The sequence below is a fragment of the Malaclemys terrapin genome, chromosome 18 (assembly GCF_027887155.1).
Source record: "Malaclemys terrapin pileata isolate rMalTer1 chromosome 18, rMalTer1.hap1, whole genome shotgun sequence".
NCBI lineage: Eukaryota > Metazoa > Chordata > Testudines > Emydidae > Malaclemys > Malaclemys terrapin.
In genome coordinates this window covers 19390337-19462425 of record NC_071522.1, presented here as the reverse complement: position 1 = coordinate 19462425, position 72089 = coordinate 19390337, and the positions used below count along the sequence as shown (strand labels likewise).

The 72089-nt window shown below is 47.3% G+C and overlaps 1 protein-coding gene across 1 annotated transcript; it reads right to left on the bottom strand.

The window, feature by feature from the left end:
* Positions 1-25520: 25520 nt before the first annotated feature.
* On the bottom strand, positions 25521-58731 carry YWHAG (tyrosine 3-monooxygenase/tryptophan 5-monooxygenase activation protein gamma). The gene is made up of 2 exons (XM_054008287.1): positions 58475-58731; positions 25521-26242 (listed from the first exon to the last, which is right to left on the bottom strand). Exons 1-2 carry the CDS (start codon positions 58559-58561, stop codon positions 25586-25588), a joined length of 744 nt encoding a protein of 247 aa, XP_053864262.1. The 5' UTR covers positions 58562-58731; the 3' UTR covers positions 25521-25585.
* Positions 58732-72089: the final 13358 nt, after the last annotated feature.

The following is a 72089-nucleotide window of genomic DNA, read 5'->3' as shown; positions in this document are numbered from 1 at the left end:
CTTGGTGGAGCCGGAGCAGGGAGTGAAGCTGGGAATTAGCGTGGGTGGAAGCCGAGAGGGTGAATTATTGAGACGCGAGCAGGGAATGTGCTTAAAAACACCAGCAAACCTCCGTGTCAGTAACCAGCCAGGCGTCTATCTCCCCCTGCTCGCTTCGACGGCAGCTCAAATCCCAGCCTTTGTCTGGCTTTGAATTCACGACAGAGCAGGGAGTGTGTCGGGAATCCCCTCGTGTCCCACCATCTAAATAATGACCAATAATACCAGTGAACAATAACTGCACTGAAACCGAGCGCTGGGTCCAGGCGGCCGGCTCAGAGAACCGGCACGCGAAGGCAAAGCTCTTTAGCTCCGCTTTCCCCAGCTTGAATTCCACCCAGGCACCTAACAGCTGCTGAGCGTGGGGGTATTACAAGCACCTAAGCGCCCAACTTCCCTGAGAGCTGGTTCCATCGGATGCCCCTTTGGTGGTCCGTGTCCAGGCCTAGCAGACAGCTCTTGGACACCTCCCCGGCTGGAGTTTTTGCTGAGAGTCTGAAGAGGACCAGGTGGGCCAGAGATACAGAGCACCGGTGTCCCTGGCGGACAGAGGTCTCCATTCCCACTTCTGCATCAGCCTCATCCGTCAGCACCTGACTCCATAATCACCATAAGGACGACAGCGGGTTTCTGGGTCCTGTCTGATGGGGTGCAGCCAACAGTGGATGATACCAAGGCGAGCTCTAGATGTGCTCTCTCCTAGCTGAGACAAGTATCAGAGGGGTAGCCGTGTTAGTCTGAATCTGTAAAAAGCAACAGAGGGTCCTGTGGCACCTTTAAGACTAACAGAAGTATTGGGAGCATAAGCTTTCGTGGATAAGAACCTCACTTCTTCAGATGCAAGAACGTGGGCAAGAACCTCATTTCTTGCATCTGAAGAAGTGAGGTTCTTACCCACGAAAGCTTATGCTCCCAATACTTCTGTTAGCTGAGACAGACTCTCCAAATGCCACGCCTGCTGTTGAGCGGGGCAAAGAATGGGGGTCGCTCATTCGCATGCGCACGGTTTGGGGTTGTTTTGGCTTTTTGCTGAATGTGGCCTTTCGTCGGCACTTCCTGCATTTTGGGCCAGCCCAAAACGGCGAAACCCACTGACAACAATGTTGTCCCCGAGGTCTCCTCTTCGTTCAGCCGAAATGCTGACAACCGTGTCATTGAATGTTTGGAATTAAAAACTGTTGATGGGTTCTAATCTCCGGCAGTGGGGTGGGGGATAACCCATTGGTATGAAATCAGGACCCACCCCTAGGGATCACAGTGATGGGCCGAGAGAGAATATGACAAAGGAAGAAAGAAAAAATGAACAAACGTTGGGAATCCCAGGCAGGCTGGCACCCCCTGCTTAGAGAGGATGGATGTCCTTGTAACAGCTACCCGGGAGGTCTTTGTCAAGCCCCCAGGCTTCCTAGGGACCCTGGGCAGGTCCCAGTCTCTCTGCACCAGAGTTTCTCATCTGTAAAGTGGGGCTAAGAACCATTGCTTTGTAAGCGCTTTGGGACAGGGACTGTCTCTAGGTGTGTGTGCAGCACCTCGCCCGGATCTCAGCTGTCACCCTAGCACCCGAGTGCCTCACATTCCCCAATGTCTGTATCCTGGGAGGCAGGGTGGGGTTGCTATGCCCATTTTACAGGTGCGGAACTGAGGCCCAGAGAGACTCAGTAGCTTGCCCCAGGTCACGCAGGAAGCCTGTGGCCAGAGCAGGGACTTGCCCCCGGGTCTCCCAAGCCCCAGAAGGATCTCTGTAGGGCTCTCAGTCCTCTCCCTACAATACCCCAGCTAATCAGAGCAGAGCGGCCCCTCTGTCTGGCTTTCCATGGAGATTTGCTTCCCCACAGGCCCTGGGCTCCAGGGCGTGTTCCCTCTGTCCCCAATCTCCTTCGCTGCAGGTTGCTGCCGTTGTGCTGCCCGCCCACTTCCTGCGCCTGCATCCTGGCGCCGGGCGACTCTCCCCAGAGGAAAGCCTGGGGGGGGGGAGCGGGGTCACGCAGGGCTGCTTTCAGCCTGCTTCCCTGCTGAGCAGCGACGCTCCCAGGGACCGGAAGGCAGGTGGCGGGGCAGGCGAGGCTGGCAAAAGTGTCAGCTCCTTTCTCTCTCTGCCCCTTCCTCCCGCCTCCGTTCCCTGGCGGTCACGCTGATCTGTGCACTACAACCGGGCCAACCCGCCCGCTCCCCTCCATCCCTTCCGCAGAGTGCACTGCAGTGCCTCGCCTGGCCGCCCCGGCAGCAATTACAGCCGAAGGAAGGAGAAATGAACCCAGCCCCTTGGCAATGCAGTGACCTTGCTTTTCCCTTCCCTGTGCTAATCAGAGGCCTAGGCCTGCACCCAGCCCTGGAGAAGCAGAGCTCATTGTAGGACCAGATTTCCCCTGCCATCAGTGCACATTAAGGGGGAAGAGGGGAAGGGTTTTTGTTCTCCAGAATCCTCTAGGAAAGGAAGTCAGGGTAAATGAGACAGGGCCGTGCGAGGTCACAACTGCACAGCGAGTGCAAAGTGCTACCGGTCCAACAGCTGCTCAGGACAGTGGGGAATCGGAGCTTGGATCTGACCGGTCTGACCGTTAATATGAGCACCGAGTAGTCACCTGTCCATGAACTGCCAGGCCCCCCGCCCACGAAGCCCGCCCGACGGGGGATACAGGGAGGGTGGCCGGGGGAGCAGCGGACAAGGATCGCAAAGGCATGAGCGTGAGACTCAGTCGGTGGCTCTGCGCACGTTTGGATCAGCTGGGCTAGGAAAGGAACGGAGGTCAGGCCAGAGCTCAGCACGGCCCTTGAAAATCTGGTCCTGAAGAAATCCCTACCGTGGAGAGAGACTAGCACGCGGACTAGGCACAGAGCTGGAGCCGAGAGCGGGGGACCTGTGAGACAGATGGGGTTTGATTACTGCTGCACCCCAGAGGACGGTCAGAGAGCCCCCTTTAAAGAGCGTTTTCTTTCGGGCTTGGAAATGCACCACACTGCACATGTGTTTTCAAACCTTCCCCTGGGTCCCCCCATCCCCAGTGCCCCGCCCCCCACAGGGGCTCTTTCTCCCCCAACCTGTAAAATACTCCATGCTGCTCCATGCGTGTGTGATTCACACACGCACCCCTCCCTCCCTCCCTGTCCCCGGCAGCCTGCCTGCCCCAGCTGGTCTCATTGGCAGTCCCCCTATGGCTCCGGTGCTGTTTTGTTCCCATTCACGCTGGGCAGCCGGCTCCCATCACGCTGGTGGGAATTAGCGCCAGGGCCTCGGGGTAGACTCAGATCCGCTCCTTCCACTGGCCGTGTCCATTTACTCCCCTCTCCTCTCCGAGCCAGCCCTCAGGGACCCCTTTTCTTTCCAAGCACTGAACACGTCCTCCCTCCTCTCGCTGCCTCTGCACTGCAGTGCCTGTCTGGAGCACGCTGCACTGAACGAAGACGCTCTCGAGTCCCTGCCTCGTTTCGGAAGATCGGGGCCGCGTCGGGCTGTTTGACAGTAGGGCAGAGCCCTGCAGCTTCGCCGGGCAATAGGTATCACGGCTCTGCCACCGCAGCTGCCAGATCCCCATGGAGCAACCCCTTCACCCCCGGGGCCAGATCCCCGCTGACCACACCCCCAGCTGCTGCAGGGTCCCCGCAGAACCCGCCCCTGCTGCTGCAGTGGGGTGAAGGAATGGGGTTTCATTGCTTAGCAGGGCTTCTTGGACCTCTCTCCCAGCGGGGGGAGGTCCCTGGATCTGAGATCACTGCTGGGGGTGGGGGTTATGCCCCAATGGGTGCAAAGAGCTGTGGGAAATGGGGGCCCCAGAAGCACAAAGAGGGTGGTCGACCCATCTCACCCGGAGCAGCACCTAGGCCCGCAGAGAGAGACTCAGAATTTCGGGGTGATCTAAGTAGGGGCTGTGAGGTTTGCATTATCCCCCGTTCTTACAGGGGCTGGGGAAGTGGGGGGGGAGGGGGGGAATCCTGGCCCCATCCAAGTCAAGGGGAGTTTGGCCATTGACTTCAAAGGAAGCAGGATTTCACCCCGTGGTCCTGGGCACAAGCCGCTCTGCCAAGCTGCAGCGCACTGGCAGTGGCACCTGTCACCCAGGCATTCGCCCACCCCCAGCTGGGCCAGCTAGCCTGGTTTGTGTGTGGCCAGGATAGGGGCCAGGGAAGGGCCCCACAAGCCCAAACGTATTATTCCGTCCCCTCCCCAAAAGACAGTTGATAAAGGCGCCGGTATAATTCTGGGGCAGATTCCCCAAGGGGAAATGGCCCAGCAGCTCCCAGGGTGACACTGACGGGCATGTTTGCCAAAGTGCTCACCGCCCGACATGCTCTTTTGAACATCTGGCCCCTATGGGCCTGCCTGGGCCAGCCCTACTGGGAATTCTCCTGGCCACCTGTCTTAGCCCCCCCATCCCTGAGGTACCCAAGCAGCTCAGAATCTCCTGTCTTCCTGGCCCAGCCCCGGGAGGTAGAGAAATGCTGCTCTCCTCCCTTTGCAGATGAGGAACCGAAACCCAGAGCGGCTAAGTGACTGGCCTAAGGCCTCATAGACAGTCAGTGGCAGAGCATATATTTGACCCTAGGCGTCAGGAGTCTAGGCCACCCTTCCTAGCTGCTCTAGCTTATCTCAGACCAGCCCCCTCTGCAATGTGCATCTCCCTGCTAGGAGGTAGCATCCGTCTGGTTGTTGCTCACAGCAGGCTGGCAAGATCCCCCGGCCTGGCTATTCGCCCAGTGAAATGGGATGCATTTGTTCCAGACCATCTGGCCCATTCGGCATCAAGCAAAGTCGCTACGGAAGCTACGTAATTGCAGTGCCGAGCAGACCAAGTCACAAGGTTCAAAAAATTAATGGAGATATCCCATCTCCTAGAGCTGGAACGGACCTTGAAAGGTCCTTGAGTCCAGCCCCCTGCCTTCACTAGCAGGACCAAGTACTGATTTTGCCCCAGATCCTTAAGTGGCCCCCTCAAGGATTGAACTCACAACCCTGGGTTTAGCAGGCCAATGCCTCTGAGCTATCCCTCCCCCCATTAAACATGAGGGCGCCTCCCATCAAAAGAGGCTGGGAGAACGGGGGCCATGTATGTCCCCAGCCCCTTGTTTCAGCCCCTTCTACCAGAGCGCAGCAGTTCGGGTGGCCCTGGCAAACTCAGCAACTGAAGTGTGTCCGCAACGAGGCACGTGGCATTCCCCAAGGACGGGCCAGCGAAGAGAAGACGCAGGCGGCATCTGTGCGTCGGCAACGCACGGAGGGTCAGTTCGGAAGCTGAGTCTGGGACAGGTTCAGCCGAGTTACGCACGAGAGGCTCCGCTGATGGAGCCGCCCTCTCAGGCTTAGCCCTAGTCATGTTCAGGGCAGGCCTGGCTTGATCCTCACCTTGGCAGGTGGAGCAGTATTGACATCCACTATTTCTCAGATGGGGAAACTGAGGCACAGAGCGGTTATGTGACTTGGCCAAGGCCCCGGAAGAATTCAGTGCCAAAGATGGGTTTAGATCTCAGGAACGCCTGGCTCCCAGGGCGGTGCGCAGACTCCAATTAGCCTGCGCCTCTCCTGTTTGATCACGCCTCTCCATACACCCTGCACAGAGCAGAGCGGGTCAAAGGCGCGAGTCAGAGAGGGCACTGGGGCAAGAGAATGGCCACCGGGGGTGGTCTTGGTGTGGAGCAGGAAGGCAAAGCCATCGGCACAGGGCTGAGAGGGACAGGCGGAAGTGAAATGGACGTGGGAGCAATTGAAAGGAAATCCAGAGGTTAGCTGCAGAGGGGGTTATGGCTTTAGTGTGGGTCACAGCCGTCTGTGACTGGGGGTGGGACCCACACATGCAGGCGATGGGAAATGGTATAACAGCAGCAGGGTGCTTCTGGGATCTCTGGGGGGAAGTGTGCCTGTTTCACCTGCTCCCCCACCTCCTGGCCCCCTTTCTCTGCTAATGCCTCCCCGTGTTCCCACAGGTCAGTAAGGAACAGTGTTAGTTCGGGTCCCACCCACCCCAGGAGCCCCACTCGCTTTGCAATCATTATTAGTTAACTAACCCTTCTGACACCCATGCGACATGGGGAAACTGAGGCACGGAGGCTAACATTTTCAAAAGCCCCTAAATTTCCATTTTCAGAGAGGACTTTAGGCATCTCAATACCTTTGCCAACCTGGCCATTAGGCACTTGTAATCCAAGGTGATTTAGTCACCTAAACTGCTTAGGCCCCAGCTCTTTTGGGGATTTAATTCAATGCAGGTTAGGGGCCTAAATATCTTTGATGCTCTGGACCATAGATGCTTATGAAAACATCTGGATTAGCTATGCCACTCAATTCTGCACATGCAGACAAAGCCTAAGGGACTGGCCCAGGGACGTACAGGAAGCCAGTCACTAGAGCACCAGGGTGCCATGATGGATGGATGCCGTGGCTGCTGGAGTCACCATCCCATTTAATATAGGCCACCCAGCTGCCATCAGCTGGGCACAGACGGGTATGAGGCCAGGCCCTGAAGTCCTTACTCAGGCATGATTCCCATTGGAGGCCATGGGACCAAGTAGAAACTAAGTGAGGCGTTCAGGGTTTGGCCTAGCAGCCCTTCCCCACTCTGTGCCTCAGTGTTCCCATCTGTACAATGGGGACAGTGATACTGACCTCCTTTGTAAACCATGTAGAAATCTACTGTTGAAATTATTGGGGTGACTTTGTACCCCAAGGCTTTTGGGTGCCAGTGGCATCCCTGGTGTACTGCGTCTCGGAGGCAAGCAGTGTAGATGTTGTAGGAGCTAGCCCTGGTGGGCCCCAGTTCCCTGCCCGGCTGCTCCCCCATAAGTCCTACACAGACCTGGCCATCACAGCCTGCTCCGCACGCGGCTCTAGCCACAATTCCTGGGGGTTCTCGCCAGCTCCCTGTAGCCACGGGGCTCGGTCCCATTCCCAAACTGAGCCCAGACCTTTCTCCTTCCCTGGCTGATGGGAAACGCAGTCCCTGCTCAGCCAGGATGGAGGGAGGAAGGGGATATGCAATGGAGCGGGGAGTCTTTGCAGATCCATCACGTCATTATAGTTATATCCTAAGTCCCAGGTTCGAATCTTGGGCTCCCAAAGCATGCTCTGATTTCAAGACAACGGGCAAACGTCTAGGGGCAAAGCTTCGCAGCCACTGGCCAGGCAGCTGTAGGGGCCTCAGGGCTGGTAGGAGAGGCCACCTGGGGCAGGACAGAGGAATCCCCCCTCTCCATCCCCACGGAGCTCCTCCAGACAGGGGGAGGACCTGCGGGGCTTCGCCTGGGCGAGGTAGCCACTCCTCACCATGGCGACCGCACGGAGCCCCCAGCTCTGGATTTCTATAGCAACCTCAGCAGATCTCAGCAGCCCCGGTGCCGGGCCCATCCCCCTCATTCCGCGAGCGAAAAAACAGGAGCGCCCTGTTGTCCGAAGCCTTTCGTATTACGACATGCAGAGACGCCCCAGCGTTCCTCATTCTCTTTCTGAAGGGTTTCCCCTGCTCGGAGTCACTTCCTACCCCTGCTTTGTGACCTCAGAGGCGTGATCGGCATCTCTCTGCCAGGGATGAGACCTCCCCCACGCCCCGCAAATCAATTTTCTCCACCGAGGCTTCTGACGCAGGGGCTGATTAATGTCAGCTCTGATGGGGGCGGGGGGCTATGGCCTGCTCTCTGCTAGGACCCGGGCTCGTTCTGTGCTTGCATGCTATGGGGATGGACGGCTAAGTGCAAATACTCATCCGCGACGATGCTTTGGGTCTGCACAGAGACACGATCTCGGAGTTCGGGGCGGCCCAGCAGACGCAGCTTTAGTTTCATGCGTCAGGATAATAAACGTAATGAGATGACTCGGGGATGGGACCAGACGCATCCGGGGCGGGGGGAGGCAGAGATCCAGAAACGGCTGAGCTGGGAGATTTGTAGAACGTAGGTATTGACTGAGAAGGGCCGGCTGCTCGTCAGTCGCCGAAGGCCCCAGTGCATTAGACACTACGCAGATGTCAGAGCCGGGCAGGGCAGAGGTGGGTTATTCCCCAGATAACGTCTTGTCTCCTGGTTGCTAAAACCCAGCCAGGACCTGACCCAGGTGTAAAATGCTGGGAGCTGCTGTTCGCAATATCATGCCACGAGGCTGCCTGGTGAACAGAACGGAGGCAAAGAGACATATTGACGATCCAGCCTTCTCAGAAAGAGACTTCTCCATAGCGGAAATGGGGAGGCGGGGGGGCGGGGGGGCTTATGCTGGAAGAGCAGGGCCCAGCACTGACCCTGGTGTTGCTGAGCGGTTCCATGTGACCATAGTACGCAGCCTCCCGGCCATCAGGAAGTCCCATGGGGCCAAGCGGTGGGGCTCCGTGACTGGGGGAGGCTCTGGCCTGCGTTACCCTGGCAGGAATTCCCCACTGTGCAGGGAAGGAAGGGACCGTGCTAAATCCAAAGAGACCCATTGAAACCGTCTCCGGGGTGAATCGACACCAGAGAAAAGGCCATCGCACCTCCAAAGCAGTTAATACAGGGGCGAGTTCCCTGCAAAGGAGGGAATGTCTGGCCCAAAGCATTTGGGGATGGCAGATGCAGGAGAGGCAAAGAATGAACTAGGGCGAGGGCGTGTCCTAGCGGCTCCCTGGCTTGTTACAGGGCAGCAGGTTAGAGCGTAGGCGGGAATGAATTGGGGGCGGTTTATTTACCCACCACCCTGGGGATGGCAGCACAGAAACGTTGCGGAGTGTTCGCTGGCAGGCGCTCCGGAGATGGGAAGTTTTGGGGGGCCAGGACCATCTTTTTGTTCCGGGTACCGTACAGCACCTGGTGCAATGGGTCCTGGCCCCTGGCTGGGGCACCTACTGCACTACCGTCATTGCCAACGTGCAGGGTAATCCGTCACTGCTCAGGTCGAGTGGCCGGGGCAGGGAGGGGAATTTCACTGTTTAGTCACAGATCTGCCACCTCAGCACCGGGCACAGAAGGTACATGCGGGCTCCCCATGCTAGGCAAGGGGAAGTGGAAGACCCCGATCCAGTGCAGGGCTGCTGAGGGCCAGAGCCACCTTGGGCAATCCCACAATGCTTTGCCAGGCCCTTTAGTTCCCGGGCAGCGCTAGCAATGGCACAGGGGCTCCGTGGTTTCGGTCTCTGCAGCTGGACATCTTTGTTAGGCTTGCAGGGGAATAAATGCTGAGCCCCGCGGCTCCTGGGCATCCCAGTTGAGTTGCGCTACTCCAGCTGCGTAACGCAGCCCTGAGCCCGGCTTAACAAGCGGCTGCAGGAATCCTGTTGCCTAGCAACTCCAATGCCACCCCCCTTCCCAGTGCTGGCACAGGGGCACCCCCAAGGACATGGGACATGGCCAAGGCATCCTCACCCCCTGCCAATTCCCAGCTACTGTTCTAGGCAGAACCCCTGCAGCGCTGTCTGCCCCAGCCCTGCCATGGGGATTGCGAGGGAGACCCCCAAGGCAGCGCCTGCTCCGGGGAATCAGCACCTGGGTGGATAGGTGGTTTTTAGGATCCCTGGCCCTTTAACCCAGCACCCAGGGGTCAAAGCGGGAGGGAGGCTGTCCCCCGCATTCCCCTTCTCAGGGCTCTCCCCGCTGACAGCACCCGCCGTCTAGTCAGTCACCTCCGTGCACCCAGCCGTGCAACCTGCTTCAATTGCCGCCAATTCAAATAAGTGCGCCGGGGAGATGGAACACGACTAAGAGCCTGACGGAGATTATGACGTCACATACCGGGTCCAGGTCTCGTGTCCCGTCAGCAGCGCCACCGGCTGTTTCGTTAGCTAACAGCACTAAGTGGGGGAAAGAAAGGAGACAGGTTGGGAAGGTAACAGGTTCTTATTGTCACTTCGTCTCTCTGGGCTTTCGTTCACCATCTGGGACAAGGGGACACGGATTCTTCCTTTCGCCTACTTGCTGTCTTGTCTGTTTAGACTCTTTGGACAAGGAACTGTCCATTACTAGATGTATGTACAGTACCTAGCGCAATGGGGGCCCGATCTCAGCCAGGGCTTCCATGTCCTACAATCAGCACCGACAGCGTTAAACGGTACAAATGTCGTGTGCAGAACAGGCCTCTGGACGCACGAGGGGAGTGCTTAGAAGTGTCAAGGTGCCGCCCCCCAAAAACAAAAAGCAAAGCCTCGTGCACCACGGGAACAACGCACGGCCCGAGGAACCAGCAAGTCCCACCCGGAGTCAATAACGCTGACGAGTAACATCATACCGCCCCCCTTCTCTCAGGCCTGCTCCGCAGGCAGGTTTTGTACGGCTCTAACTTGCTCAGGGGGTGATGTTCGGTTGACTTACCAGTGCAGTCCCTAGCGTGGCCACATTTACACTGGGATAAAAGTGTCGCTTATTCCCCTTCCCATCCTCGGAACCACTATCCCGCTACATGTACCTAGGCACTGGGATAACTCTGCCCACACTACACGGCCCAGTTCCCGGTAGCGACAAGGGCTGAGACAGAAATTGGAACTGCCCCGGTGGCTACCGGTGATGGCAGGGATTTGCCAGGGGGCTGGGGAGGGTGGCTGTAGGGTTTGTTTTACAGGCTCCCCACTTAGGGCGACCCCCTCGGTTGGGAGGAAATAAGCCCAGGCCGGGTGACAGATAAGGGCCACCACTTTGTTTGAAGGGAGACACCAATTCCCTTCATGGACAGTGGATTTTTCTCCCACGGGTACAATGCCATTATCGCAGGCATTGTACCCGTGTACATTTCACATGTAAAATGGTACTTCTGGGTCTGAATACATCACCCGGTGCGGGACGGGTGCTCCCCCTAAGGGACAGAGCGATGGAAGAAAGGGCTGGTGGGAGACCCGTCCCCACACGAGACGGCTGGGGAGCGTGAGCCCCGGTTTAATTTCCAGCCCCTCTCCGGCAGCATCGCCCTTCTGCAGTGTTGGATGCTGCTGCAGGGCGGCTATGGGAAATGGGGTCATTTTATTGGCGCTGGGAATCCCGCCCGAGCGAGGCGAAGGTGGCCAAGCTGGCACGCTGCGTATGGAGGGGTTGCCAGGGGTGGAGGGACGCCAGGCCCCCTGCCCAGCGAACGGCCTGGAACGGAGCTCTCCAGGCTGCACCCACGCAGAGCCAAGCCATGGCACAGACCTGGGGAGATGTGCAGGAAACTCGCCGCCCAAAGGCTGCTAGCAACAGACAGGGCAGCTGACGGCCAGCCGGCAGGGTTCGGCCACCAATGGCTGGCGGGGATTGGCGGTGGGAATCCTAGACCAGCCCGAGCCCCAGGGGGCCAGGGAGGGAGGGTGAGTCAGGCAGCAGTGCTGGGAGGGAGGCCAGCTGGTTCCCGCAGGGGGTCCGTGGATGGGCTTGCTGAAGAAGGTGAAGGGACTTGAAGAAAATGACCCTAGGGGGAATTGGCCCCTTTGAGACGATAACCCCAAAGTGTGCTGGTTCTGAATCATAGAAATGTCGGGCTGCCAGGGCCCTGGAGAGGTCATCGTGTCCAGCCCCCTGCGCCGAGACAGGACCACATCCTTCATGTACCGAGCAAAGCAGCAACATAGGCAGGAACTGAACCCAGCTCTCCGTGGAGTGCCCTATCCGCTAGGCTACACTGCCTCTGCTCTCCCCATTACACTTGTGGGGTTCACTCTCGGAGAGCTTCAATAGGGTTAGGTCAGTCGAGCTTTGAGTCTTTAGAGCTCCCAGGAGGGTCCTAGCACATGAATAGGGCCCTACCAAATTCACAGCCATAAAAAACACAGCATGGACCATGAAATCTGATCTCCCCCTGTGAAATCTGGTCGTTTGTGGGCTTTTCCCCTGTACTATACCAATTTCATGGGGGAGACCAGAGTTTCTCAAATTGGAGGGTCCTGACCCAAAAGGAAGTTGCAGGGGGGTCACAAGGTTATTTTAGGGGGGATCATGCCATGCCACCCTTACTTCTGCAGCGGCGCAGAAGTAAGGGTGGCAATGCCGTACCACGCCATCCTTCTGCGCTGCTGCTGACGGCGGCGGCTCTGCCGTCCGAGCCGGGATCCCGGCCAGCCGCCGCTTCTCTCCAGGCACCCAGCTCTGAAGCCAGCGTTGCGGCCAGCAGCGGCGCAGAAGTAAGGGGAGCAGTACTACAACCCCCCCACAATAACCTTGTGACCCCCACCACCTCTTTTTGGGTCAGGACCCCTACAATTGCAACACCGTGAAATTTCAGATTTAAATCGCTGAAATCATGACATTTACGATTTTTAAAATCCATTGACTGTGAAATTGACCAAAATGGACCGTGAATTCGGTAGGGCCCTATACATGAGCTTTGACCTGTCATTTTTGGGAAGGGTCAGCTCAGGTGGGCCATGAACGCGAGGAAGGGTCACAGCTGGTGAGCTTTGATCTCAAGATTTCACGGCTACCAGCTTCTGCAGACCAGCCACAGGCCCCTGCCTTTACTCTTCCAGACTTTTTCTGGCATCCTCGCTCCTACCGCATAACACCTTACTCTGCAATCGCTGCACTGCCTTAGCCCCCGGGGACTTTCCTTTCCTGCTGGCGGGTATTTTGTATGGTGCTTTACTCTCACAGGTGCCCAGGGGCCCAACGTGCTGAGAAGGAACTGAACAGAATATTCAGCACACGTAAGAGTGGCAAACTCAGCCCCTTCGCAGAGAGGTGAAGGCGAACACTGCAGGCACTTCCAGTACCTGGGTTTGTTTCTGACCCAAGCAACGTATCGAGCAGTTTGAAAACACGTTTTGACCACCAGTTGGTGTGTCTTTTGTTTTAAGGGATCTGATAAACAGGCTGCACCTTCGGCCATTGGCCCCTTGGTTTTGGCAGTGCCTAGAGTCTCCAGCCCCACGGTGCTGGGTGTGCGGTTCAGTCTACAATTCCCGCAGGGGTCGGTCCGTGCTCTAGCTTTGATTGAGTCAGCGCACTAAAAACAGTAGGGTGGCCAGCACACGGGCGGCTTGCCCTGGTCACTGCAGCTACGCTATTTTTAGCCCGCTGGGTTGATCGCATGTAGCTCGGGAACATCGACCGGAGCTGGAAATTACACTGCCGGCTGCAGCATAGACACAGCCGTTAGGAGAGAGTCCCTGCCCCAAAGAGCTTACGGCCTAAATAGGCAAGACAGAGGGTGGGCAGGGAAATAGGGAATTGCCCTAGGTCATAGGGAGAGCCAGGACTCGAACCCAGGACTCCTGGATCCCAGCGCTTGGGCCCTAGCCGGTGGGGCATGCTAGGACATCTCCGCTTTGAATGGTGTCCCTATGGGGAACCAGCCCTGGGACTCACTCCAGAACCAGTGCAAGGTTCATGGTTAAAGCGCCCCCAGTGACATGTCCAGGGGGCTCAGAACCCCCACCATCCATCATCCCATGCCAATGCTGCATCGAGGACTCCAGCCCAGCGCCACGTTCATTGGGGACAGGCCCAGTTATTTGCACCCGGGTAAAATGGGGATCCTGACACAGACGTCCTCTGTAAAGTGCTTTGAGATCTACTGCTGAACGAGCCTAGGCACTTTTGTTGTTATTGTGATGTGGAGAGAACGGGCGCTGTGCAAAGCCCCAGATGGGATTAGCACATGCAGGATCGGGGGGCAGGAACAGTCATTGCTCTAGCGTGCCCCCCCTCCAAACCACTCCACTGCGAAACAGATCAAAGAAAAGAGAGAGAATGAGAAAGAGATCATGAGAACCAAGCAGAGAGACACAGCTTCACAGCACGAGAGAGAGAGACACGCAGAGAGAGACTCGGGAAGACAGATCCAGAGAGCAAGACGAGAAGAGAACAGCAGAGACAGACACAGGTGGGAGAAGAGAGAGAGACCAGAGATCAGAGCTGTTGCAGTGGATTCAATGTACGGCAGGCAGCTGCATGCAGGATCCCTTTCGATCCAGGTGTCTGTACGCTGCCCCCACCCAAGGTGAAGTGATCGGGGGTCCGGCGCAGGATGACCAGGAAGTGCAAAGTGATGGTGTCTCCCCATCCCCAAGGGCTGAGGTAGATTTTCGAAGGGGACTGTGGGCAGAGAGAACCCACGCCAACTGCAGCAGGCCTGGCACAGATCTGGAGCCCTGCAGCCAACTTGCTGCCCTTGGTTCTCTGCTGGTCTGCCCCTGGCACGCTCATTTCCAGCTGGGCCCAGCGGGCGTGCGACGCAAACAGATCAGACCAGGAGCCTTTCGCACACACTCCGCAGAGACCTACACGATGCCAGCAGAGAACCAGCCCTCTCGGCCAGCTCTGCCTTCTCACTTCCCCCCCCCCCACCGTCTGCTCCCCTGCCTGGCTGGAGAGGGCCGGGCTGCAGGGTTGGGAGCCCACTGCACTGTGGGGGATTGCTCTGAAGATGGCAGCATTGCTGAGCAGACCCTGGGCTGCCACAGGCCCATGGGCAGCAGCTCCAAAGGGGTGGGGCGGCTGCTGGATGCTTCCAGGACTCGGGCATCACTGCTAGTCCCTCGCTGCCAGCTTGAATTGTGGCAGGGAGCCGGAGACCGCAGCTAGGGCTAGTCCTGAGAGAGCTGTGTTACAGCCACTTGCCTGAGGTTTCTTGCTGTCTGGTCAGGCTGTAACCCGCCCCCGTCTTGCAGGCAAGTTCTTACCCCCCAGGAGAGCCTCTGCAAGCAAGGGAGGATCATCCGTTACCCTGCCACAGCACCAGAAACCTGAGGCTTGCCAAGGTGGAGTCGTGCCATTGTCCCCCTTTTATAAAAGGGGAAACCAAGGCACATTCACTCTGAGATTCTGAAGCTAGAAAGGACCCCTGCGATCATCTAGTCTGCCCCCAGCCCAGAGAACTGCCCCAAGATCATTCCTAGAGCAGAGCTGATACCAAACCAGCCCCTCTCGCTCTAAAAACCGGCAGTGATGGAGAATCCACCTCAACCCTTGGTAAGTTGTTCCACTGGTTAATCACGTTCATCATTAATGGCACTTTATTTCCAGTCTGATGTGTCTAGCTTCCACTTCCAGCCATTGGCTAGTGTTAGACTTTTCTCTGCTAGACTGACGAGCCCATTATTCAATATTTGTTCCCCACAGTGATACATACAGACTAAACAAGTCAGCCTGTGACTGTCTCTTTGGGGAGCTAAACAGACTGATTAAAAGGTTCGAAAACCTGCCTCGCAGTGAGAGACCCCAGGAGCTCATTCGGGTGCCTCTTCTCTGACTCCTCAGCAATTCATCAACCTCCCTCATGAATTGTGGGCACCAGATCTAGACACCGGATTCCAGGAGCATGGCCCCAGTGCCAAATCCAGGGTGAACTACGCTCTGCTCCTTCTCCACAGTCCCAGGGACGCAGCCCAGAATCGCATTAGCCCTTTCGACCACAGCGTCACCCTGGGAGCTTTCAGCTGATTATCCACCACGATCCCCGCACCTTTTTCAGGATTCCCAGGGTAGCACCCCCGGTCCTGTGGCCCACACCCTGCATGGCCAACACCCTTTGTTCCTACAGGTTGACATTTAGCCGTATTAAAAACACATCGCGTTTGCTTGCGTCCGGCCAATACCGCTCATTGCTTCCAAAGTGCCCAGAGTGGTGAGTGGGCTCTGTCCCGCCCCCCTCAGTCCATACAGAGCATGACTTGCCCAGAGAGCCCATGGCCTGCCGGGGTAAGGGCGAAGCCCGGAGAGATCCTGTGAAGATGAGAGACAGGCTGAAAACAAGGCAAGCAGGAGCTGTGCTAGGATGGACAGGGGGCCAGGCTGCCACGCAGTGGCTAGCACACACTTCGAAGTGGCTTTGGGTGGACAACCGGAGGGGGCCTGGGTGGTCACCCCTGCCCCTGGCAAAGAAAGCTGCGGGCAGGTGTGCAGTGCAACATGATGTGGCATGGGGCGGGGAGGGCAGTCTTAGCAGGGACTGGCCACGAAAGCTGAGAGGCAAAATCTAATCTAGATTGTCCAGCCCCATATACGGCTGTCTAGGGTCTAATCCAAAGCCCATGGGAGCTGACTGGGCTTTGGCCCAGGCCTACAGCTAGCCAGTTAGCCCGCTCAGTAGCCATCTCCCTCCTTTGGCCTCTCTCCAGATGGACCTGGCTGTTCCACGGTCAGTAAGCGACCGCACTCAGCCCTGTGTTCATTTAGCGTCAGCCTGCTCCAGCCTGCTGCAGTCCATGGTGCAGCCCCGCAGCTGGGATCACTGCCGAGCCTGGCACCAGGTCGACGAGTCACAGCGCAGGCCCAATGGGCCGAGCTTCCCCAGCTGGGCGAAGGCTCTCGGCATAGCTCTGTTCACAGCAGCTAGCCAGAGTGCAGCAAATGCCTGGGAGGGCTGGGTGCAGGAGGGGAGGAAGGCAAATAGCACGGAGGTGACTCACCCCTTCCGCAGCTTGCCTGCGGCCAGCAAGCCCTGGTCTGTGCGCCTCGAGGAGCACTGGGAGGGGGGGGGGGGTTTCCCAGCACTTCCCTTGCCTACCAGCAGCTGCAGCTCCCTTAACCAACAGTCCAGGAACGCGGCCTGAGCCCTACGGAGCGCTCAGAGCTAATGGTCACATCTGGATTGCCTGACCGCAGTCACTCTTATCCGGTGCCTGAGTGGTCCAACGCTTGGGTGACCATCAGTAAAAACGGAGTGACTGTTTCCGTGGAAGTCGGGATTTTTTCGGTAAAAAGCAGGCAAAGCTGAAACCGAAGGACGTTAGCCAGCCCCTGCTCCGTGCTCTTCCTCCCTTCTCCCGCCCACAGAGGCCCTGCTTTACGGGACCTCTTGCTCCAGGACAGGGCCCAGGGTGCATTTTTATCCTCACTTGGGCCAAGCCGTTCCTGTGGCAGCTTTAACAGCTGCAGGAATCAACAGCCCTACGGCCATGGCTTTCAGAAGGGCTCAGCCGAACTTCTTGGGTGCTGAGCTCGGTTGAACGCCAGTGGTGGCCCCACGGAATCATGGGTGGGTTCCTTGGGGCTCCCAAGCCCCCTGCAGCCCCTGTTCAGCTAGAAGAGGAAGTCAGGCGAAGCTTCTTTCCTATGAGCAGCTTTTCATGCGTGCAGAGGGGTGTTGAAAGCGCTGCTGGGCGCACACAGGTCTGGGTTGTTTAAAGAAATTCTGGGAAGGAGGCGAGAAGCAGAGAATGCGGGGGCTGGAAGAGGAGTCAGACTCAGCATTTCAGCAAGATGGGAGGAATTCCTGCTTGCCGAGCTCTGTCACTGATTGCACAGTCAAGGGAAACCTTGAAACAGTCCATTCAGCTCTTGGTGCGGTTGGAATGGGGACTTGCTTTTACGATGGCAGTCGTCTGAAGAAGCTGGGATCCTGCTAGGACAGCTGCTTTCAAAGAGCGTCCAGACTTAAGGCCATGCCACAGAGCAATTAAAAGCAAAGAAAGTCAGAGTTAAACCTGACCTCTTCCCCTTCTGTCTTGGACTAGAGGTTGAAGGAATCTCATACAGGAGCCTGTACTTCGCTAGGGCCCCAGCTTCTCTGTATTTGTTTGATGAAGATTGGGGCTTTTTATGGAACTGATAAGGGCCAGGGTTATCTTGAGTTGAGTAAAGAAGCTGCATGATTGATTAACTAGAAGATGAGACAAAGACTCTCCAGCTTTCGACACTGGCTTTGGAAGTCAAGATCGCAATTTCGTTATTTCTATCCCCTAAACGCTGGAGAAACATCAGTTCCAACTCTTTAACCGAACACCACGACAGCCAGATTTGACAGGATGCTATTCCTCTTGGATTCTTACCTGCCTCGCGCTAATTTTCAAGTCTTCATCCTCATAATCAAAAGAATGAGCATCAAATAGCTAACATGGTCAGGAACAGAGACCAGTTTAGAGATGCTTAAGCTAATCAAAGTCTGCTTATAGGAATAATATAGTCTCTTATTGAGTGGGTCATTTAAAAATAGGTGTCTACATGAATGATTGATACAGCTGTGCTAAGAATGACCATTTTAATTATGATGATGATGTATTATTTGTATCACAGCAGCACCTAGGAGCCCCCAGTGCCATGGACCAGGACCGAGTTGTGCTAGGTGCGGTACAAACCGAGAACAAGACGACATCCCCTGGCCGCTGGAATTACGTTGGGGAAGTTCTGTGGGCTGTGTTATACAGGAAGTCAGCCTAGATGATCACAACGGTTCCTTTGGGCCAGGAAATCAATGAATCGTTTAAAGTTCTGCCAAAGCATGTTGATAACCAGGAAGACTTGAAAGGAAAGCCCAGTGTTATTTAACAAGTACTGAGATCCCCTGCTTGTCCTCCGTCAAAGAGCAAATGTGACAATTTGTCATGTCCCCGTGTGAAACGGGCCCTCAGAGCTGACCAGTGTTGTCGTCACACAGAGCGGCACCTGGCTTGGCTTTTCTCGCTTCTTCCCGTTCTGGTGGCTGGTGAACGTGCAGCTCGGGGTGGGCGAGTGGGTGGGGGGAGGAGTACTAAGCAGTTCTCGGGATCTAGCACTTTCACAGAGGAAGTACCCAAGAATGTTGACACCGCAAACACGTGGCATTCCGGGGCTGCTGGTCGTTTATTTCGCAAGCCCCCGGTCTCGGAGACTGGCGGGGGTGGCGTTTTGTCAGTTGAAGCCAAGCACCAGCCACCCAGCTTGTACCACACAGCCTGTGCTGCAATGGTCCAGTACAACACACAGAGGGGTAGGGGCACAGGAGCAGTCTAAGGTCGAAGGGTTTTGGCTGGGGGTGCTTCTCGTTGGGTTACAACTGGTTCATGGTCAAGGCCACGATTCAGCAAAGCACATGCTTCAGTCCCATTAACTCCAGTGGAATGGAAGCATGCATGTCAATGGTTTGCTAAGTCAGTGCAGGATGGAGCCCTAGAACACCCAGGCTGCGTCTCCAGGGATTGACTAGCCTACCTTGCAGACTGGTTACATCACCTCCTGATCCTGACCCCGGCAGAGATGGCCTGTTAACCAGAGAACCCATAAACAGATGCACAAGGTGGCACCAACTCCTTGTATAGCGATCAAGAGACCTCATTTCATGGGGTAGGCTGTTATCCAGAAACTGTTAAAGGTGCCAGCAGCTTGGGAAAGATTTAGACACTTCGAGAGACGTTCATGCAGGTTCAACTAAACAGAGCTCTGCAAACAGGGAGCCCCAACTGCATCTCCCGGCCACATCACGCTTAGCTATTTGTTAGAGGTCAGGTGGTTCTGCAGAGACCTTATTTGTTTTTGCTCTCCCAAAGCTGGAAAGACAGTTGTACAGACTGTACCCTCTTTGGCACGGAGCTCATTTGTAGGGCGAATGAGTCAACCCAGGCACATTGTAGGTGTACAGTTTCAAGGGAAGGAGGGTTTTTTATATATTATATACACACACTCACTGCAAGCCACTTAAAAAACCTGGGGCTGGGAGCCAACTCCTTGCTGTTTAATGCACGTCGCTATTTATTCAACAACTTCTGTTTTAGCACTAGAATGGTTCTTTCTCCACCCCCACTCCTCTGGGACCAGTATATTCCTGGAAGACATGGTGAGTAAACCTGGAAAGGAAGATGCAGCTGTTTTCCCCTCATCCCCAAGAGCCTGTATAACAAGGCTTTTAACGTGAAAAAAAACCCACTGCGGTGCAGGATCATTAATGCTACAAGGTTCTTTCTTTCCCTTCTGAGCTCAAGCCCAAGAGCAAAGGCCATCTGACTTTTGACCTAAGCCAGGAGTTGAAAGGAGAATTTGAAGGGGAAAAACGACAATTAACCCACAGAACCGCCCCACAACTGAGTATGGTTACTTGGAGGAACAGTTACTTGAAATAAGACAAAGGCAGGGTATGTGTTTCACGTACAAGGTGGGTAGTTATTAAAACAGATCAAGTCAAAGAGCAGGAAATCTACACAGCAGGGTTAAGGATTCCCGCACCTCCCTTTTAGAGAAGGGTGAGCCATCCGTCTTCTTTCTGAACTTAGATCAGGACACGCGCCTCCTTTTCTTAGAAGCGGGAGGGGCTTCCCAGCTGCTTGTGCTGTGACAAGCAAGTGGGAGGCAGCGTTTGCCTGAAGATAAAGCAGGCTGGCGCTGTCTGGAGGAAGCAGCAGCTGCTACCTGTGAAGCAGGCTGTGGGCGGGGGAAGTTAGGGTAGAAAGAATAGCTGTGCACTCATGACACTGTGGGGGGAGTGAACAGAACACTAGCTAATCCCGATCAGCTGGCCTTACTGAGTGCTAGGTAGGGCCCCTCCTCCACACACCTACTTCCTCATTCCTTTTGACAAGAGCAGGAAGGCTCTGTCCTTATTACTGAGGTGGGGCAGACCCCAGACCCCCGTCAGGAGGGCATCTTGAGACAAGCGCCAACACACATTCCAGGCACCCACAAGTCCGTTGCTTTCCGCTACCAACCCCATATCGGAGTGAGGATTGGAGGGACGGCTGCCAGATGTGCTTGGTAGTGCTGGTGCTTTTCCTACTGCCCATCCCTCCTCCCCGCCCCACACTGCAGATTAGGAGCTGCTGATGGAGCAGTTTAGAGCCTCCCAGTTACTTCCTGGAAAAAGGAGTCTAGAGTGAGTCTTACTAGCTACACTACATCACCCCCTCCCACCAGTGAGACCAAGATTGGAACTGCTCACACACACGCATGCACCCTTTCACAGAAAGCGATTTCAATAGCAGCCACAATCGTAAAAGCCGTCTGCACGGAGAGACTTTAAGCAAAGCATTGTTCCATCAGAGGGCAGAATCCACCTTACGAGAGCAACTCTCCAGGCATTAAATTAATATTAATAGATTGAAAGGTGAACTGGTCAAGGTGCCTACACAGCACAAAGGATGCAGTAAAAAGGCACAAAGCTGGTGGTTGGCTTTGGACAGTCATTGACCAAGAGGGAGAGTAACCAATCTACAGAAGACTCAAAGACTCAAGGCCTCTCCCCCCCACCCCGTTCCATTTCGGAAGGATCACTAGCTACGGTGGGACTTCACGGTGGCCACAGTGGCTAACAAACCTATGTCAGCATAGCCTTCTGGTGTAGATGCAGCCTATGCTGACAGAAGGAGATTTTCTGCTACCATAGTATCACCACCTCCCCGAATGAGGTTAACTAGGCCAGATGCTCTCTGCTGGTGGCTTAGTTGCATCTACACTGGAGGCTTTGCCAGTAGAGCTATGGCACCTGGGTTGTGTGACTTTTTCCATACTCCCAGCCCACACAGCTATCCCGGCAAAACGTGGACCAGACCTGGACACCTGAAACACCCACAACTTTCCCCAATCTCCCTACTCCTGCCAATTCTTGGATTGGGACCAGCATGCACAGATTGCCAGTGGGGCTAGACTCCTCGCACACTAGTAGTAGGTTTCAAACCCAATTCTTGAAACAATTCCTTCCCCCATGAATAACCCTACACCTTCAATCCTGGTCTTGTGTATGGTCAAACTCTGTGAAGCAGGGGGTTGGTGCTTACGTCACCATGGAAACAGATGGCTCTATACAAAAGCGTTCAAACAGCTGACCAGTACTTCGGCAGTCAGCTAAGACTCTGAAAACAGGCTAGCTCCTGGCACTTCGGCTCTAGCCTACATCTAAGTGACATGGCACATCTCTACACTGAAGTTGTCAAATGAAGTGAACGTTCATAGGACAGGGGAAGCCTGTTTAGAAACTCAAATTCCAAGGTGCGTACTCTTCCAAATGTATTCTGCCAAGCTCAGCTAGTACATTGAGTTGTATATTCTACAACTGCCTTTTAAAAACAATTATTCCCTTGCTTGCTGTTCGAGGCTACTCTTTACTTACAGACCTGGGCCTTACTATTTTAACGTTCATTTACTGAAGACTAATTTGTGACATTCAGATGAAATAGGCTGAAAGTACAAATTGTTAGTCCAAAAAGGTGTCCTGAGAAACTACTGTTTTGATAGAAACAAGTCATTACAACAGCAAATGTTTTACGATTTGTGGACATCTACATCTTAACATCCTGCTACTTCCACACAGCACAGTGGTCACTACTAAAGTATTAGTTACCACAGCTGTAGCCAAGACACTTTAATCTTAAGTCTACAGATGTGTTTTGGTCTCATAGTAGTTTGAATTGTCTTATTCCTGCTGAACAGGTCTTTACCATCCATAGAAAAGCAAAAATCAAACTAAACACTCAACGTGATCTCTGGCCATCAGATCTTGTACCAAAACTGTCCGTTTTCAGAGACCCGATATCTTTCTGAAACCAGGGTTTCATGGGGACTGGTGTACCTGGCTCTGAATTTCAGTGAACAAAAAGATTTGCATGTGCCTCAGGTCTTAGAAGTCTTCAGTCATGTTGCGATATTCTCAAGATGACCTAGTTCGATATCTTCTAAACAAAGACGCTGCTGGTCCCTAGGTGATGTTTGATAGAAAGTATAGTTTTGCCAGATTGCTTTCTTTGTGATGTTTCAGCCCACCTTCACACCAAGATTCAGATTATGTTCCCCGTTCTATTTATATGAACTGCTCATACTTGCCCAGAAATTGCAAGATGGCTATAGGCATTTTCTGTACTTGAAAGTCTGGGTAAGGCTCTCAGACTGTCAGATGCAACGTTTAGCTTTATTTAAGAGCCCATCACTGCACAGCAGCTTCTAAACCATTTGCTTTGCTGCTACTAAAGGTCAGAGTATCTCAGGCTACTCCACATCTCTAGTGATCGGCTGTAAGTGAAGTGTCTGAATTACTCAACTAACACCTTGCTGCACAATGTACCTAGTCTTTCTTCCACCCACTTTTTCCTCGAATGTTCTGGGACCAAGACAGCTACAACACTGCAAACAAATTCCCCAGTACACAGTTTAAAAAGATCAACTGGGCAGTGAAGTTCCCATCCCAGCGGAGCCAAAGAACAAAATAAATTCAAACACATAATGCAATACAATTAAGTAGCACTGACATCAGATCTGTAAGTTTATTTGCTCAATGTACGACGGCTACATAATGACTCACATTCATGATATTCCATCACTGAGGAAAACTGCTAAGAATGGTCCGTGAGTGAAATTATTCCTTACAGAAACACGGAGTTGGAAAAATAATCACTGATTAGACCTTAAAAATAGTTCACTGCATAACATGACAAAAAGCACAAACAGAGGCTCATTCAAAGAACATAGTAATTGTTCTCCTACACTGTAATAGTTATAATTTCACCATGACATACACCAGACATTAAGATTAAGCTAACACTGGTGTTTCTTTTGCGTTTCCTTTTTTTAAAACAAAATCATATATAATTGCATGTCACTATAGCAACATCCATAACAGATCAGTTTGTTACGATAACTATTTGGTAGAGCAAACTTTACCCCCAAAAGAAAAAAAAATAAATTAAAAAACTTTAAAAAATTTTTGAAGACTAGTTTGTCATAGGAATACATAACACCTACAGTATAAGTTAATAAATTTCAAGCTACTGTATAGAAATACGACACTAGCATGCACAATATTGTATCAATAGAGTAATGGAGCAGTAATCATTTCACTGGAGAGACAGTATCATAGGCAAGTGCATTTCTTAAAAAAATGAAAGAAACCATTCAAGCTGCTTAAAAATCAAGTCCCCGTCCCTATCCCCACTCCATTTTTTTAGCCCTCTTGTGCGATCTTTCCTGCATAATTTTCTAAAGCAGCAAGAGCAAAAGCGGAAATAAAAAATAGGTTTTGTAATTCCAGTAAATCACTTCCAAATTATACAGGTAGGGACAACACTGCTCACTGGACATGAAGTTAAAAAGCCTAAATCAATCTTCCAGTCCATGGCATTTACTGTAGGTTTCTGTCAGTTACCTAAGCTGCAAGCCTCTTCCTAGTGACCTTTCCAGTAGGGATCATTAATCAGGCTATTTGAAGTTTACAGAGTTGGGCTTCATTTGAAGTCACTGTGTAAACTTTGTGATGTTGCATATAGTACATTCATTTAAAATATATGTGCACGTGGTCATTTCTAGTGAGCATATCTTTGCATGATTTCCATTGTAAAGTCCATTAAAAAGCTTTGACAATGTAATTGCAAGGTCACTCTTGGTTATGAATTTTAGCTACATTTCGGTCATGCCTCTTAACTCACTTTCTTAAAGATGACTCGTTATCTTTGCTGTCACATCAAGGAAAAAAGCTCTTTAAGTCCAGTAGAGCCAGACTCTGTATCCAACCGTACAATAAAACTGATTGTACTGTATATGCAACACCAAGATGCTCTGTTTACAGACTGACTACTGAATGGGACAATGAAAGCCTGTTTTAATAGGACATTAATGAGTGCAGTTTCCATCTACTGCGTAGTTTTAGTTAAAAATCTACGAAGTTCAGCAATCTGCGAAATCAGAAGGAAATGGCAGTGAACTTCCAACAATCGTGTAAAAAAAAAATCTTTACTCAGATGGGGGTAAATATTACCTGGTAAGCTTTATTTTCTCCCAGCCAAATCAAACAGACCTGGAAAACGGGTATTTTAGAAGAGAACTAATTTCCAGGGCTCCCAAGAGTCGATAGAAATGTTTATGATTGTAGCTCTTCCTTTGTGGATTTCTCTACCAAATGAGCTTCTAAACTCCTGAGGTTTCACTCATTATACCACAGGCTTCCCCAGGAGAATGAACACCGAGCTGCCATGAAGACAAAACAAGGAGTCTGGGTGCTACAGAGATCTGCTGACAAACCTCATGGTACAGTGGGAGAAAGTCAGAGGGAAGTGAAATGGCAGCGTCATCCCTGAGGAAGGAGCTGTGGTACCTTAAATCAGGATGGTCTTTGAAATACCAAACAGTACATGACATACAGACCTGAATTCTTTTTATCTAGTGGTGTTTTCGTTTAACGTTTCCCCCGTTTCTAATTAAGTTCTTAATCCTTTTGCTGTGGACTCAGTTTAAACAGCCGCTTGCCAAGCATCTGTTAATTTGCTGATCAAAAACTAGAGCAGCTTTGATGTTCCTCAGGCAGTCTTCTGGCCTTGGGAGACAAAGGCCAGCCAAGCCAGTCCACAGGGGACTGGATAAGGATGGCAAGCCAAGAGAGTTAGCAAAAGAAAACGTACAGTCAATGGCTTGATGTCACATATGGCTGTAATGTAGAAATACTGTAAACGGTAATTTAGTGTTAATACTGTAAGCTACCCTAATAAACATCTTCACAAAAAGTTAAATGGCCTAAATCCTGGGGCTTTAGAAGCCCTGAAATGTAAGTCTGTTCAGTTTGGGATTGTAAGCTATGCCATGACAGGCACAGAGCACCCTGGGGATGCACTGCTACATGGTAAACATACGGCACTTGAACCGAGGAGACACATGCACAGAAACCTTACTGGAACCACAGAACTTCATTTTTTAAAGTGAGGGCCATTTCATTCAAGTTATTTCATCGTTAAACCCTTTTATTTCTAGCAATAAAGTTAAATTAAAGACAGCTCCACTTGTATTATTAATCTACAGAACAGTCCATATGCCAGTGTGAGGCTGCCATTCCATACCCAGCACAGCCAGCCTGACTTTCCACTAGTGGTGTTTTGGCAAAAATGTCAAAAGAGGCAATCAAGACAGGTCATGGGGGCCTCCCTGGGAAGGTTACCCTTCCCTTCCCCTCCCCCACCCCTGACCCCCCCCCCCACTTGTGGGAAAAAAATAAAGACTGCAGTAGTAGCATCAGCGTGCGGCTGCCAGTCCATCGGGGGGTCTAATTGTTGCCTTCTCCACCGTCGTCATCTTGCTGATCGCTTGTCCAGAGCGTTAGGTTGTCACGAAGGAGCTGCATGATGAGCGTGGAGTCTTTGTAGGAGTCCTCGTTGAGGGTGTCCAGCTCAGCAATGGCGTCGTCGAAAGCCGTCTTGGCCAGGTGGCAGGCCTGCTCCGGCGCATTCTGGATCTCGTAGTAGAAAACTGAGTAGTTAAGCGCCAGACCCAGCCTAATGGGATGCGTCGGTTGCATGTGCTCCTTGCTGATCTCATGGGCTTCGCTATAGGCTTTCTCCGAAGACTCCACCACAGTTGCCCTCTTCTCTCCTGTGGCCACCTCAGCCAGGTAACGATAATAGTCCCCTTTCATCTTCAGGTAAAAGACCTTACTCTCATACTGTGTCTCGCTGCAGTTCTTGATGAGATAGTTGTCTAGCAGGCTCAGCACATCTTGGCATACAGCTTCCAACTCCTTCTCTATTTTCTCACGGTAGGCCCGGACCATTTCTATCTTCTTCTCATTACCATCAGCAGATGTCTTCTGCTCAATGCTACTAATTACTCGCCAGGAAGAGCGCCGTGCCCCCACTACATTCTTATAGGCTACAGACAACAGGTTCCTTTCTTCATTGGACAGTGGCTCGTTCAGCTCTGTGACCTGCATTGAGAAGGGAGAGAGAGGAAAGAGGGTTGGATTAAATTATACTATCATTTCCCAATTCCCAACTCTACCTCATACATTCGGCTGTTCTCACCTGCTACCTCTAGAACAGTGACCTGAACAAGATGCTAGTTGATAAGATTCCAGTTCATTTTACTTCTGATATCAGAAGTTAAAGCCCTGCTCCGTCTGTGGGAAGTAAGGGGAAAGGTATTGCAAATTGTGCCAGCTTTCAAACACAGCTGGGAAGCAATTTGTTATGTACCATCAACCTGGATGCTAGAGGCTGTGCTGCTTTACCCAAAACTTGTCAAAATTTAATCACTTTTCTAGCATCATTTTTCCAGTTATGAAAAGATGGCACCTAAGTTATGCCTTGATAGACACCAACTGGGTGGAGGTCAGGCCTCAATAAGAAGCAGAAGAGGTGAAAGTAAGAGCTATAGCAAAATGTGAAGAGATGCTTGTACTCCTAGGACAGTGAGTAAACTAGCTTAATGCGATGAATGAAAGCTATAAAACTAGCTTAATGAATGTTTAGTTTTTCAGTTTTCCGAGAGGCTGGTTGTCTTCTTTTGAGATGTCCAGAGACTTCGGCAAACTGAGTTTAGACACATTTCTTCAAGACAGCCATTACATCTTTGATCTCTGACCAAATCACATGGTAGCAGTAGGCTCTTTTTTCCTACACAGGAGATATTCTCCACTGGTTGTAAGGAGAGTTTACATGTACAACCCTCTCAACATCAGGATACATACACCACTAAGAGATTAATTGCCTTAGCAATGGGATGGCTATGGGGAATAGTAAAGAAATGTGGAACTATTTTGCTATAAGACTATATACAGCCAAGATTATACTCTTCAAATCATTAGCAAATCAATCTTATGGCTGGTAAGAGTCACATCTGAGCCTGACACCTCATTCCAGTGCCCACATCATCAAATCGATTGCACTGTCACTAGTTACCACCCTTGAGAGTTTCAGCAGTGAGGAAAGTGCTTGAATGGTTACAGAAACTACCTCTTACTTACAGGCAACACATCCAGGTAAACACAAGGATGTTCATGTTGCAGTTGCCTGCGCTGTCTGTTCTGCTGAACAGTCTCCATGGCTGTAGGTATGGCACCTTTCACAAGTACGAACATTTACTAAGCTAGCAAATGTAACTGATGCTGGTAGCAGTTCTCAGCTCGGCTAGGCAATAAGCACCCATATTTCAATCTCTGTAGCTACTTGAAGCAGTTGCTGGCAGACACGGAGAATGAACGTGATTTACACCACTAAGTCAAGGTTATGTGTGCCCAGTCAACCCCACTTGGTCAAGGGAGATAGGATCTATTTCAGCAAACAAAACAGTGTTCATGCTTCCTGAATCAATACGCAGGGGAAAGCGATGTAAAAATGCCGGAAATATCAAAAATCCTATTAGTAAACCCAAACCACCTTCCTCCTGCTGCCCCCCCAAACCAAACATTTCATATAGAAATTCAAAGCATCAAAATAATGTCTGCCTTCAACAACACTCCAGGAAGTCAGACTGAGGCTACCTTAACACCCGAAGTTTCATTTCAGAGACCATAAACACCGCAAGTTATATAGCGATTGTACTAACTCCAGCCTTTCTAGCCACATAGGCCACAAAAATAACTTACAAATTATTACTGTAGCACTAGCAGCCCCAACCACAGACCAGGACCTCATTGTGCTAGGCACTGTACAAACACAAGAGACAATCCTTGCCCCAAACATCTTTCAATCTAAGTGATTCCCAATTAGCCAAAATTAGTACATTAAGGGCAATCATTTCTATTCTGCATTAAGACTCACTTCTACTATAAGCTCAGAGCTCTGCAGTTGTATATGTCCCCATCTTCAAGCCTTTTACAATCAGGTAGTGTAGTTATAGCACTTAATATCCCCACACTAACGTTTGCCTTTTGCTTGTACCTGACACATACATTACAGTAGAGTATGTAACTGGCCTTCATGCATCTCTGATCACATATACTAACTTCTCCAAATGCAAGACAGCTGCAGACTTTCTAAAGCCCAGTCCTTGACCCAAATAAAATGCCATAGAGTAGGTTAGAAAGGAACAAGAATGGCATCTTTGTAGAGCAGAGTTAAGGGTGTTTGGATGCATTTCCCTACTTGCAGGTGCTTGTTTCTTCATTAATTTGTAACTTCTCTGATTTTCTAGTTTGTATTTTATAACCAACGTGCTGTTAGATGGTTTATACACCTTTAAATGACAGATGTACTCTCAACCTTACCACTGCCTATTGCTTTAAGGGTCACATTGCTAGTGTGTTACAACAACTCATTAGAACGGAAAGTACTCCCAGGACTTTAAAAAAAAATTCTAGTAGAAAGTATTACCTGCCTGCACCATTAATGTTCACTTACAATCATGAAATACTGTATTTTTCTTTATTACAGAATTCCACATGGTGTCAAGTGATGTGATCTTATAGGACATTTCATCTGTCACAGAACATTTGAACCCTGAAGAGTGAATACTAGAATTTTAAAATAAACTGCACCATTGCACTGCAAGCAGAGTGCTCAGAGAAATACCCACATGAACTCTATATACAAGTTGCGACAGACATTTTAAAGGAAGGTTTTTAACTTCCCAGGTGGAATTAAGTTGTCAATATAGGTTGTCAGCATGTATTTACTATAACTAAATCTATAATGCCTGAACTCTGTTGCATTCACTTGTCATCCACCCTTTAATACAAAATAAACTTGTAATACTGATAACTGATTTTTTTGATGAGAGCAGAGAAACTGGCAATTCTCAGGCTACCAGGAAATTTCCATCTTTTATGGCTTGAAGCAGACAATTAATGATTTATTTTGTAGGCAGATGTAGCAAATTTATTATAATACTGGTTTTCCTTGGACCTGTGCTAATAGGATATCAGTCAAGATGAACTTCAATAGAACTCAAGGTCTGAACAATCAATTTTGCAAAGCACACAAAAACTGGGGGAAATAGTAAATAATGAAGAGGACAGGTCACTGATTCAGAGCGATCTGGATCATTTGGTAAACTGGAGGCCAGCAAAGAGAGTGTTTTAATATGGCTAAATGTAAACATCTAGAAACAAAAGAATGTAGATCACACTTACAAAATGGGGGACGCTATCCTGGGAAGCAGTGACTGAAAAAGATATGGTGGCCTTAGTGGATAATCAGCTGAACATGAGCTCCCAAAATGACACTCTGGCCAAAAGAGCTAATGTGATCTTGGGAAGCGTGAACACTGGAATCTCAAGGAGGAGTAGGGGGGTTATTTTACTTCTGTATTTGGCACTAGTGTGACTGCTGCTGAAATTCTGTGTCCAGTTCTGGTGCCCACAATTCAAGGAGTATGTTTAAGAAGGGTTCAGCGAAGAGCCACACGAATGATTGAAGGATTAGAAAACATACCCTATAGGGACAGGCTCAAAGCATTCAACATATTTAGTTTAACAAAAAAAGATTAAGGATTTACTTGATTACAGTATCTTAATGGAGAACAAATATTTAATAAAGGGCTCTTCAATCTAGCAGAGAAAGGTATAACATGATCCAATGGCTGGAAATTGAAGCTAGATAAAGTCAGACTGGAAATAAGCTTTTTTTTTTTTTTTTTTTTAAACAGTGAGGGTAATTAACGAGTGGAACAATTTACCAAGGGTGGGGGTGGCCTGGATTCTCCATCACCGACAATTTTTAAATCAAGATTGATTTTTTTCCCCCCTATAAGATCTGCTCTAGGAATTATTTTGGGGAAGTTCTTGGCCTGTGTTATAGAGGAAGTCAGACTAGCTCATCACCATGGTCTCTTCTGGCCTTGGAATCGATGAATAAGATTCAAGACACTTAATTTAGGGCTGGACAGAAAAGACATGTCTGGTGTTGCACTCCTTGTAATTTAATATGTCTCACTAGAGCAGGGTGAGGGCTGGCTAATCAATCACACAGATCATGTTCCAAATCCTTTTCCAAGAGATTGTCTTTTTTTTTCCCCCATGAATCAGAGTTCAGACAGTCTTAACGCCCTCACCTAAACAACTGAAATCATGGAATCCCTGAGGGTACATCTACATGACAGTGAGGCATAGCTGGGGCTACGCCACTATAGTGTAGATGTTTCCTACACCGATGGAAGGGGATTTTCCATCCATGTAGGTAATCCACTTTCCAAGAGGCAGTGACTAACTCAATAGAGGAATCCTTCTGTTGACCTGGCCACGTCTACACCAGAGGTTACGTTGACCAAACTGTGGTGCTCAGGGTGTAAAATTTTTCACGGTCTTGAGCAACGTAGCTTGGTCAATCTATGTTTTAGGAGTAGACCAGGTCTGAGAAGGAGGTGGCAATGACTAATCTGGGGAAGTTTATAAACAGCAGGATAATATTTATACATCACAGATATGAAAACAATCTCTCCCCCATTTTCTAATGAAAGGGCCTTCAGCTGAAAGTTTATGCTATAGCCGTATGATCCAAAGGACGTGAATTTGAGTTGGCCCATTTTAAAAATACAGTGTTAACCATGACTGTATTAGCACTGGCTTATAGGCATTTGGTCAGTATTCAGATCTCACTGTCAAGGTTCCTGACAAATCAATGCTTTCATGGTATGTGGAGATCTAATAAACGCGTGTCCAAGTTTTGCACAGTTAAAAATTATTTTGGACTCCAACAGAAGTTAATCACTATAAGCTTACCTGAGCTTCCACTGAAGTTAAAGAACCTTGTTACAATTTTAGCTTCCCTGATGGTTTTAAAAAGCGGTTTCAAACACAGGACTAATTTTCTTGGTCTCCTGCATTTTTGCTGTTACGCAACAAGACTGGCCCCCTTTGCTGCTCCTGTATATGGCATTTTCAGATCAAGTAAGGAATGAAACTGGGGATCAGGGCTTTGGGGTCAGGTAACAGAAATGCTACTGGTACCTAAGCTTATTCACAACATCCCCTCAATGGAAGATACAGAGCTAGAAATCAAACGAAGCAAAGTATTATATGTACTTGATGTGTGTATAAACCTGCAGTAAACAACAAATATCAAACCCTACACATGGCAGGTCAGACAGCAGAGATGCCAACTTCTGATCTGGAAGGGAAAAATGTACCCCTTTGCTCAGAGGGAGTTATTGAGATCAGTCATTCTGTATAGAAAAAGGATTTTTCTCCTTACTCTTTCCTAGAAATTGAAAGCCTTTCATATGGGGCAAGAGGTCATCTGCAAGAAAAGAAGTGGGATTGTGCCCTTTTGCCTCTTCATTAGAGCTGATGAGAATATGGAGATTGTGAAAATGTTTCTATTTATCAAGTTTTCCCACAATCCGCTGCATTCTTTGATACATAAAAGGCTGGATTTAGACGACTAGAGACCTTACAGCAGCACAGCTATACTGAGGCAGCTGCGCCGCTCTAAGATCTCTCGTGTAGCCGCGCTATACTGACGGGAGAGAGCTCTCCCACAAACATACCGCTGCGCATGCTACCACTTCTATTGCTCAGGCAGGTGTTTTTTCACACCTCTGAGCAACGCAAGTTTTGCTGACATAAGTGGTCGTGTAGATACGGCTTTAGTTTCCGCTTTATGAAGTCATTCTACCCTGAAAACCAAGTCCTAAATTTCTACAGGCGTGTCTACAGATTTTCACCGCAGTAACTAGTTGAATTGTAATACCATAACAAAAGGGTTGTGTAAGTATAGGTGTAGACACCAATTTTAGTTTAAGAACGTCTTATATCAGTTAAACCTGAGTCTTTACCAGCTTCAGCTACATCAAAATAAGATATTCTTAAACTACAATTAGAATGTCCACACAGATCTACACCAGTTCTCCAAAAGAAGAAGTCCTCCAAGAAGCCATCATATAAAGTATCAAGTAAACTACTTCTAAACCTTGTCCCATTTTGGCACAGGGCCAGTCAGACATGAAGTCATATGTAATTTTATTAGACTTTTTTGGCTCTGATTTCCCTTAACATTCACCGAATATCCTTCCCATGGTCAGAGGGCTGCTGATATAAACCTTCTGAAGTGTTTGTAGTCTTAGGACTTGAGATTGGTCTCCTTGCAGACTTCACTGTGTGGTCCTCCACTCAGTTTTATCTGCCTGTTCTATGGAATTCTAGGTTTAATGCTATTCCCACTCCTCTGCAACCTAAAATGCTCTCCTATAGTTCATAGCCAAGAATTAGAGTCCCCCACTGATTTGTCATTCCACCATGACATAAGCAATGTCAATGTTATCTTCCATTAGAAGCAAAAAAAGAACTGGAATGCTATGTAAACTTCTTGTCAATGAACAAGAAGTTAATCTATTTCCAGTGTGAAGTGTTTTGGGTGAAAAAGCTGGAGCCAGCTTTCCACATGGACGAATAAGTGGCTTTGCAGTATACTTAAAATCTCATTTCCTCTGAGCAATAAGGTATCAGGAATACAGGCAAGATGCTAACGGGAGCCAGTGATCTGGAAAACCTAAATGGACCTTATAGGTTTTTTTTTTATGCTTATGAAGCAGCTTAATACATTCTTCCCTATGGTCATTGGTAATTAAAACCTATTTTTAACATCCCTGGGTCAAGCATCAAGTTCACAGTATTCTACTGGCCTTTTCTTCTAGGTCTCCCAGTAACTACGGAAGATCTATACAGTTGCCAGACAAAGCACTCTCACAAATTATGCTGATAAAAACTTGGGTTTCTTATTAACCCAGTTGTTCTCAACCAGGAGTACACATACCCCCCGGGACACGCAAAGGTCATCCAGGAGGTACTCAACTCATCTAAATCAGTGTTTCTCAACCTGGAGATGGCAACCCCCAGGAGGGCCATAGGACAGGTTTAGGGGGTCACAAATGAGGACTGGCATTAAAAGGTAGCAAGCATGGCAGTTGCTAGGGGGCCCATGCCAGAGGGCCCCGCAAAGCTAAGTTACATGCTTCAGCCCAAGGCCCCACCGCTCAGGCTTCAGACAAGGTTCACAAGTGAAACAGATTCAAGTATCTCACTGAAATGCAAGTCCAATATTTATATTCCAATCTATCTATTTTATAATTATATGGTAAAAACAAGAAAGGAGGCAATTTCTCCATAACAGTGTGTTGTGACACTTTTGTACTTATGTCTGATTTTATAAGCAAGTACTTTTTAAGTGAGATGAAACTTGGGGTATGCAAGACACGGCAGATTTCAGAAAGAGGTACAGTAGTCCAGAAAGGTTGAGAACCACTGTATTACCCCTTAATGCCAAGTTCAGAGTTCCCATCTTTAGCACTTGATGTGAAGTTAGATCAATTCTTATAACCTGGCATTTTACCTCTTAGTTTCAGAACTCTGGTCTGATGGAATTTTTAAAAAGACATACACCAACTTCAAGTTTAGACAGTTTCAAGGGACTTGTTAAAAGCATTTTTAGGTGCTGCATCTGCTCAAGCCCCATGCTAAGTTCTCTTTAAAAATGTTTCTTCCCTGTTGCTGTATGGGACCTCTACATAAACAAGGGAAACTGACCATAGAGAGCACTAGCAAATGGCCCAAAATAAACTTAAAACGCTGAAAGAACAGAACCTATTCTCAGTATGTTTATACTTTATGCATTTTTTAGCCCTCTTGCTCCAGGTAACTATCCTGTTACCAAAAAACTTGTTATCTCATGCAATCAGATGTGGAGAGCTATTTGACTTGAAACATGACAAGCTGGACATCACAATACCAACAAACTGGAGGAATAGGTGGTCTTTGCACATATACACCTGTACCTGGATAGAATGTGACCCAATATAACACGAATTCGGATATAATGCGGTAAAGCAGTCCGGGGGGGGGGGGGGGGGGGGAGGGGAGGAGTCGGAGGGGGGAGAGAGAGAGAGAGAGAGAAAGAGCTGCTGCGCACTCCGGTGGATCAAAGCCAAGTTCGATATAACGCGGTTTCACCTATAATGCAGTAAGTTTTTTTGGCTCCTGAGGACAACGTTATATCGAGGTAGAGGTGTATATTTTAAATACATATACTGGGCAGATTTGTATTTTACCCTCCATCCCTTTCACAATCTTGTACCATGAAGTCTAAAAACCTTCCTTCAATAAGAACTTGCCAAGGTATTTAAACCTGCTGAATTTTTCACATGATCTAGATTTTTTGGTTCATAGAAGATTAGGGTTGGAAGAGACCTCAGGAGGTCATCTAGTCCAACCCCCTGCTCAAAGCAGGACCAACCCCAACTAAATCATCCCTAGCCAGGGCTTTGTCAAGCCAGGCCTGAAAAACCTCCAAGGATGGAAATTCCACCACCTCCCTAGGTAACCCATTCCAGTACTTCACCACCCTCCTAGTGAAATAGTTTTTCCTAATATCCAACCTAGACCTCCCTCACTGCAACTTGAGACCATTGCTCCTTGTTCTGTCATCTGCCACCACTGGGAACAGCCTAGCTCCAACCTCTTTGGAACCGCCCCTTCAGGTAGTTGAAGGCTGCTATCAAATCCCCCCTCACTCTTCTCTTCTGCAGAAGAAATAAGCCCAGTTCCCTCAGCCTCTCCTCGTAAGTCATGTGCCCCAGCCTCCTAATCATTTTTGTTGCCCTCTGTTAGACTCTCTCCAATTTGTCCACATCCTTTCTGTAATGGGGGGCCCAAAACCGGATGCAATACTCCAGATGTAGCCTCACCAGTGCTGAATAGAGGGGAATAATCACTTCCCCTCAATCTGCTGGCAATGCTCCTACCAATGCAGCCCAATATGCCATTAGTCTTCTTGGCAACAAAGGCAAACTGTTGACTTATAAAAAGAACAGGAGTACTTGTGGCACCTTAGAGACTAACAAATTTAAGGTGCCACAAGTACTCCTGTTCTTTTTGCGGATACAGACTAACACGGCTGCTACTCTGAAACCTGTTGACTTATATGCAGCTTCTTGTCCACTGTAATACCCAGGTCCTTTTCTGCAGAACTGCCACTTAGCCAGTCAGTCCCCAGCCTGTAGCAGTGCATGGGATTCTTCTGTCCTAAATGCAAGACTCTGCACTTGTCCTTGCTGAACCTCAGATTTCTTTTGGCCCAATCCTCCAATTTGTCTAGGTCACTCTGGACCCTATCCCGACCCTCCAGCATATCTATCTCTCACGGCCGCTTAGTGTCATCCACGAACTTGCTGAGGGTGCAATCCATCCCATCATCCAGATCATTAATGAAGATGTTGAACAAAACTGGCCCCAGGACTGACCCTTGGGGCACTCTGCTGGATACCTGCTGCCAACTAGACATTGAGTTGTTGATCACTACCCATTGAGCCCGATGATCATTCTAGCCAGTTTTCTATCCACCTTATAGTCCATTCATCCAATCCATACTTTAACTTGCTGGCAAGAATACCGTGGAAGACTAACAAAAGCTTTGCTAAAGTCAAGATATATCATGTCCACTGCTTTCCAGATATTCACAGAGCCAGTTATCTCATCATAGAAGGCAATCAGGTCAGTCAGGCAATCAGGTTGGTCAGGTCTAGTGTCTTCCTGCCAGCTGATGGACACAGAACTAAATCTAATCATATCATTCCCAGTATGAGTGACAAGCCCCAGTATATGAAAGGGGCTTGTCACTCAAGTCTCCACTAGCTGTCTACAGAAGGTGGATTATCTGCACACTTGTCCGCTAGCTGGAAAGGAAGAGAAGGGCTCACTTATTCATCCCCAGATATGGCTATCATGAAGCACACGCCTGCCTCGCATGTCTACACTTTACGCAACAGCAGCTCTAGAGCACGTCTTCACCGGCAATGTTAAATCACTGCCGCTGCAGTGCTTTAACGTGGGTTGTGTAGTCGCGGCATAGATTGGAAGAGAGCTCTCCAAGCGCTCTAAAAAACCCCACCTTCATGAGGGGCACGGCTCCCAGCACTGGTGCACTGTCTACACTGGCACTTCAACTTTCTCGCTCAGGGGTATGAAAAAACACCCCCGAGCACGGCAAGTTTCAGCGCTGTAAAGTGCCAATGTAGACAAGCCCTTAGTCTCATTACAAGCTAACCAGTGCTTATTTTGTGCCACCTCTAGGCTTGCTGCATCAGTTATGAATGTAAAAAAGTTGCTTGAACCCCAGCACGTAATTGCTTGAGCACTTGCACCTCCTTCATTACAAATTAAGCACTGAAGCCAACCCATCCTTGCACCTGAGCCTAGGTACAGTAGGGAACTATCCCGCACCGGTAGGAAACAGACCAGATGATCTACAGCTTTTTTTTTAAATCATTAGTTTCTATGAACACGTAGAAGTCTAATGCTGATGGGAAAGAGAATACCACATTATGATTTCACTGCAGTATCACCAAGAAGCCGAGCTTAAAAGGAAAGTGTTCTCATTTAAAAGGAAACCAGTATTCTTCTCAATTCTGATGAAGTGGGTTTTAGAGGGGTTCTCCTTCCTTTTTTGTCCTAGTATAAAGATTCCCTTTAATTGGGCTCAAATCCAAGTCCAGAGACAGACTTTAATGTCCTAAAAAGTTTGTGGCAGCTCACAGCATAGGGATCTATTGAGTTGCGAGCAGCAGCATTGGGATTTGATTAGAACAATTTCTTCCTCATCATAAAAGTAGGTGGGAACTGACTAACGTCCTGAAACATAGCAAAGTATGATACAAAGCAAGATCCTAATTACTGTATTTTTTGGAGTAATTGGTGTAAAATGTGCTGTTAAATGTAATACCAAAAAGAAATCTGGCCTCTTGACCACTTAAAAATGACAGAATTAGGACAACCCAGTTACAAGCAGGACACAGCAGATGTAAGAACATGGAAGTTTGGCTATTTAAATCTATTGCACTATTCTGAAGTTAATTTTAAGAGTTAAGAAAAAACTTACCTCAATTTTGAAAGTCTTGCTCCAGGGTAGAATGATTTAAATCAACAATTCTAATCATGATTTAAATCATCAAGCAGGAAACCTTGGTTTAAAACAGGGGTTCTCAAACTGGGGCTCGGGACCCCTCGGGGGTCACAAGGTTATTATATGGGGGGGGTCACAAGCTGTCAGTTTCCCCCCCCCCAAGCCCTGCTTTGCCTCCAGCATATATAACAGTGTTAAGTATATTAAAAGGGGGTTTTAATTTATAAAGGGGGTCGCACTCAGAGGCTTGCTATGTGAAGAGTCACCAGAAGAAAAGTTTGAGAATAATGGATTTAAATAATCAATTTTAATCAAGTTTTGCATTTGCACTTGTTATTTTCCCAAAAGAAGTGGATTCTCATTGGTTGATAGACACTAAAACCACAAGTGGCAGCTAAATATAGCTTCTATCCTAAATTCAGTGCTTTTTGCTAACCAGTATGCACTACAACACATTTATTTAAGCAATTATAGAGTTTGACATCCATTTTCTAACATAATAAAATGTTTAATTCATTTCTTAATTAGTAGATATACTTGTGATGTGGATGAAATTTGAAGATTATTAATAGAAGTTGTAAATTGTTTTTATGCATTTTTAGTTAAAGACAAATGTGCTGGATATATACAGAAGATTATCAGCATGTTTGGCGTTTAACACTAACTGATTTATTAAACAAAGGAAGTATCTGTAGTTACTTTAACTGATGTTTGTAGTCATCATGTCTTTCAAATTTTAGAACAAGTATCTCTATTCTCACATTTGTTTTTTTATCCATAGATTGGAAGATGAAAACAAGTTTTCCTGCATTTTCAACCACCGATTTCTTACCTTTGAACTCCATTATTGACTTGAATTAGTTAAATAAACTGAAATAAAGAAAATATTCTCTACATCTGCAGAAGCTACTGCTGTCAAAAGCTGGTTAGCACTTCAACAAACTCCGGTTCCAGGTGCTTAGCCAATGACTTCCATCAGTCAGTGGTCTGACTCTTTTTTAAAAAAAGTTTGGCAAACATGTATTGCTTGATTTTTTTGAATTTAAGTTACATGCTTTTAATATATTGTGATAGCCTATGTTAAAGCCTGAAGTTACTACTGTATATCTTTTAAAAAAAAAGTTTTTATCCACCTTGTCTAGCATTAAGATATTAGCACTTTCCCAGTCTACCCTCATGCCCAATTCTAACATCTGTAAAATGGTATCTTCCATCAGACCATTAACAGTCCTTAAAAGGTTAATGAACAGTAGCACTCTCCCCTAGAGCTTGAAAAGTTTAGGCATCTACTACGGCCTCGTCTACACTACATGGACTATAGCAACAGAGCTACAGCACAACTACACTGGCATAATCCTGTGGAAACAGCCTACGGCGACAGAAGGGGTTTTCTGTTGCTGTAGAAACACTGCCTCCCCAGGCAACAATAGCTAGGTCAATGGAAGCATGGAGGATAGCAAAGATGGTCAAGGACACAATCCCATTCTCTGGGTGTCCCTAAACCTGGGACTGTCTGACAAGTGATGAATCACTCGATCAACTGCCCTTCCTATTCACTCCCTCCGGAGCACCTGGCACCAACCACAGTCTGAAGACAGGATGCTGATCTAGATGGACCATTGATCTGGCCCATATGGCTGTTCTCTCATTGACCTAGCTAAGTTTGCATCGGGGTTTAGGTCAGCATAGTTATGGTACTCAAATGTGGATTTTTTACACTACAACTATGTTGACCTAAGTTTTCAGTGTAGACCAGGCCTAAACTGGAGGCAAGTGTGACAGTTTACCCCAGTAGAGTGCAAGGACAGCAACCTGGTGATAAGCCCAACACATGAATCCTGATCATCCACCTGCCTCTTTCTGTTTCAGAACTTTACTTCTGGCTCATAGGTGCCACGTAAATTTGAAGCTGTTTTGGTTTACTGGGGCTATTTCCATCTCCCATTTCCCTCCTGCCCACTCTGCTCATCTTCTTTCTCCATTCCCGGCATTTGACACTTTTTCTGCTTTGTTACTGGGGTATCTACAACATTCCCCGCTTTGCCACAGCGGGATGGAACACAGGCAACTCCTGTAAGTTTGCCTCGGTTGTGCTTGCTTGGGAAAACCAGTGCTGTTCCTGCAATTGACAAGGGACTGCTGCAGCATGAAATGGGAGAAATCTCCCCCAGGCACATAGCAGCTCCCTGCAGCGACATATTACTCTCAACCATGCTTCATTCTTACACCCAGGCCTTGTCAGGCAGCTTCCCCACTGGCAGATCAAGGCAGGGCTTTGAAGGGTAGTTTAAAATGTAAGTTAAACTATTAATTGCTTCCATAAAAACTGAGGTGTTTGTTCAACATATGAACTATGAGTAGCTTTACAAACGTGAACAACAAAAGTGAAAATATTTTACTAGGTTAACTAATAGGTTCTTTAAGAAGCTAATTTCTGGGGGGGGAGGGGGAAAGAGAAGAGCAGGTTCCCAGCTCCTATGAAACAAGAGTTTGTCTCTACGGTTCCGAGTACTAGACGTACTTTATTCTATTACGACTACTACAGTGAAATGTGCAAAACACATGCTGAAAAGGAAGATTTACTGCAGCCCTTGGATTTCTGTACTGCAACCACCAGACATCAAGACAAAACAGATGACAATTTCAAGTTTGAAACATGTTCGGGATCGTCTGACTTAATAAACTTCCAATCATACCTGTATTTAAGTTTAAACTAGATCCTGAAGATCCAGAAGAGAGAGTCTTGTGTTGCCATTGTTTTAATGCTTGAGACCAAGTATTAAATCGAATTCTTAACACTTCAGGACAGTAATACAGAGGCAATCAAGGTGAAATAACCCTGCTTAAGTGCAGCTGTGCTCTATAGATGTGTAAAGAAAATCGGATAAATTTTAGTAGACTGAATATGGCACTAGAGCAGTGGTTTTCAATTTTTTTCTACTGCGTACCCCCATGTGAGGTCATTATATACCTATGATTAGATTGCCAAGTCTTACTAAATAAAATGCGTTGTCCGCTACTACAGGATTTTTCTTGCATACTCCCTGCCGAGAGCTCCGGCACCTGTTTGAAAACCACTGTACGAGAGCAATTCTTGCTCCCATACAGACCTGTCACTGATTTACTGCCTGACTTGGCCAAGTCACTTGGCTTTTTAATCTTAGCTGAACACCTATGAGGTGTTCTCCTTCACAGGAGAACGCAAGTATTCGTTCAGCACTTTAAACACAGCAGAATATACATATGGCACTTAACACATTTGACAATTCCTATTCATTAGCAACTAGATTCTTGTCCTCTGCTCTATTGAACATGACAAGTCCATGCACTGTCATCACGACTTGCAAGGATGCCAGACAGCGGAGACCAGCAACATTTAAGGCACCAATTGTATCCGGTATTACCTGAAAGTGAGTGCTAGTCTGGTTCCTCCCACCTTCCAAGGAAGGGGATTTATGGTTTAAGGCATTCAGATTAAAAGTTTTAGAGGTGGGTTAGTTTTTGGCTCAGATTAGGACAGGCCCCCTTTTAAACCCAGCCTTTACTGATCTGTTTCATTATCGCGATTCTTGCTCTTACACACACATACACCCACCCACCCAGACTCGTCTGGCACAAAATAGTCGCAAAAATCCACTCCAGACGCAAGTAGGCACAAATTGTAACTATGAGCCGTTTTGTAATTTGCACTTTGAGCACCTTAGAAACAACGTATGCTTCACCTACCACCTACTTCATATTGTGCTCCTACACAGTAGTGTTTTTGTGGTTGTGGCTGCAGCAGCATGCAATCAGTCCTCAGAACCCCCACTCCCGATTCTTCACTGCCTTACACCTAGTGTATTCATTTACGTCTGTGCAGAGTGGTTGTAAAATGTTATTGTGACGCATGACCAGAAAGGGTTAAGTGTTCTGCAGGATGAAGGACTCAAATTCAACCCTTAAAAATATATGGGAAGATTATGTTAAAAACACATTTAGATTGGTAAAAGCTCAATGATGTAGTCAAACAGTCCCTGTATGCTGTATCCTGTTAATTCAGAGATCCAAAAAAAAAAAATCTTAGCATTTAAATGAACTGTAAACATAGGAAATCACTGCATTCATCTCTCTGAAGTGTATAGCAAATCACCTGCAAATGGGGGAAAAACAGGCAATTGCCTTATGTTAATATAATGTGTGAGAATAATTACCAGGTGATGCTTAGGAAGTGAGGGCTTATTGTTCACTGAGGGACTCCAACCCGTCAAAGAAGGCCTGAATTGTATAAAAGATGTTTGGGTCCCAACCCTTTTTATCTCTGATCTGCTTAAGCTTCATCAGGGGAAGTTTGAGTTGCAAGATTGAGATCCCAGTTAAACTGGAACACCTTGAATAAGATATTGGTCATTGGACTATAACATATGGCCTAAATTCTAAAAACTCCTTGCAACTACAAAGCTCATCATCTGGGCTATGAACCTGAACTTCAAGAACTGAATCACTCTTATGTCTGTATGTATATTAATCTTTTAAACATCCTCTCTTTTTTAATAAATGTTAGTTTAGTTAATAATAATTGGCTGTAAGCATGTATTTGGGCAAGATCTGGAATATTCATTAACCTGGAAAGTAATGTGTCTGATACTTTGGGATTGGTAGAACCTTTTCTTTTATATGATGAAAAGGATTTTCAGTCATCTTCATTGGTCTTGACTTGGGTATCTGGGTGAAGGCCTGAGGCTGGGTTACTTTAAGGAAATTGTGTTGTTGGCTTCTGGGCAACCAGTGAGGTAATAAAGAAGCTGTTTTGTGGTGGCTTGGTAAATCTAAGTATTGGAATATCTACCAGCTTTGGGGCTTGTTTGCCCCATTCTTTGCAGTTCACCCTAACTGAGTGACCTCAGCTGGCTCCCCTGGGACCCCAGTCACAGCTATCAAATCAGAATGGCACAAACCTGCTTAGCACAGGTCCAAACAGATTACACATTATGCTCAATGTCTTAGAAGTGCTTAAGTGGAATTCATTTACTCTTGAAGTCAATCCTCTGATATCTGATCTATGCCCACTACTTGGCACAGGATTGTACACTCTCCCAGTGGTCATTTTATCAGCACCTACATGTGGAGAGTACAACCATTCTTCTAGATATCATACCTGTATTCATCTACATCTGCATTTTTTCCCTGCAAGTTAGCCTTATTTTACACAAAAAGAGGAATAGATGAACTTTTGCTTCCAAGTAAGATCCTTCTCGTGTTTCTGTACTGCTTAAAAGAATGGGCCTGGACAACAGAGTCCTTGGGTCCCTTGTTCAAATCAAGTTACTTGTGACCAAGTTCATCAATTCAGCACCAAGGACACTAAGGTCTCCGTATACAATGCCACAGTCCTCCTTAAGTTACACACATGCAGAGCTCCGTGCAGCTGAAAAGCCTGTCTTTCACCAACAGAAGTTGGTCCAATATAAGATATTACTTCACCCACCTTGTGTGTCTGTAATACAGTACATCTAAGGCAACAGACTTCGGTTAAACACTGAGCTAGCATGCGGTTCAGAATCCATATCCACATCACCAGGGCCATGCTTGCCACATATTTTGTCACCATTGGTATCCTGGGTTGCTTGTGTGCATTTTTTTTTTGGCAATGAAAGATGTAGTGTGAAACTTTGAGACCTTTCATCCTGTGCACTTAGTTTAGTGAGGTAGTTAACTTAACCTGCATAACATCCAACATTCCTGGTGTCTACACTAAGTTTGCCTGTTTAAATTGGGCATAAAAAGGAACTTCATTTAGAGATAACCAAAAAGAGCATTCCAGTAATTTAGATTGACATTTTATTGTAGTAGGCAAATAAGAATGGAGTTTTAACTTGTAGACTTGTGCTGCAGATGCATAGATGCTTTCAAACTCTAATAGAGCAATGGCATAAATGCTGTGAACAGATGTTGCCAGAAGTTTACTTTGTCTGCATTTTTAGTTCTATTAGTTCTTGAGTTGATCCTTCTGGCTTAAACAAAAAGCCAAGTTAGCTAAACCTTCATTGATGTAGCCACTTAATTGTATCCTAAAGATTTTTTTTTACTCCAAAGAGATCATTCCTCAAAGATCTGATACTCTCTGCTCATCACCAACATGACAGACCCTTTAAAAATTAGATGAAAACCTGGCTCCACTAAAGTCAGGGAGTTTTGCAATTGACTTCCACAGGGTGAAATCCTGGCTCCACCAAAATCTATGGGAGTTTTGCCACTGACTTCAATGGAGCCAGGGTTTCACCTTATGGATCAGATTCCCGCTGACAAATGGACAAGTACTTCAGCAGCTTATGCTACTTTACTCCAGTTGAGAATCTGGCCCTGAATTTTCAGCCACTACTGAGAGCTAAGTGTTAGCCCAGTCTAGTGGTGTGGTCTACTTAAAGTTTCCATGCCCATGTTCAAACATACAGCACTATTGTAGCTGTTCCAAAATTACCCATCAACTACTGATAATTCATAAAAGCACTTCCAGGTACTCCAGAACCACTATTCTCCAAATGGTGAAGCATCTACTAGTGCGATTAACCACTGACAACTAACCAAGCAGTTTGGATTTCTAGAGACTTGCTGTGGCCTACTAACAGCCAAATCAAAGAAATACTTCCATGCAAAATGGCTGTGTGTCAGGTGCTTTGGTGAAGTTCAGTCATGATACACAACCATGAAGGCAAAAGAAATTAGTGTGGGGTTACAGGCAAGTAGAGGATTTTTGTACTACTAAAGTTCTGCATTCAAAATACATAGCAGATAAACACCTGAGGGAGGAGAGAACGTAACACAAGCTTCTGTTTTTTGGGGTTTCTTAACTGGTTTATTTTTTTAGTAATTGAGTTTTATGTAGAGGTCCAAAAAAACCCCAAAAAACAAAACAAACAAAACCAAAAACAGGGTTTGAGACTCTCTGTTCAAACAGCACTGCATTAAAGCATACAAGGGAACAATTAGTGTGCAGGAGCAGGTCTACAAAGGCCAATTAATACATGTGTTAGCGTGCTTTAGATATCACATCCCAGTCCACATTACTGCTCCATGTAGACAAGCCCCTTAAATACAAGCAAACATTACTGGGGTTTATTGGATAAATACCAATTTCATTTTTTTTTTAATATCATGGCGTTCTATTGGTTAAAACTAAAATCAGAAGTCCTAAACATAACCCATGAGGCACTCACATTAAAACAACTGTATTTACTTCATGTCTCCTTAACACGAGTTTCTCTTCTAGCCAGGCACTGTAGCTGCCATTCTTAAGTGACCTACAATGAGAAATTGTACAACCACTACACTATTCATAAATATTTTGGTTTAATACTGTCCCAGGTCTCTCACTACATAGAGAGAATATTTAAAAACACTCTTGTTTTTGGCAAACAACTGGCTGCGCACATTTATGGATCCAGAAGTAAGTGTGGCATAACACCTGGAAGTTTAACCACATCCCTGCTTGCTGTCTCTGCCTCCTCACTCTGGCAATTTTCTTCTGTATCACTGCAGCTGCCTCTGCAGTCAGCTGTTCAGAGGAGTTTCTCTCTAGCCATGTTGTCAATACCATGCCTTCAGCTGCATAATGTCATTGTCGTATTTCCAGCCTTGAAGCAGTCTTGCACCACTTGTGACAGCAGGTAGCGAGTTTAGAGCCAGTATATGCTAATTGGACATACAAGCGGCATGTTCTCACTGTTCAGAAGTCAAGAGTTGGGTTCTCTGGTTAATGAGACATTGTGAGTTGCAATTCATAGGAGATAGTTTTAATATGTTGTGAACTGTAACCCTCAGAAGGATTAACAGCTGAATAGCTAAAAGTTGGCAGGGATTTTTTTTTTTTTTTTTAAACCGTCTGAAGGATTCAGAAAAAGTGAATAAAATAGAAGATTAGTCTCAGGATTGGATGCTTTGCTATTCACATGAAATATCCTTGTATGTACTGGCAACTGTATCAAAAATATCTAGTGAGCCTCTCTCACGCAAAGAGCACAAGGAATCTTAGAAGTGGTACCCCATTAAGCTTCCATACTTGTAGCCATCGGGGCATAGGCCCGAATACTACAGCTACTACAAGGTAACGCTGCCACATACATTAAGGCAACTCCACCATACCATCCAGTAAAAGACAGTGGTACTTAAGTGTTATGGGAGGTTGCAAAGACAAGTGAAACATCATGAAAAGAACGGCACAGTCTACATTTTTAAAAGCCTCAAAGAGCCACAGAACATTGACAAACCAACTGACTTTCTGCCTCAACTCCACCCCAACACAGACTTCCCATTCAAGCACTTCAGTGATGACATCGGCTCAGTCCAAGTACATGCAATGACTCAGTATGCAGTTGTGGGGTAGTAGTAACCCTGGAGACATTCAGTGAAATCCCTACTTGTGGATAGTTCTCCAGTTTCCCCCCCCAAAAGAAACCTTTTTACCTTTAAGACTTTTTACTAACGTCAAGCAGCAGTTGAGACTGCCACGTTAAGACCACTCTTGTTGCTTCTACACATTTATACTGAGTTATTGTTTAAGAAGTCATTTGATACAATTAACAATTCTGCATACTATTGAGTACACTTACCATCCAGGAAGGGAATACAGAAACCGCGAGGGTGGTGAATGCTAATTAGTGTAATAAAGTTTGTTTTGGACTGGAAAGAAGTTGAGACTGAATTTCTTCAGCAAGAATAAGCCAGTACATTGTAGGCACTCCCTGATAAGTGAATATGCAACTAACTGTTTTTCAGCTGGCTTGTGTCCCAAACGCAGATTTGTGAAATTCATCCATCCCACGCGCTGGGCATTCATTCACTGTTCAGAGCACGGAGAGGAGGTCATATAAAGCCTGGGGAAGAGCATGTGTAACATAGCAGTCAATATTAACAGCAGCAAAGTGGAAGCTGAAAAGGTGGCAGAGGCATGCGTGTGCAAACAGGAAGGGGAATGGGGTGGACCAGAGATTCTGTAGTAGTGTTCTTCAGGCCACCCAACTCTCCCTTGAAAAAGGACCAAAAAATTTATTTAAGCAAAACGTAAAAATCCTATTTAAAGAGTCTCCTCAGAACCCTGGCTTATCCAAACAAGCCAAAGTAAATGGATAGTGTTTTTTGGATATGTGAGTAGCCACTGAGGACAGTTCTTGGAGACAAAGGTGACCAGCTTCAGTCTCTTTCAAGACAAGAGAGAAAGGGTTTCCAGTAAAAATTTTTTTTTTTTTTTTTTTTTTTTTTTTTTTTTACACACAAAACTGAATGCTAAGATTCTGGCAAAGAGACGGGCCAAAGCCTGGTGACCACAGAACAGATGACCTAAAGGTCCACACCTATGTTAAGACTGACTCTGGAAAGATGTGACCATCGGGTTCAAAACACCCTGAAACCATAACAAAAGCAGAGGTAAAGCAGAAATGCCATTCTTAATTTCAATGGTCTTTAAGCATCACATCAAGTTATGCATTACACACAGGAGTTTGTCCCCTCTAATGTTAACAAGTCTTACATTGGGTTCCTTCCCTTTTTGGCAAGACGGCCATCAGCTAAAAGCAATGTAGCTCAGTTAGGGACCCTGGCTGCCACAAGAGATGTAAAACTTGTGCTCACCAGAATCAAGCAAGAGATTAAACACTTAGTCAACAACCTCACATTGGTTTATAGGTGTTTTGTTTGGAATCTCTAAAACAAAATATTTTACATTACATTTCCAATACACTGTCTGGTACAAAAGCTTTCACAACCTTCTCCGGGGGGGGGGGGGGGGGGGGGGGGGGGGCGGAAGAGACGAGAGAAGAGGAAGTCAGGGAGAGAATCTAAGTGTCAAAGGAAACAACATTTCATATTGACTGGAATGAAATACTTGGAACAACATTAAGATCCAAAGAACAGGCCATCTCAAGTTCGTGTGAGCCAGCAAAGTATGGTATAATTGCTGAACCCTTGATGGTGCTTTCAGAAAGTATCAAGGGTACACTAACAACTCAAAATGTCAAACCAAGAAACTCAAGCACGCTCATGCTAACACCACAATACTTTTTTTAAATTGTGTGAGACAGAATAACCAAGGAAATTTAGTATGTCAGCTGCTCTTCAATGACCCATTCAGAGGTGAATGAGATCTAAGGCTTGTTATTATGGCACATGGGAAAAAGTCTGACTAGTATCATACTAATCAGTTTTAGCAACAGAGGAAGAATCATGGCACATTTTAATTAGTATGATGCTGCTTGTAAAAGGAACTGAACATGCTTAAAGTAGTATAAATTAAAAACCCTTATAACTCCACTGGCTACAGCAAGCCTAATTCGTCAATCTTCGCAGAGGCTTGCTCAGCTGGCCTTCTTCTGAAGAGAGCTGCATGCAGAAGAGGGTAGCTTTCTTTGTTCTGAACTCTTGACCACAACCAATAGCCTTACTTCGGATGACGTGACAGCCCAGGGAGCCTCATTCCACCTGCTGAAGCCCAGTTGTACAGATGCCTTTAAATGTTCATCCCTGACACTTATTAAAGCTAAAGACTAGAAATCAAGAGCACAACCATATGATGAGATGACCAAAACAGGAAGCTAACAGTAACTAACAGATACAAAGATTAAGAGGAAGTAGGTCCTCAGTGTGAAAATCTGAGTACTTTACACTTGAGAATACTACCTGTTCTATCCAAACCCCAAGTAAACTCAACAAGGAATGCTGCCTGATTTAGGTAAGCAGAGAATCATTAAGATACCAAGTTTAAAAACCAAACTGATAGTTTTAGGCATTTCCCCATAATCTTTACGGAAGTATATTCCTTGTTTGGAGCCAACATCAGCACTTATTGAAAGGTGAGACAGCAGTGATGAGGTGTCTCACTATATCAGACCTTGATTTAAGAACCACAAATGAAAATCAGAATGCCAGCTTCTGGCTACCAGTAGCTGACTGGGTTTATGCTCAAGCTGGAGAAAGTTCTCGTTTGTTTGAAATTTTGCACTGCATTTTCTCAGATATTGGTTTACATTGATTGCCGCCAACTCCTTCCTGTGCCTGTTCACTCTCTGAAGTGGTTGTATTGCCTTGAGAGAATTTGTTTGTGCTTTATGAAGCACATCAAGTCCTTGGATAAAGTGGCACAATAAAATATCAGATCTTGAAAACCTTTTGTCCATAGCAAGTAACAGACCTCCGGCGCATGAGTTGGAGAGCAGCAGCAGCTTGAAACAAGCATGACCTTGGTCAGTTTCACAGCTTCCCAACAAAACAGCCCTAAAGTTGAGCCATCTAATTCATTTCACTCTACTGCTCCTAGATTTTTTTCTTGAAGTGACAGAGTAAGGAGTCTCTCCACTCTTCTATCCAGTGCACCAAATAGCAGCAGAATGTGTTTTTTTTTACGTATTCTGAGGGGATAAATTGTGAGAATTACAAATGACTAAACAGAAGACCCCCGCAATATTGCTTTTTTTGTTTGTTTCAAAAATGCTGTTAGTCTGCACTAACAGCAGTGGTGACACTGACCAGAATTGAACCATTTTCACTCTTCTGCATCTAGGAAAGTTTTGAGTGGCATTAGAGAGTAGGGATCTGAAGACCTCCAAAAAAATGCATGGGTAGGGAGGAAGAGACATGAAAGTCCAGGTAAAGGAGTATTCTGAAGAGAAGCAAAGCAGAAAGACAGGGAAAGCTGTGAGATTCCCCCTAGTGTGACCTAGTATGAAAAATGCAAATGTTTGTGTATTATTGTCATTGTATGCAACATCTCTAGGAGGAGACATGATTAAATGTTAAATTCTGGGACCCCATGTGCCAGATAAGAATGAACATGAGTGGGTTTCCTAGGACATACTTGGAGGTGAATGCAAATTCCCACCTCCAGAGCCAACCTTTTGAAGCTGTGCTTGAGGAGAAATCCATTGTGTGCTGATTACATGTTCCCAGGGACCCAAGGTTGAAGGCCCAAACTGTATAAAGGAGGGACTGATTCACAATGGGTTTCTGTTCTGAGCGAAAGGTGTTATGAACTTGTAACAAGAGGAAAATCCCCTATGTGGGGTTGAAGGACTGACTCCTACCAGAGCCCTTGTGGGCATGATTTCTGATAAGCTTATTAGCACACATGTAAGTTCTTTATTGTTTTACTAGGTTCTCTCTGTAATGCTTTCACCTGAAGAATAAATATGCTTGCTTAGAAAGAGCTGTGTGGTACCTTATAGCTAAGGGAAATTATGCTGTTTATCGCCTCTGAGGTGAAAGCAAAGCACATCTGCTTACAGTCTGACTTGCTAGGGTACTCACAGTGCAGGAGGGCAACTTTGCAGCATGGAAAACCCCCAGCCAGCAGCAGGAGAGACACGCGTCTTCGCCAAAGAGAGGCAACAACTGGGGAGCCAGAAGCCTAAGAGAAAAATTCCTAGTCCCAGCAGCTGAGCCCAAGATAAACTGGATGCCTTCCCTTATCCCGCCGGACACCACCTAAGCCCTACCACAAGCAGGATCCACAGACAATAACATGCTAGCAACCTTCCTGCACTGAGCGTGGTGTACATTAGGTCTCTCAGCGGGACACTGGACTTTAACCTCAATGCCTCCCCCCTCAACTTTGATGATGCCTACAAGAGAAATTATTCACAGTGCCTGTTTGTGGCTAGTGAAACCAGTTTGGCCAAAAGCCATGGGGCAAAATGGAGTCCTCAGTTTAAGCCAGATAGGACAAACCAACAGCAGCAAAGGTGTCAAATAATGCATGTTTCAAGATAGCATGAAGACTCAAAAGGATGTGCTTTAGTGGTCCATTTGCAGGGAGTTTTCGGTTTACTGGTCTGTGTGGAAGTAGGGTGTTACGGTTGCATAAGGAATTCTGGGATCAATTTAGATTGCTGTTTCTATAGCTGTTTGTGGGACTGAGTGTTTGACAGAAGATTTTTCTTTGAATTGCATTTAGCAGCCTCTGCTGTAACTTCGCTGTTTGGGAGGAATGACCGATGTGTCACCAGTATGCCAGTCAAGACTACGGCAAGGACAAAAAGGGTCTGATGGGTAGGGAGGGGAGGGAAGCGCAGCATTCAACTGACCTGTGACAGGCTCTAAGGAGAATGAGCCAGCTCAGATCCACCTATGGATAGTTAATTGCCTAACCAGTTGGGCAGCAGTTTATTAGGCCTAGGTGCTCCTTACCTAATGAAGGCTTATGAGAACTCAGTCTAGACCCAGAGCAGAAAGGTTCTTCCTCAGGGCAGCTGGTTAGGAAGCTGCTCCCCATGGTGTCTCCCTGGAGAACAGAGCAACAGGTCCAGAGAGAAGGTGCTCCCAAGGCAAGGGACCAAAGCAGTCCAGGAGAATGAAGTGGGTGTGGGACCCCCTGAGGAGCTACTAGGGAGTTGCTCAGCAAAAAACACACCATGGGGGGGCGGGGGGGAAGAAGGGGAAGACTGGCATGTGGCTGAATGCCTAGCAGAAACCCAAGCTCCAGGAAGGGAATCTAGCCTAGGGGTACTCAAGGGTGGTGTGTTGTCATTGGAGCAACTGAGTAAAGCTTTTGGTTGTTGTGTTGTCATTTTCCATTAATGGAGGCACAACCTTCTAAAGAAGGCACTTTAATACTGGAAAGCCTACTTGGACTGTTTTCTTTCACCTGGGTATAAACAAGAGGCAGGGATCACCTGCGGCCTGCACCTGACTGCAGGGGGTATATTGGGGTGACCTCCACACCTTTACAGGGTCCATACACCAAGTACGGATTTTATATGCAGGTCACAGTGAAGCTTTTTGCAGTGATCTGCAAGAGTCTCCAGCTCTTGTAAACCAGCCATCCTTAACTGGCAGGGTGATTTGCTCCAGCAAGTCCCAAGAGTAATGCTACACTCACCTTGACAGAGCCTCCTCACTCTTGCACCCAGTCACCACCAACAGCGCCTGACTACCTGCGGAATCTCCTTTATCTAAGGAGACACTGTCTACATCTAGCCCTGCCTTGCTAGGTTACAATGTTATTCAGATTCAAAAAAACCTATGCACCTTATAACCACTCATTGTTTTATATTACTGTTAGCGGAGCTACTTGTCCTGAAGTGCTGCTGAGTATGGCAGCCAGGTATATACTTCAAAAGCAAATCCAGTGCGTTTCTTCTGTCTTGCAAATAAATCTGTAGGTTTTCCCAAGATGTACATATTAAAGAACTAAAGTCAGGGGAGTTCTGCTGGGAGGAAGCAAGTGGAGAAGACTCCAGGCTTTGGCTGCTGAAGATGATGGCCAGTTTTAGATCTTGTATTTTTATGTAGAGAGATTTCCTGCTCCCATTTGATTTACAAAGTGGTGTGTGGTTACCTATTCTGTGAAAGGAGCTGTGGGTGTGGCATCACCAACCTTTAGTACACCTAGAAAAGGATTTGAACATGGGCAAAACCAAAGTATCAACTAGCCACTCAGTACACCGCTTTGAACAAAGTACTTAAGGCAGATATGCAATAGAGTAGCCATGTTTGCTAAGGCAAACATCTTGGTAGACCCAAGGACTCCAAAGCTAACAGTCTGTCTCTCCCTGAGCTATGGGCCAGGCTTTCAAGCAGAGACTTTTAACACAACTGCATCATCTGTGGACTGGGCACAGAGAAGATCACCACTAACCCCTGGGTTGTATTTACCTATTTTAATGTTATAAAAATATAGACTAACCCTCTGACAGGAGGATGGTCTGTGGCTCTATTAGGTTACCTTGTTTCTTTTTGTAAGTCTTCAATAAAGCAAACAAATACTTCCTTAGTTGGGTTAGAGAGTTTGAGTGTTGCGCCACCTGTGTTTTCCAGATTACAACTTATTCCAACTGTCTGAGCAATACCAAGTACCTACATGAGTGTTATTGCCTACAGCTTGAGGGAATTACATGATAAATTAGCAGATCCCTTCTAGATACAGAATTTTTTTTTTTTGTCAGTCTACCATTAGTATTACAAATGTAAGTGCACAAAAATCAGGAAGTGAAAGAGGCTACAATTACGGCATAGCTTTCCACACGCAGATTCCACCGCTGTCTCTCTCAATTCCTGCAGCTGCAAAAATAGGTAGCCAAACATTCAGAAACTGATTTTTCTTCATTTTTAGCTAGTTCAGCCAGTAAAATTATGCCCCACACAGTTCAGGCTGCTGCCCAATTTGCCACAGCATCCAATACTGGTGTTCCATAAAGAATTTGGTAGCTTTGCCATACCATAGCATTTGAGGTCAGTGTACCATGACCCCTTTCGTGGCTGCACTGAAATCATGCAAGGCAACAGCAGGAAAAGATGGGACCAGAAATTCAAAGGGGTTCAGAGAAAAAAGAGACAGCTGCATAAGAGTTAAACCTTAAGAGAAGCTTACAATTTACAGGGAGTGGAGTGCTGGCATATCAGGCTTCTGACAAGATACTGAGCTTCTGAGCCTAACTATTTGGAAGCCCCGCCCTAGGGCTCATAGCCACCTCGCTCAGTTATGATGCATGCCCGCTGAAAGACCCCTTCTTGTGGGGGACAGGAACCAAGATGGCCAACACCTGTATCGCCTCAGCAAAAAGAGCCACAAAAGGATTTTTGCAGCTGCAGAATTCAGAGAACTTCAATGAGGGTCCTTAGTAACATGAGTTCACTCACCGGTGAGCTAGCCACAATGAATGCTGTGGATACCACGTGTATAAAAAAGATCAATGGTAGTCACGAAATCCTAACAGACTAGCACACGTTAACAGGCGCTAAGGTTACAGGGAAGAGTTGTAATACATAGAACTTTAACTATGCCCCTTGTGCCTATGCAAACAGCTTTGGCTCTTTCACATTTAAGACTTTAGCTACACAACCATATGGTCTAGATTTCCCTAGAAGTCATACTAAGACTACCTGCTGTCTGCTATACGCTAACCTTGATTCTGCCCTTAGTGCCTATGCTTTACAATCTTACTACTTCAGTATACATCAGTAGATGGTACTCTGTCCTGATACCAGGAACATTTCCAATTTGACCTCCTGTTTGATCCTCTGCAGCCACTTCCCCTGTGAATATCCTACTTCTCATTGTGCTCCCCTCCACAATGTGGTTAAAATCACCTCCCGCACTCTCTCACTTCCCTTGAGTTTGGGGAAGCCAAAAAGATTTAAGAATTAGTCATCTTCACAGTCCAGGTTCTGCACAGCTCCATTCCGGATCACATATTTGCTCTAGTTTTCTCCTTCCCTATGCCTACCAAGTCACTCCTGCCTAGTCATTCTGCACTTAGTATGGTTTTTTCCATGTTGACAGTTAAGACTGGAACAGCCTCTATAATATTAGTCAACCACTCTTCCATATCCCTTTCTAGTATTTTTGCTCTTCCCTGAGGCCTTCCAATAAGCCAAACATTTGTTACATAATTAAAATTTGAGCTTTTCAGGACCAATGAGAAACTTGCAAATTATTCACTCAAACTGAGTACAGCCGAAATAGGTACAAACCCCTCCCCCAAGAACATTTTGTACTTCGTGTTTACTGATGTCCTCCCCACTCACTGTGGCCTACTAGTGTTATGTTCTTGATCCAGTAGAGATTGTAAACTCCAAGCAGCAGTAATCTGATATTTATCTACTTGTATAACACTATGTACAGTTATACCACTATAGATTACTCCTAGTCTATCACACTAGAGCCTAATACTATTATGTAATACAGACATTTAGATGCCCGGAATCAAGTAACCAGGGAGACAGCCAACAAGAGACATTTGTTGAAAACTTTTAAAGCCACACCTAAATCCATTCTATCAACACGTGTGTGTGGGTTTAGACACAGCTTAATATTTCCTCTAACAATAATATTTTGGACACCCGCTTTGAGAGAAACAATCATATAGGATTTATTAGTTTCTCTGAACTTTCCATCCCCGAAAAGTCTACTGCTGGATTTGTTAATTTAGTTAAGTGAAGACTGGTAAATTTCTCTCAAATGTAGCAAATATGAAGGTGATTCAGTATTAAAATGGCATAATTGAATTTCCTTGGAGATTACAAATTTTTATAGGAGACAAGATGTGACTGAAGCTAGACACAACCAGGGAGATCGTTTGGACTGCTCTTGTTACATGCTGCATAAATGTAAATATAAAAACATTGCTCACAGAACACTGAAGAATACAAAGACCTGAAGCCTTAAAATGCTTCCAAAAACTGCCCTTCAAAAGTGAGTTTCTTACAGATAGTCAGTGTTCACTGAAAGTCACTCCCGTCTGGCAGGACAGGTGGAATGATAAGGCTGAAAACTATAGTATAGAAGTGCCCCCCCAAAGGGGGAAACAATTCCCCAAGCATCACATGACTTGGATGGTTGGAAGGACTCCACCTCTGAAAAGCCTGCAAAGGCATCACCATTCCATTACAGCTAATGGGTATTGATTTCTCTCTCGTGGCATAAGCAGCTTTAAGCTAAGTTACGTTAGCCTCCTAGAGACCCAATTCAGAGCAAAAAACAGCTCACTTCCACTTAAGGCACTGACAGGGTTCCTAAGTGCCCGTACTGATGTTCTGTTCAGACTCTTAGGCTAGGTCTACGCTACCCGCCTGAATCGGCGGGTAGAAATCGATCTCTCGGGGATCTAATTTTGTCGCGTCCCGACGAGACGCGATAATCGATCCCCGAATCGACGTTCTTACTCCACCAGCGGAGGTGGGAGTAAGCGCCGTCGACGGGGAGCCACAGAGGTCGATTTTGCCGCCGTCCTCGCAGCAGGGTAAGTTGGCTCCGATAGGTCGAATTCAGCTACGCTATTCGCGTAGCTGAATTTGTGTATCTTAAATCGACCCCCCCCCCCCCCGTAGTGAAGACCTGCCCTTAGTAGCCTACTCAGGGAGAACCTCCAACCTTCTCTAGCTGGCTTTTTAGAAATCAAGCTACGAGTTGACATTATGACTGACTGAATAGTTAGAAGAATACAGAGACTATACAGAGAGAGACCAATCAAGAGCCTTATAAGAATATAATTGTATCCTGATCCTCCATGGCAAATGCAACACAGTATACTCCACTTTAGTGGGACATCTCAAGCCTTACTGTTTAGTCTTTGAACTCATTAGGCTAGGTCTACATGGGGGGGAGGGGGGAAATCGATTTAAGATACACAAATTCAGCTACAGGAATAGCGTAGCTGAATTCGATGTATCCTATTCGACTTACCCCGCTGGGAGGACGGCGGCAAATCGACCGCCGCGGCTCCCCCGTCAACAGCACTTACTCCTCCTGAAGAGGTGGGAGTACGCGCGTCGATTCGGGGATCGATTTATCCGTCTGGATGAGACGCGCTAAATCGATTCCCCAAGAGATCGATTTCTACTCGCCGATCCGGGCGGGTAGTGTAGACTAGTCCTAATACTAACCTGCTTAAACAGAATCACTAACAAGTTCTGTTTGCATATGCCCTGTCTAAGTGCATCAATGGGTTAAGTGGTTCTAGCAAGTTAAAAATCCTGCTTTTAATAAAGATGGTTCCTACTAGAAAGTCAAGTGTTAAAACACTGAATAATAAGATGACTGCATTTTCATTCAGTACATTTTTCTTTTTAAGCTTTTTCAGAAGGCTTCAAGAGTACATTCTCCTTGCAATGATGGGTTACCCAGTGAGTGATTTAATCAGAAGGATTCTACTGTACCAAACTGATTCTGAACCCCTTAATAGAAAGGCTGCATTTAAGATCTCCCAAAAGGATGTGTTGGGCTCATTTAATTAGGTAACTGGAAGCTGCATCACATAGAATCAGTCACTAAGTTACTGATAATTAAATTTTTGAATTGTCATTTAAAAAGGCAATTATACTTCAAGTATCTATTGTTCACTATTAGCTATTGCTCTCTACTTAAGAGTTTCTATTAACAGAACAGCCACCCCAAATATTTAACGTTTTATCATAAAAACTGCTTTGTACAACAGGAAGCAAATATGAAATTTTGATGTAATAAGGCTCGTTATGTGCCTGTCAGGAAGTGGTAGGCACCAATTGTGGAAGGACAACTGAGAAAGACCTAATAGTAGTTTTCTGAGGGGACTATCAATCCAGTTGGATCACTGTACTATTACATTTCAGCATTACCTTGAATATATGCAATTGGCATCCTCTTTGCTACCACCTGGGTGCATCACAGCTTCTTTCATTGAGAGACACATCAATGTGTGTTGCTACGGAAATGAGTGTGAGGTCACAAGCCTCCTGCACTATTGGAGTTGGGGGATAGGATGGGACAAATATCAGCCATAACTAAATGTGACAAGTCCACTGACGGAATGAAGTTCAAATGTAAGCGATATTTTACAAGTATTGTAAGAACAAAGCTCTTCTTTTTGATTGCTGAAGGTAAGAGGCTTTAGCACAACAGTCTCAGTGTGAATCAGCTTCTAATGGCTGAACTGCATCAACTGGAGATGCAGCATTATCCCAGATTGCTGTTTCAGTGATGGCCAATAAAAGATTAACCCTCTCCTTGATTACATGAGAATTTTTCTTTTAAATCTAGAACTGGTGTAAGAGTGCAAGTCAAGTTTTTGCAGGAATGGAAATACTGCAATAAGGCTTATGTCCTCAGCCACATTACATTCTGCTTTGCCATAGTAATAGATACATTACCCATATAAAATAAGGTGTAATACTTGCACTCCTAGCAAGCCGCTGCCTTAAACTGATAACTGAAGCGATCAGTATAGACACACACCTGTATAAAATTCATACTGCAGTAGAGAGGAACATCAGATATTAGAATCACTGAGTACTGTTAAGCTAATATCTTATTCTGATTTTTCCATATTTCATTTGATATACCTCTTCCTTCCCCATTCTCAGTCAGGTTTTGACAGTTCTGTCTGTTCGAAAAATGCAAGATTATTGACAAAATGGTGCAATATAGGCACAGAGAGCTGCATCCTAGATAGACTGCGACATTCCAAGATCAGCATTCACTTTTCTTCAGCAAGGGAGGACACCCCAGCTTCTCTTAAAGGCTCAGACCTGACTAACAAGGCAAATATAAAGAACAGTTTTCCCCTTTAAAGCAACCCCTCCCTCCCTCCACCCAGTCTAGCCTCTCTGCAATATGACAAATGCAGAATCTTCTGGAATGACTTGATACTGCCTCCCACGATTGCTTTGTTTGCAAGATCAGATCAGAGTGATTTCTTACTTATTGATTTCCAAATGATGTCTGCATTTATTAATAAGGAACATTAAGTATCACAAATTAGATCAGTCTGATAAATGCAGTGTCTTTATTTTAAGAGTGTAAAATGAAAATAAGGCTAAATCCATAAATCTTGAAACAAACACAATAAAAAATAAACAAACTTAGATCATTGAAAAGACATGTATATGCTCTTCCCAAATACAGGACAATACAGACAGAAGACATGAAAAAGGGATGCATTAGAGAAACTGGGAGGTGTTTAATAGCTATAGTGAAAGACATGCATAAAAATCCCTCAATGTGATTTTATATAAATGACACACACAATTATGAATTCCCCTGAGCAGCACGGTGACCTCTAAGAAAGCAATTTAAACGATACAGTGAGATCAGGTGCTAGAGACAACATGCATGTAAATCTCTAAGATGAGGTTTTATAGGTACAATCCAAAGATCTCAGGTTCCAGAAGAAGGCTCCCTGAGACCTGTCAGGAGAAGCAGTTTACGGGAGGCGGCAGAGGATGATGGAGGATGTGTGTAGGGGGGGCACAGACGAGCTGAGTTAATGGGAAAAGCTGGCAGGGAGCGGCACCGCCCAGATACAAGGGAGGGCGAGGAAGGGGAAAAAGTAACTGCATCTCGACAGCGCCAGTGCTCTTTAGACCCCTTTGGGGAAGCCGGTACTAACTCACCCCCCCTCAAGCCCCCGTCCAAACACATGGCATGGAATAGCTCGGCCACAAGTCACCCACAGAGAAGCAATACGTGGAGGTTTCCCCTCTCCTGCGCGTGTCCCCTCTGTGCTTCCCCATGACACCCCCACCCCAGAGGGGGGCAATGCCCCCCAGGCCCAATGAATCGAACCCCAAAAACAGACAGGGAGGGAAAGCGCCCCCCCCCGCCCCCGGGACGGGGTAAAGGGACAATAGCCGGGGAGCCCCGCCCAGGAAGGGGGTGGGGGGCTCGCAGGGAAGAGCGAAAAGGGGGCACACGGCATGTGACGGGGTAACCCCGTTAGCTATGGGGGGGACCCCCCCAACCACGCCCCACGCCCAGCTCTAGGGGGGGCCTGAGGCTCGCTCAGCGCCAGCTCGGGGGGAGACCGGCCGCAGGACCCCCCCCCCCCCGGGAAAGGCGGGGGCTGGGCCCCGGGGCGAGCGCCCAGCGGGGGAGGGGAGGCAGGACTCACGTTCTTCATGGCGGCCGCCATGTCATCGTAGCGCTCGGCTTGCTCGGCCAGCCGGGCTTTCTGCACCAGCTGCTCGCGGTCCACCATCTTCCCGGCGGGGCGGGTCGGAGCGGGGCTGGGCTCGGCTCGCGGGCGAAGCGGAGGGAGAGGAGGAGGCGGCGGCGGCTCCCTGAGCGCGCGGCGGCGGCGGGGCAGCTCCGGCTGAGGCGGGTCCTGCGGCTCCGGCGGCGGCTGCACACCCAGCTGCTGTGCGCGCGCCGCCCGCGACGAGGACAACCCCCCGGCGGCCCCGCCCCCTGCCCGCGCGCCTCGCTCCGGCCCCGCCCCTCCCGCGCGGGGCACTGTGGGAGTGGTAGTTCTCCACCCGAGCGGGCCGCAGCCTGGGCCTGCAGAGGAAGACTCCATTTCCCAGCGCGCCCCGCTCAGGGGCTCAGTGGAGGAGTGCCCCTCCCCCCCCAATACTCACAGCCTCTCTCCTCTCAGTGTCCCCCCCAGGCTGTGGGGCCCAGAGAGGCTGGTTCACCCCCCCCTCCCCAGCAGGTCTCTGGGCCCAGCAGCTGGGCCCAAGTGCTGACTCACTCACCAGCACAGCCTCCTGGCAGAGCTGCAGCTGCTCCCCCCACCGCCCAGGGCTCAGGGACCGCCCCCCACACACACACACACAACGCCCCCATGCCGTGTAACCTGGGGCCAGCCACCCCCTCCATGGACATAGGCCCAGCTTAGGGTTGCCACCTTTCCGACCGAACAAAACCGAACACCCTTGCCCCGCCCCTTCTCTGAGGCTCCACCCACCTCCCGCCATCGCTCACTCACCCCCACCCTCACCGACTTGCAGGCAATGGGAGTTGGGTGCCTGCATAGCTTGGCTGATCTGGGACCTCTCCCCATCCTAGCATATGGGTGATTCCTGCTGCAGTGAAGAGGAGTCGCTGCGGGAGAATATCCCGTAATCACGCTTACATCTGACATTGCGGGATTGTCACAGAAGCCTATGGGAGTCAGCGGCTAAACCCCACTGGTTGTTAAGCCCCTAAGTCCTTTCGGCACTTTTGCAAAAATCCCCAGTTGTCTGTAGGTCTCAAAAAGCGCCATTGCCCCTCACTGTAAAGCAAGGAAAGATGAGGTGCAAAGAGCTGAGTGCGCTGCAGTTTTTGGGTGCCCATCTTGAAATGCGTAGGGCCTCGTTTTCAGAGGCGTGAAGCACACATGGCTCCTGTTAACTTCATTGCTCAGCACCTCTGAAAATCAGGCCTGGGGCATTTCAAGTTGGGCAGCCAAAAACAGGGGCCTCTCAAATGAGTGGACACTTTAAAAGTTCAGGCCTATGTGACGTGTCCACTGTCACTCAGTTGACAAAGTCAAGTATGAAACCCAAGTCTCCTCACTTCCATGCCATACCATACTGGCATATTATAACTATGGCTAAGGCCCATCCAACGTTGCCATTATGGGGAAGAAATGCTGACTAGTGACTCTGCCAGGAGGGTTGGATGCTATACCTGTCTCTACCACTGTTTTCCTGGGTGACCTTGAGCAAGTCACTTAACATTGCGGTGCCTCCCAGAGCTGCCGTCTCTCATGATTTTGTCATGAGTCTTGCAATATGTGGTCTTCTTCTTTATGCCCCAAATCCTACAGAAAAGTGGGAATTTCAGCCAGCGTTAAAAAAAAAAAAAAGAGTTTCTAGCTCTCCTGGTTGCAGAGAAAAGCTTGAAAAAATGATCAAAGTATCCCCTAAAGGCCCCAAAACAGAATGCAAATAAAGAAACCCCAATCTCTCAATTTTTAAGGTGATCTCATGATTCTGGGGGCCTGACTCATGATTTTTGAACCGCTGGGCGTGGCAATACTTAATTTGCTGTATTAAAGGAGGCGTGTAAAGTGCTCTGAGATCCTTGGATGAAAAGTACACTGTTACAGACGTGCACAGTATCATTGTAATTTGGCAATTTGTCCCACAGCGCAAAAAAGACACATCAGGATGTTTGTATTCCCATATGATGACATTTCTGACATCATGTTGCTGAGTCATCTGGTTGCTGGCAATCCTAACTGGGCGTCCCTCAGACTGATCAGCAAGCTACAACGGCTGCAGAATACAGCACCTTGCTTGCTCCTCAGGGACTGAGGGGGTCGTTTGCACCTGCCTCCCATGAACTACATGGTTACTGTTATTCCAAAAGCCACTAGTCAAAGTATCCATACTTGCATATAAAGGCCTTCATAAACTAGGCCCTCTCAGTATTTGAGTGATCATGTCTTACTCTATAGCCTTGCCAGGAAGAGCTGGTCAGTTGGCCAGGTCTGCGCGTAGGCCCTAAACCAGAGCCAGGATTTCACCCCATGTGTTTTTTCTTAATCCCTGTAAAACACTGAACACATTTATAGCTCTATATAAACATATACTGCTAAAAAGCAACAGAGGGTCCTGTGGCACCTTTGAGACTAACAGAAGTATTGGGAGCATAAGCTTTCGTGGGCAAGAACCTCACTTCTTCAGATGCAAGAACCTCACTTCTTCAGATGCAAGAACCTCACTTCTTCAGATGATTTGCATCTGAAGAAGTGAGGTTCTTACCCACAAAAGCTTATGCTCCCAATACTTCTGTTAGTCTCAAAGGTGCCACAGGACCCTCTGTTGCTTTTTACAGATTCAGACTAACACGGCTACCCCTCTGATACTTGATATACTGCTAGGTATTCATAAATGGACAATTCCTGCCTTGTGTTGCATATTAATGATAATTAGCAGTAGTAGTATTTATTTGTATTACCGTAAGACCTAGGCACCCTAGTCATAGACATGACCCCTAGATGCTGTACAAACAGAAATGCACTGTAATGAAGCCCCTTCATTTTCAGTTTACCAAAAAAAAGCCCAAGTTTTCCAAAAATGATTATTCGCTTTTTTCCAATTTTCACCCTACTTTTGTATCATTCAGATATCTAAAAAATAACTTGTTTTATTCAGAAAATACAATGTATTGCATGAGATATATGTAGTACGATAATACATTAGCCGGTGTGTATAAGGCTATGTATTAGTCTAAAAGATACACACAATAAACAAACAGGCGCGTACCAAAGCTCTGAAGTGTGTGCGCACCTGAATGCACTGATGACTTTCATGCCTACCACGTACACGTTTCAAGCTATTAGCAGATAACGATTTAAAGATCTGACACACTAAAATGGTAAGAAAATCCGTATCAGAATACATTTCAGGACACAAGGAAGTATTGGAAAGTTTTGAAAGTTTTGAAAAAACAAAAACAGGAAAAAAGGATGAAGCTAAGTGTATGCGCTGCAAATGGTGTGGCCCAATTAAATGTCTTTATAGGATAATAGTTCTAAGTCTACAACAGTAAATTGTTTATTCAAATGAAAAGTTTTATTTGGGGATTAGCGATATATTGTTTTCTTAAATTCTGAGTAGCATTGTGTTTTGACAAGTTTCAGAGTAACAGCCGTGTTAGTCTGTATCCGCAAAAAGAAGAACAGGAGTACTTGTGGCACCTTAGAGACTAACAAATTTATTAGAGCATAAGCTTTCGTGGACTACATCCGAAGAAGTGGGCTGTAGTCCACGAAAGCTTATGCTCTAATAAATTTGTTAGTCTCTAAGGTGCCACAAGTACTCCTGTTCTTCTTATTGTGTTTTGAGTTCTGTGTTAATTCTGCAGCAAACCACGCTGAATTCCGTTCATCAAAGCATTAATCTACTGAATACATTTTCCTTTGTCCTTCCATCCATCAAAATAAACCCCAATATTTACCTAGACAAATTATTAACAGTTTTTTGCCCCGATTTTCACCTGTTTTTGTTGTTGTGGTAATAAACACAGATACATTCCCAGGAAAAATAAAATTAAAAAAACAAAAACGAAGGGGCCTAGATGTGAAGGAAGATGGGGCAGGGCCCCTCTTCCCTTGCTACACACCTGGGGATCTCTTGAGCACTTAGACCAGCGTGTTCACAAATGGCTACTGAGTTTGGGTGTCAGTGGAAATGTCGGCCTTAAGCACTGAGGGGTGCATTCAAAGCCCACTGAAGTCCATGGAGAGACTCCCATAAGCTTCAGCGGGCTTTGGATTAGGCCCTAGAAGAGGTCAATCTAGCTAATGTGCCTACTGACACTGCAGGCCCCCCACTCCCAAGTGGGACACAATCAGGAGGCTCGGGGGTGTAACCAAGCCCACCTGACCTGTAGGCTGCTAATAGCCACAGTCCTGTGCTATTGTTTACATTTACAATATCCTTTAGCTACAGAATAGCAATTGATTAGTCTTTTACAAAACCTTTTATATTCATTCCTCTAATAAGGTTCTGCAGTCTCTAGAGCAGTGGTTTTCAACCTTTTACATTTGAGGACCCCCTAAAATTTTTTTTTCAATTAGCAGTACGGATCCCTTTGGAAATCTTAGACATAGTCTGCAAATCCCCAGGTTGAAAACCACTGCTCTAGAGAGGTCAACAGCGTGTTTGGCGGTATGCCACGCTCTGTGTCTGGTTTTATGTATAATGCTCAAGCAAACAACAAAGATACGGGACTAAAGAGAACATTAAAGATATTATGTGGGTTCCATATTAGCGGTAGCGTTTCAGATAAGGACCTGCTGTTGTCATTTTTATTTATATGATGCCAGTGCCTAGAGGGTCCAATCACATCAGGGCCCCCTTGTGCTAGGGTCTGGAAAACCAGAATACGAGACACTCCCTGCCCCATAGGTAGGGCCCTACCAAATTCATGGTCCATTTCTGTCAATTTCACGGTCATAGGATTTTAAAAATCGTAAATTTCATGATTTCAGATATTTAAATCTGAAATTTCAGGGTGTTGTAATTGTAGGGGTCCTGACACAAAAAGGAGCTGTGTGCAGTGCTATAAGAAGTATAATAGGAATTGAGACTGGTGAGACACCCAGCGAGACATGGCGACTTTGTTTAGTACAAACAAGTGTAAGTGAATAAGATAAATGCAACGGAACAATCCCCTGCATTGTGCGTTCTCCTAACCTTGTGGAGACCATTAGATGTGAAGATAAGCTAGAAGAACAGGAAGTGGAGAACATCTTATTCACGTAGCTGAAGTTGCGTAACTTAGATCAATCTCCCCCCGTAGTGTAGACAAGGCCTGAGACTGATAGGAAACATTTGGTTAGATAGACCAGCTATGTGCACAGTTAGGACCCGGTCCTGCAAATACGTGCTTAACTTTACTATCCAAGTGAATGGGTCTACATGCAGCAGAAAAGTCATGCAAAAGCATGGGAAGATTGAGGCCAGAGGTAGATTTGAGTTTTATTCTTTATTATTAATTATTATTATTATTAAGCAAAGATGTCTACATATATTAACAAAGATAAATCCCAGCCATCTACATCAGCAGTCAGTTTCCCAGCGACACCGTGGTAGAAATGGGGCTGGAGGAGGGATTTGAAAGAGGACAGGACAGCGGCTTCACGAACTGGTACGTGCAGGCAGTTCTGTATCCAAGGGGCAAGATGGAAGAAATCACAAAGGTGCCGATGGGAGAAATGAACAAACAGATGATGGCGGCATTGTGGACTGATTTGTCATTAAGGGATACCGATTTACTCTTTCATACTGTCAAACTCTATCCTCCCCCTCGCCGAGGCAGGGCTGCAGCCTGTTTCTGAATGCCTGGGCTTGAAGGCTGCTCTAAATGATGCTGCTAGATTTGGGCTGAGTGAATTGCTGTTTTAATTTGCAAAAATACCACTAGCTTCTAGATGCTACTGGAATTGGCATCGATAAATAGATACATATAATTTAACACTTACATAGTCATTTACATACATGGGGCAAATTCTCAACTGGTGTTAATTGCTCTAGCTCCACCAATTTACGCTACCCGTGGATCTGTCCCATCCTGTACAAACATCGACTTATTCAGGTCATAGCAGGAAAGTGATAAACCCACATCACGTTGCAGAGAAATTAATTCCTCATAGAAAATATTTCAGCTCAGATTGTACTATGTATATTGTAAACTCTTCAGGGCAGGGAACCTGTTTGAATATTTCTCTGTAATGCATCCAGCACACTTTTACTGATCTATAATTAATCCTCAACAATTTACTCCTGATAACACCATTGGTCGTTGGATACAGAAATAGCCTTCATCTTATTTTACAGATAGGGAAATTGAAGCAGAGAAGTTAAGTGGCTCTATGAAGGCTACATCGAAAATGGCCAGAGGTGGGATTAGGACTCAGGACTGCCTGGTGACCAGTTCACAAGACCGGACAACCTCCCAGAGCAATTTGTGCATAAAGGTTTTAACTTGGAGGAAGCTCTGGAGGCTGGTCAATGAACCTTCATCTCCAGATTCCACCCCGTGACACAGCTGTAACCCCAATGACTTAAGGCTGTATGAGGAAGAGTTGAGAACAGAGAATAGCCTGTGGAGTGAAGCTGCTGGTTGTTCTGAATGAATGCCTGGGTACAGAAAGTTACAAATAACCAGAAGACTTGCAAGACTCCAATGTATATTCAGTAGATTCCCCAGAAAGGCCTAATAACCCTGATTCTGCCTACACTGTTAAAATAACTCAAAAGCATTCAAATGCACGGCTTCATTAAGTCCTGCGGCCTGGGAGACGAGGTCGTCTCTTCACATTTTCTCCCCTCTCATGTTGCTTGTGGTAAATGACTTGTGACATATTAAGGGAATATTCTAAAACTGCTTTGACTTGGAGGCTTGTTTTGATTGGCTGCTTAATATTCTGATAGGTTATCCGGAGATAATCACCCCTTAACTTCAGCAGCGATGAGAGATTCATGCTGATGCTTTGATTCCCCTAGTACCCTGCAATTCCTTTATGCTGGGCAAAAAAAAACAAGAATCCTGTTATAGACACTATAGGCCTCTGTGTGTGTGTGTGAGAGAGAGAGAGAGAGAGAGAGACAGAGACAGAGAGATGTTGGGGATGGCGCTTTGGAACAATCTCCTGCACAACCAGTAGAGGATCTTCAGATCTTCTGTGGCAACAGCCTCATAGGAAGCCCGGCAAGAGGTGCATATGTGCCTCTACCTCTAAATTTGCTGATACCTCAATGTTATTTCTGTTGCAGCAATGCCTGGTCATCCCATTCATGGACCAGGACCCCACTCTCCTAGAGTGTGCTAAAAACACAGAACAAACAGAAGCATTCTGCCCTAAACAGTTTACAATCTAATGCCTTGAGCAGAGCCAATGCGTTGTGTTTTGCCCACTGCTGCAACACAGCCTCTCATTTAAGCATCTCGGTGACAGTTCTCGGGCCTGAGAAAGAGGAACGTTCAGGAACGCAGGAGCATAAGGGGACCACTGTTTACTGGCTGTTTACCCAGACTTTTGCAGCTAGAGTTCAAAGGTGGATTCAGCATTCTGCATCCCAACAGGAGGAAAGTTGGGCGCCTGAGAAATGGTCCATTAACAGAAAAGATGGGACGCGAGTGAAGGCCTCCAGAGACCCTGCTGGTTTGAGGTGGTGTCGCTCTCCCTTTTACTACGGGGCTGAGTATCCGGGATGGATTCTGGAGACCCCAGCAGTAATTTCTCCCTAGTCGTAGATTCCAAAGCCAGAAGGGACCACTGTGACCATCTAGGCTGGCCTCCTGTATAACACAGCCCAGAGAACTGCCCCAAAAATTCCTAGAGCAGATCCTTTAGGGAAACTTGTACCCACTGATGAGCTGTTCCATGTGCACGCCACTCCTCTCTGAAGGTGGGTTAGCACATCTGGCCTCTGTGTGCCAAATTCCCCCAGGAATTAGAAGGGACTGTGCCATCCCCGGATCTTCAGGCTGGGTGTTGAGGGAGAGCTGGCTGTAGCTTCCCCCTTGCTGGCCGCCCAGTGCCCACTTGCTGAAGACGGTAAAGCCAGCGACAATGCAGCACCACGCGATGTGAGTTGGGGGAAGGTAATCAGCCAGGGAGTGAAAAATGGCAAGCTGAGTCTAATCTCAGCTGGGCAGCCCCAAGGACATGCAAAGAATCCTGTGGTTTACCCGGTCATGACCAGGAACAGCTGCTACGGGAGCACCACCATGTACTACAAAGTCAGTGGCAGAATCAGAGAGGATCCAGACAACTTCATAGGGTCAGACACACGCAGAGAGTAAAATTCACTCCTGTGAAGGAGGCCCCTTGCACCTTTGTAGCCCTTTGATTAATGTAGGTTCCAAAATGCACAAGTTACCAATAACCGATTCTTTACTCAGGCAGCTCTGTAAGAAGTATAATAGGAACTGAGACTGGTGAGACACCCAGCGAGACATGGCGACTTTGTTTAGTACAAACAAGTATAAGTGAATAAGATAAATGCAACAGAACGATCCCCTGCATTGTGCGTTCTCCTAACCTTGTGGAGACCATTAGAAGTGAGGATAAGTTAGAAGAACAGGAAGTGGAGAACATCTTATTCACGTAGCTGAAGTTGCGTAACTTAGATCAATCTCCCCCCGTAGTGTAGACAAGGCCTGAGACTGATAGGAAACATTTGGTTAGATAGACCAGCTATGTGCACAGTTAGTGATTTGCATCAATGCATTTCCAACATGCTAAAGCAGTTAACTTGGTGGTTACATATACAGTACCAAAACTCCACTAGAAATAGGTTTTTTTGGTTTTTGCGATTGACTTGTTTATCACGAGATATTTATTGCTAAATCCTTTGACCTTAGCACTCATGCTAACTCTTACGCTCACTGCTAGGGCCTTGTTAGGCCTCAAGAATATTGCAAAGCCTATTACATCTTATTCTTCCCTACTTGTATTACATCTTTAAGCATCCTCGCTTCCCTCTAAAATATAATTTAACACAAGCATAAACCTTCCAAGGTCAAGGTCAAAAGGTCTGTCTTTGCAGCCTCCTCTTTGGTAGCTGACACGAGGGATGGTTACCTGGACACAGTAAGAAAACGATATGAATTGTGTTTTCAGGGTTATTCCAAGGTGTTCCTATTCCACTTCTCCTGCCTTCTTGCCAATCCACCTGGTGACCGATCTGGTTCCCTACCTGTCCCCATTCCAACTTCAAAGGACTTTCCCTATGTCCATCTTAAATGTCAGCAGCCTTCCGTTCTCAGGCATGTCCCAGAATCCTTTGCCCCACTTACCAGGCATCCCATGATGTGGGACTATAGGAGGTCACCACTGCACTCACTAATGCTACATGCCCGTGCGCAGCAGACATTACAAGCGAGCTTGACGAACGGGCTCCTTGTGCAACCATGCTGGGTACTCCAGGAACAGGCCTTTAGCACAACCATCTCTGCAAATGTCCAACCACTTTAGCAAGCTGATGTTATTTAGTCATCAAAAACTATCATCTCCTCACACCAGCTCCAGCGGGCTGGCATTACAGGTTTCCCAAGAGGCTGAAACACTAATTGATTTGCTTGGAGCATCATCTCATTAGCAGATTTTGGAACATTAAGAAGTCCCGTGTTGAGGACAGATTTCCTATCTAATCTATCTGCCAGCATCTGATCTATCTGCTTAGCTATCTCCAGGATCTATTTACTGTATATAATCCAGCTGCATGCGCTTCCAACTTTCTAGGTATTTATACCCTGCTCATTATTGTGGGTTTTGATCTCCTCATGGGGGAACTTTTCACAACTGTTCCAGGCAGTGCATCCTTAAAATACATTTTATGGACACATTTACAAAAATTTCACCAGGAATGATAAATCTGAAAAACCCAGAATGCCATAGAACAGAGTAATATAAACGGTACAATACAGGGGTTATGACCGTTGGGAGTCTGCCCAACAGGACAAGCTGTGTGTTGCAACCTCTTTAATTCTCCTGGTCCATTCCAAAGCCATGTGACAGTGCTTTGGTGGAACCAGGGAACGTTGCATCCAGGCACCACAGCGTTCTGAGGAGACACTGCAAACACAATGGCATTTTTAGCAGCTTCCCCCAAAGTGATTTTGTGATTGTTGCTTGAGGGAAGTGGGCACGACCCGGAAATACCCCAGGCTTGTGCTGCAGGGCGTAAACAGATCACCGGCATGAGGAGGAACTTCCCTTCCCGTCACATGGACAGCACGCAAGCTGGCACATTATGTTAGGGTACCAGTCTGCTTCTGATGCACATTGATCATTGCAGGAGGCAGGATACCAGATTTGATGGACAGGTGGTTCGAGCCGGTCTAGCAAAACTTGAATTGGTATGGACATTAGGCTTCTTAATGAGACCACACCCTTATATAATGATTGATCCACCACAGCAGGGGGCCTCTTGGCTTCGGATGACAGCTGCCCTCACCGCGAGCTGTTAAGTGACCGTGTGTGACCTGGGACGCTGAAACATTTTACTCTGATCCAAGCTTCACACAGTTGGCAAAGGGAGCCAGAACAGAAATGATACTCCGCATGTACACAGTGCCGTTCCTCCAGGGCCTTCCGAAGCTGGGTGGGTATTACCCCTATGTTACAAGTGAGGGAAACTGAGGCACGGAGCTGTGAAGAGACTTTTCCTCCATCCATACACATGGCCCATGCCAGGTTAGAGTGAGACCCTGCTAATTGAGTTAGTAGAGCTAATGCTCTGCAAGCCCCCAATCTCAATAGTAATACAGCTGCTGCTACCGCAGCACAAAACTGCACTGAAGTGGGAGAACTGAGGGTGAGTGAGAAAAGGCGTCACCTGCTCGGCTTGCATTGCATCAGAGCACCTACAGACCACAGGGCATTAGCACTGAGCTGGTTCCAGTTCAGAGCTTCCGCCAAGGAGACAAAGAGGATGTAGCAAATGTGGAACTTGCTCTCTTCCCATCCCGTTCTGGGCCTGCTCCAAAGCCCACTGAAGAAAAGAAAGAGTCTTCTGGTGACCCCCCCAGGCTCTTCTGGTGACCCCCCCAAAGTGGACTGCCTCTTTCAGATGATTCCTCATGAAACACAGAGACTCGCCGCTCGAGGGCGCAGGTCGATGATGAGTGAAAATCATGACACCCAAGGGCTGCTTGGTGGCCTATGAGAAATGAGTCGGGTGGGATCTGGGTTCACCTCCTTGCGCTCAGCGGTTTGCCTCACAACCATCGGCCTTTATGATGGACTAGCAGGGTCTCAACAGAGAGGACTGAATTTGCATGGGAACAGGTCCGATCTCCCAGCTCTAGCTTTGGCCTCTCTCGTCGGCGGAAGGGGAAGGCCTGGGGCTGTGAAAGGCGGGGGGCGGGGATGCGTGCCCCGGCCCAGCCTGTTGATAAACTGACCCCTTCCGTTTCGGCTGCTGCTGAGATTCAATTCCCCTCCCCCCGGTCTGGTTTGGGTCCATCTCAGTAAAGATCCCGGGCTTGATTCTTCACTCTGTTACTCCAGGTAGGCACTGGTGTAACTTCACTGAAATCAGGCCTGATACAGGAGTGACAGGCCCCTAGTGCCACTGCTGTGCGTGGTGGCTGCATTCAATGCAGAAAGGAAAAAGGCTCCAAAAAGCATCCCTCAAATTAGGGGCTGAAGTCCTCACCGGAGACAGGAGGTGATTGAGAGGGCAGGGAAAGATGAAAACACCAGACAACAGTTGTCAGGGATTGCATTGAAACAGCCTGCTTGTCTGTAGATTAATCGTGCTTTGCACTGGTATGGGGCCTTTCATCTGCGGATTTCAAAGCACTTCCCAAGCATAAATGAATGCAGGCTCCCCGCCTGCCCCCTGAGGTATTTATCATTATCGCCATTTTACAGAGAGGGGAAGTGCTTTCTCCAAAGTCACACAGCAGGAGACAGAACGCTGCAGTCCTCATTCCCAGGCCCATCTTCTGACCACTAGACTCTTGCCTCCCATCAGGAATCTGCCTCATTCCCCCAGTTTGACCCAGCCAGATTGGACAGAGGGTTGGCTCTAGTGTTCTAATCTGCAGCTGGATCTAGTTAATGACAGTGGTTTTTTGCTAACGTTAGAGTCGCTCTGCTGGGGTATACGGGCCTTGCGTGGCGGAAAAATAGCTCATGTCCCCTTTTACTGTGAGAGAAACCAACTCGAAAGAAGGAAAGAAAGAAAGAAAATAGGATTTTTTTTAGTCCCATCCCCTTCCTGCAGCTGTTTCTGGTTCAGACTGCTCATTAGAGGGGAGCACTTTGAAGTGAATCAATCACGGGGGGGGGGGTTCTACAGTGCAGAGACGGGGACAGCAGAGTTCAGCAGCTGACACACAGGCATAGGAGGGGGATGGGGCGAGGCAGAGCTCAAAGGCACTAATGCTGTCATGACTGCTTTGCATTCTTTGATTTGGGTCTGTGCCAGCAGGAGCGGGGGGGGGGGGGGGGCGGATTCTTTTGCGCTGAATCTATCGCCGTGACTCGCCGGCTCTTCCATTCCTGGGTGGGGGGAGCCTACATTGAAGGAGATGTAAGAGGTGTGGTCCCCTTTCTTCATGTGTGCTTGGAATCAAAAGGAATTATGCAAAACTCTCACGGTGGGGAGTAGGCCCCCTAAAGATCTGAGAGCAACCCACTAAAGCAAGAGCCATTCCCGCTGAAGTGATCACTGCAAACGATCTGCAGAACATCTTCGGATCCTTTTGGGATGGAGAGCGCTGCCTAAATGTAAAGTATTTTGGATCACGGTAATTAACAAGTTAACAACAAAAAGGAAACAAGGAGAAAAGGGTTGTTGGAGGGATCGTGCATCGGATCCGTGGAGCCAGGGCCGGCTCCAAGTTTTTTGCCGCCCCCAAGCAAAAATATTTTCCCGCGCCCCTGACCCCACCCCAACTCCACCCCTTCCCCGCCCCATTCCAACCCCTTCCCCAAATCCCCGGCCCCACCTCCTCCCCTGGGGCGCGCCGCATTTCCCTTCCTATGGAGTGCACTCCGGGGAGGAGGTGGAGGTGAGCTGGGGGAGGGGGGAGCGGTTCCTCTGCCCCCCCCCAGGGTTACTTCCTGCGGCCCTCCCCGCGCCCCCCATCGCCGCAGCTCAGCTCCGCTCAGGGCCGGCTCCCGGCTTTTTGCACCCCAAGCAAAAAAAAAAAAAAAAAAAGGGAGCCGGAGTGCTGCCCCTTGGAAAGTGCCGCCCCAAGCACATGCTTGGAGCCCTGTGCCTAGAGCCGGCCCTGCGTGGAGCTCATTTCTGAGTCCCACGGAGGCATTTCAACAGCCGCTCACTGAAACCTTTGCCCAGCTCTTCTCCTCTGAACTACTTGGGGAGGTAAAGTCTTGTGTGCACAGGAACATTTTGGTGGTATAACCTAAGGTAATTATACCAATATTTTCCCTCATTCCCTCTTACTGTGGTGTAAGAATGTCCTCCCAATGAGTTATACCTGTATTACTGTGGGCTTGTCTACACTACCAAGTCTTGTTGACGAAACTTATGTCGACACCCAAAAGCCGACAAAACAAAAATCGCCAAAGCATCCTGATCTTGGTTGAGCCTCTCGGTTCTACTGTCAACCAATCAACCCAGACGTCGCTGAGTTACACATGCCTCAGCGACTCCCACGCTCTTATGGGCCCCACTGGAGTGCACTCATGCCCCTACCTTGTGCCTCAGCTTCCCACCCCCTGACCCCAACACACAGTCTGTGCTGGGCCTGGCTTAGGCCTCCCTTACACTGGGCCATTCCCAGTAAGGTCCCTTCTGCCTCCA

Coding starts and splice junctions, on each gene's coding strand:
- YWHAG (XM_054008287.1), bottom strand. CDS start 58,561: ATGGTGGACCGCGAGCAGCTGGTGCAGAAAGCCCGGCTGGCCGAGCAA. Junction 26,243..58,474: donor TGGCGGCCGCCATGAAGAAC/GTGAGTCCTGCC, acceptor TTCTCAATGCAG/GTCACAGAGCTGAACGAGCC.